The sequence below is a fragment of the Vipera ursinii genome (assembly GCF_947247035.1).
Source record: "Vipera ursinii genome assembly, chromosome: 3".
NCBI classification, from domain to species: domain Eukaryota; kingdom Metazoa; phylum Chordata; class Lepidosauria; order Squamata; family Viperidae; genus Vipera; species Vipera ursinii.
This window is the reverse complement of record NC_139516.1, coordinates 230,082-299,441: the sequence shown is the minus strand read 5'-3', so window position 1 is coordinate 299,441 and position 69,360 is coordinate 230,082. Positions and strand designations below refer to the sequence as shown.

The following is a 69,360-nucleotide window of genomic DNA, read 5'->3' as shown; positions in this document are numbered from 1 at the left end:
CACCACCCCCCACCAGCCCCGTCCTGCCCTGCCCCAGCAGCTCCTTATGGGCTTCTGGGTAGCTAAAAGCAGGCGGTCAGGGAAGGGTCTCCAGGGGGCAACATTTAAGGGAAGGGATGCGGAGCGTGCCTGCTCTGTCCAACTGGCGGAGCTCTCAGAGACTGCACCAAGTTCAGCCCAGGCTGCAGTAAAGGCCAGGAGTGGGAGCGGGAGTGGAGGGCTGCCTGCCCGTCTCTCGGTGTCCGGGCTGCCCCTCTGGTGGTCAGGAAGAGGCTCTGAAGCTGAGGGCACCCTGCCAGTTCCAGCAGGGGGGCGAAACAGCCAGACTGACACCCCAAAAGGGAGGAGGAGGAGGGGAGCGATCCAGCAGGCAGGAGGGAAGGGCCTGGCTCCTTGCTGGAGGGCCATGTTAACATAATCCTCAGAAGGGTTTTCACAAAACTCTTAATTTCCATTCCTTTTTAAAGCTAATTTGTAGAGCCTTTAAATGTCAGGGTCCACAAAGGATGTATTTTAATTGAATCTTGGGTCGTCATCCTGCTGGTGGGGTCCCTGTTGGCCTCTGTGGTTCGCTTCCTCCGCTTAATCTTCTCTCCGGCTGAGAATCTGCTGTGCTGGGTGAGCCTCTTCACCGGACCCAGTCTGGGCCAGCCAGAAGCCCCTTCCTTCCAACCCCCCCCGTCCCTTCCCCCCCCCCCCTGGTCTCTGCAGAGAGGATTCCTAGCCAAACCAACCTCACCACTATAGAAAATAAACAAGTACACTGCCAATAACCTGATTGTAGTGATATAAAAATGAAATAAAGAATAATAAGGCAATGGCTGCCACCATTAGATTTTTTTCCCTCCACCTTGGTGGACCCTTTGGGGCGCCCATCATAAGCAGCCTCTTTGGGCATGGGTAGCAGCCTGCCCTGGTCCAGCATGAGGCGCCTCCGTTTGACCCAGCCTCCCTTCCGCCAGAGGCAGGAACTGACTGCCAATTGGGTGCTGCACCGAATTCCCCAACTTTCCGCTTGGATGTTAGGAAATGCCCACCCAAGAAGGTAGTCAGTACAGGATGCGCCACTCTGTTTCCCCCCCTGGACTGCCAAGGAGACGGCAACAAGAGGTGAGGACATTCCCAGGAAACTTTCTCTGCCAAGGAGATGAGAAGGGAAGATGCCTCCCCCTCCTCCTCCTCCTCCTCCTCTCTTCCCAGGGGGGGAAGCAAAGCCCCCAATAGGGTCTTGCTGGTTGCCGCGGCTGCATGCAAAACTGCCCCCAGGTTGTGCTGCTGGTGCTCTTTCACCACAAGGACTGCAGCCGCCGGCCCAACCGACTCCCCCCGCACTCAGCAGGGTCCCCCCTGCATGCAGCAACAGCCCCCCCTGGATTTGTCCCCTCAGCCCTGCGGCCACGAGTGGCAGTGAGTGTCCGGGGGTCGTGGTTTCGTCTCTCGCTTTCTAGATTTGCAGAGGCCAAACTGGGCAGGGATGAAAGCGGAAGCCTGCCAGACCCACAGAAAGCCATGGGGCAGGCAGAGGCCAAATTCACCTCCTGCGGCAGAAGGAGAGGACCAGAAAGGAGACCTCGGGGCGAAAGGCCCTCCGGGGCTGAACAGGAGGCGGCCACGGCCATCCAGAGGCCGTGGCAGACACGAGGAAAGCAGCCCTTGACAGCCACGACGTGGACAAACTCCCGTTTCTTCACACAAGTGTTCATTTCCATTAATCTGGAGCACAAACCGCCCACATTTTCCAGGTTCTTTTTTCTGGACAAATTTATGGATGTCATAAATGGATGGAAATGAAACAAGACCTCGGCAGCCACGGCCCAGGCAAATGCCAGGATGGGACCTTGCCAAGAAAGCTGTTTGTGCGGATTGGGAGGGCATTGCCGTGGGGGGAGGGGCCAAGGCTTTGGGGGGCGTGGCTGTTCTTGGGGCTCTGGCTGAGTCTCGGGTGCCTTCAGGGCCCTGCACAGCTGGGCAAAACAGCCTCCCGGGGGGGCTCTGCCAGCTGGGTGGGGGTTTGAATCTCCCATAAAGCTGCTCAGCTCCAGCAGGCAGAAAGAGCAGCCACTGGGCTGGCGCTGCTTCTGCTGCGCTGGTGGGCAATGGCGGAGGGGAAGCCTCGTCCTGGGACGCTTCGGCCCAGCTGGGGTCCGTGGAGAACAGATCTGGCTCTGAAGGCCGACACCACATCTTGCCCCCCCAACCCCCCAGCAAGGTCCAGGATTGAGGCTCCTTGGCTGGGCCTTCTGAGCCAATCAGGGCTGGGCGCCTGTCCAAACGCCTTCCCTTCGAGGCGGTCCGAGGGAGCCAGGCCCCAGGTTCCTTGGATGCCACGGTCACAGCCGCTGCGGGTCCTCGGTGTCCGGAAGCTGCAGCCACCCCCCAGCTCGTACCTGACAAGGAGAAACACGGAGACACCTCCGGATCCAACCACCGTCCAGTGCGGAGGAGGCAGCTGGGCTGATGGAGAGAGAGGCAGATGCAGGGACATGCCCTGAGTGCAGGCGGGCCTGGCCTGGTGCCATTGCGGAGCTTCTGCCTCCCACCCACCCAGGGGCTGCAAAATCCCTCTACCTGCTGCCCTTCCAGGCCTGACCGGCCCCTCCCCAGTGCTGGCAGCAGGGACAGAGTCCTTTCGCCCCTTTGCTTGGCAGGCAGCCAAACCCTATTCAGGTCCCTGGAGGCCCACGGGCAGCCCCCCCCTCACTGCTGTTGCTCCGCTGGGAGGGAGTTCTCTGCTTCAGTGTGTGTGTGTGTGTGTGTGTGCGTGTGCTAAGTCAGGGAGGCTTTGCCAGTGGATGTCCAGCATCCTGGCAGTCACTGTCTGGGAAAGGAAAGCTGGAGGTTGACCTGGGTCCCTTTAAGCAGCATTCACACAACATACTAAACCACTGGTTTCCCCCCCCCCCAGCCTCTTCAGCTGCACAGCATACAGGCTTCCAACCCACTTTGAGACCCACAGAAAACCCAGCAACTGTTGCCAGTTGTGGCAAAGCTTCTTTGTAACATACTATGGCTGGTTATAGAGGTCGTGTGAACACAGCCGGTGTGAGCTCGGGAAGTCAAGAGTCCTACATCCGGGAGGGGGGCCGCCTGGCTGACACGTCTGAGCGGTCCTGGCCGGCCAGACCGGGTGCTCCAGCCGGAGCTGTGGAGTCATCTTGGGCCCCCGTCCTTCCAGGGTTGCAGAGGCTCCGGGAGGGGGGGACCTCCGGACATGCTGTCGCCAGCAGCCACCTCGTAGGGGCGCCTCATCCCAGCCCCGCGGGGAGTGAGTGGGGAGCAGAAGGGGCGAGACTGGGTTGGGCGGTGCTGCCGCCAGGCAAGAGACCTCGCCTGAGGGAGGGAAGGGGGACCCGAGGAGGGCTCAAAAGACGGCGGGAGACACACACACACACCCCCGGGCACGACCCTCTCCTCGCACTGCTCGTTCCCCCCCCCCCAATCGGCTAGCCCGGGTGCCTGACTGGCGGGAAAGCGCCCACCCCACCCCACCGGCTTGGCTGTGCCCGCGTTTTCCGAAGCGGCGCTCTGAAGCTCTCGCAGTCCTGCAGGTTCTGTTCACACAACTGGCGCCGAGGCTGGTTTGGTGCCATCGGCTGGCCCTCCCCTCGCCGTGGCTGCCTCCTTTTCGCTGGGCCTGGAGGGGGAGGGCCGCAGGCGCATGGTCTGGAGAGCGAGGAACCGAGCTGCCCCCCCTCCAAAGCACTGGGGGAAAGTGGGTCGTCGGATTCAATCCTGTCCCGACTTGGGGCAACGAATGGAAAAAAGCCCCCTTCGGAGGGGAAAGGGACTTCGGTCTCGTAGCTTTCGACTGCTCTTCCCCCCACCCTCGCGCCTCTTTGGGGAGCCAAGGGGACAGAAGGGGGGGAGCAGCGGAGAAACTGGCAGGTGACTTAACCCTCGCCCAAAATTAGCCCCCCCCCAATCTGTCTGCCCTGTAGGAGCAAGACTGAAGGGCCAGGGGATCAGCCCTTGCACCATCAGCGCTGGCGACCTCTGGATTCCCCCCCCCCCGGATTCCCCAGCCCCAGGCTAGAATCTCACCTGAGCCCAATATTTGGCCCCAGGTGCGGGGGGGGCCGGGAGAAGGACGCCCCCTCCGCAGGGAGTACTCAGCCACGTAATCAGGATGTCGCCCCCCTCCCGAAGAGACGCTTTGCGAGCCCCGCCAACCAGGCACCCATGCTGGGGGGGTGGACTGGGGGATATGCCGGGCCGGTGAGAATAAGCCACCAGCTGGGCCGCCCCCCCCCCCGAGCCGCAGTTTTGCGAGGCTGGGGAGAGCAACAGGTTCTCCGTGCCTTCCCCCACCCCACCCCACTCCCCTCGCTTAACAAAATACACTACCCTTCTTCCCGGGGGGTGTGCTAACTAGCCAATGAGAAGAGGGCTCCGAGCCCCCGCTGCTCCTTATTGGCCGCCAGAGTTCCCTGGCCCCCACCCGCGGCCCTGGAAGGCTTGAATGGACCGAACGCCGTGCGCGGACTGGCAATTCCGCCCGCCCGCCCGGGGGCCTCGTCCGGCTCTGCTCTGGCTTCGCGGCGGAGGCGAGACGGCGACAACTATCCATTTTAATTAAAGGCAGCGCGTGTGGCGAGCAGAGGCCGGCCTGGCTGCCTGACAGCTCGCTGCCACTCCGGGCTGCTGACGCCGCAGAAAGCGCCCCATCCGTCTCCATTAAGGCTGCCTCCCGCCTTCCCCGGGAGAGGAGATGCGGCAGGACCGTGGAGCCCGGGGCGGGGGGGGAGGGGCTCCCGGGCAGCCGGAGAAGGTCAGCCCCCCTCCAGGAGCGAGATTGCAAAGCGCCCGAGCGCGGCGGGCAACGGGCCCCCTCGCCGCGCTCGGAGCTGCGGCTGGAGAGAACTTGGCTTCGCCGGGAGAGCCCTCCGCTGTTTTCTATTTTATATCAACCATTGCTACGCTTTTAATTTTAAAGTGAAATATCCGAAATGACTCACCACGAAAGGCGTCCAATTAAACCAAAGCAGAGCCGCAGCCAAATCGGCTGGGAGGGCCGCTTGGCTGTCCAGCGGGAAGAACCCCCCCTCCCTCTGAGAGCGGAGGGCCAAGGACCGCCCCACCTCTGGGAGGAAGAGATGCCTCCAGGGCAGGCTGTGGGTGCCCCCCCTGCTCCCAGCCCTCCCTTGGGGACTGCACTCCCCATGGGGCGCGGAGGGAAAGCCCGCTGGGGCTGCTCCCCAGAGCCGGCTATGCCTGGGTAAAGTCCAACTGGACGTGCATCTCCGTCTGAAAATGGCGGAAGGAGGGCGTGGGGGGTGGGTCTTCCTCTGGTTACTTGATGGAGAAGCTCTGCATTTGGGAGGGGGCGAGGCAGGCATGCAACCCTTGCTGGGAGGCAGTAGGGATCCCCGATGATGAAGCCATCCCAGGCAAGGGTGGGGGCGGAGCACCCTGGTCCTTCTCCTGAGAGCCCACCCTGAAAAGAGGTGGGGAAGGGGCTCAGCTCAAGACCAGGAGGAATCCCCTTACCCTGGGGAGGAAAGCTCTCTGCTCACTCCCCAGAGGAGCAACAGATCTTGCCCAGGATCGGGCAGCTGGCAGGACTGGGGGGGGGTGCCAGAGTTGGATGCCTCCAGATGCTCTGAACTGGCCACCAAGGTGGCGTCTGCCCCTCCTCACTGGCGCCTTGTTTCCGGCACCTTCCGGCCTCCAGACAGAGGGCCTCACGCAGACCTTCACCTGCTCTGAAAGCGCCACCGGCTTCCATGGCATGGCGGGCCCAGAGGGGGCCTCCGTGGGATGTTCCCTCAGGCCAAGCCTCGTCTCCCGAGCTCTAGGCGTCCCTTTCTCCAATTGCTGACGGGGCTCCTAGCGCCTCTGGCTGCAACAGGCACTTAAGCAGCTGTGTTTGCTGCCCTGCACAGCCCGACTCTGTGTGTGTGTGTGTGTGTGTGTGTGAGAGAGAGAGAGGGGGGGGGGGGTCTTGTCTGCTGATTCAGCAGGAAAAGGGCTGTGGGGAGGAGAGGGACAGAGGTGCAAGGCAATTAATTATCAGCCTTTGAACAGCCATAATTTTTTATTATCCAAATATGCAAATGCGGTATAAGCGGGTTGTGTTAGTGTTTGGGGGGGAGGGTGGGGGGCCTTGCCTTTGCTCGAGCACAGGGACAGACAGGATCCCTCAGGGAGCAGCTGGGTGGGGCAGCCCCCCTCCTTGCGTCCTTCTGCCAAGGTGACCGATGCCCGCCCTTGCCTTGGGAGCCGGAGATGCTGGGTGGGCAGCGCAGGATTTCAACATGGACAGACAGGGAGAGCCGCATGCTGGGCTGCCTGAGCTCCCTGCCCTTAGAAATGGAGCTTCGGGAGGGGTGCTTGAGGCCATACAGTCCACCCCACTCAGCGTGGGAACCCAAACCAAGTATCCTGGACAGGTGCTTGGCCAGCCTCCCCTTGAACTTACCCAGTGAGGAGGCACCCCCCTCCTCTTGGGGGGGTCAAAGTTCTCTTGAGGGAGGGCTTTTTCCTAATAATCTGCTTGGATCCAAATTTACTCCTGCAGCTCCCTCCTCTGGAAGCTAAGGGCCAGCCCGGACCTCAGTCAATTGTGCATCGGCCACTGAGGACCCTCCCCATCTTTGTCCTGCCACAGCCCTTGCTCCAAGCAACAGCAGCGCTTCTCTGCTTCCCACTAGGGGGCGCCATTAGCTGTCCAGGGCCCAAATGGAGTAACGGGCAGTCTCCTCTCTCTCAGGTCACTTGCAGGCCTTGGGGAGAATATAGGACAGCACCAAATGCCAGGACCCCCCCCCCCTTGAAACGTCCCTTGCTGGAGAGCAAGAGCCACTGCCCCTCTCCCCTCCTCTGGGGGGGCACTTGCAAGCACTTCCAGATGGGAAGGCCAGGCAAAGGTCCACTGGGGGGGGGGGGGAACACCAGGAAAGGCACTAAAGCCAGGTCCTTTTATGACTTGTGGACTTCAACTCCCAGAATTCCTCAGCCAGCTTTGCTCAAGGGCTTTGCTGGCTGAGGAATTCTGGGAGTTGAAGTGCACAAGTCATAAAAGGGCCAAGTTTGAAGACCCCTGCACTAAGCCAAGCCCCTCCTCATCCATCCCAACTGCCCCCCCCCCAGCATCCCTCTGATGCTGGCAGCACCCCTGGGCCTCCCTGACTCTGAAGGGGCAGGGTGGGGGGTAGCCGAAAATGAATGCAAATGGGGAATTCATGCTTGGAGTCTTGGGGGTGGCAGAGGTGATTCCCCCTCCCCCACCCATCAGCAGCTGGGCCTCCCCCAGGAGTTCTGCCATCAGGAGCAGCCTGGCCCAAGCCTGCCCCCCCCTGCAAGAGGCAAGTGCATCAGTCTCCCCTCACAGAGGCCTTGAGCTAAAGCGAAGCCAGAAGATTTGAGGAGGAAGCTCCGTGAGTGCCCCCCCCATATGTCCCTCTCCCCCCTCTGGCTGCAGGTGATGGATTGAGAGGTGGCCCCTGTGCCCCTCCCCCCTAGTCCTTGAGAGGGAGAACAGATGGCCTTCGCATCCGCCAGAATCAGAATGACTTCCTGGAAAATCAGAGCCGGCTGAGGGGGGCCGAGGCCTCACAGGGCTGCGCCTTTCTTGGCTGAGGGGCCGAGCCTTCCGGGCTCCCACCTGGCTGATGGGGGGGGCAGGGCCAAAAGGGGGTGCTGGGGGCAGCCATAAGGCAACCCTCCTTCTGCCATGGCAGCAGCCTCCCCCCTCCTCCAACTGCGCTGGGTCCCAGCGTGGCAGCCTGAGCGATGGGTTCCTACTGGCGGAAGCTGCTTGGTGAGGACCTGGTTGGGGTCCCCCTTGGGACAGGGACTGTCCTGGTGCTGCAAGGGGCAGGAGGACTCCTGTGGAGGTGCTCGGCCTATGAAGGCTGGCTGGGGATGATGGGTCTTGCTGATAGACAAGTCCGGAGAGATGTTCCCAGGCTGGAGGCGCCCGTCTTCTGGCTGTCCCGTCGGGGTCCCTCCACACACGACTGGGATGCTGGAACCGGTCCCTGCTCAAGGCGGCCTCTTCAGGAGGGGCAGGTCCTCCACCCCCTTCCCAGGCTGCCTCTTCCTCTTCGAGGGGGCTTCCCGGCCGTTCCCTGCCCCCTGGCCTGGACGGTGCCAGCCTTCAAGAGCCTCCTGAATCTGGATTCCGTCTTCTAGGGATCTGATCTGCGGATCTCATTTGTCCTCGGGCCCAGCCTCGGACTTTTCTCAGGACAGAGGTGGCTTTTCTGCACATGGAGGAGAGGATCCTAGATCACCTTTGTGATCCCTTTAATCTTAGGATTCTATGACTCCATAGATTCCCATTAGGTCTTGACCTCTCCACATGTGGGAGCGCACAGACCAGACAGGAGCCTTTACCCAGCAATGCCAATTTTCTCAAACCCTTTGCCAAAAGCACGCACACACAAACACACACACACACACCCATTAGAGTCCCATCCCTGTTAGAATCAAAGGCCTGGAGCCAGAGAATCGGAAGGGACACTGCAGCGCCACTGGTCCAGCCTTGCTTGGTGCAGAATCTTTCTGATGCTCTCTTTGGAGGAAGGAGAACTGACCACTTCATACAGAAGCCCGTTTCGCTGGGGGGAGGTGGGCACCCCAAATTGTCAGAAAGGGCCTGATGGTGCAGTGGTCAGAACGCAGCACTGCAGGCTAATTCTGCTGACTGCCGGCTGCCAGCAGTTTGGCAATTCGACTCTCACCGGCTCAAGGTCACCTCGGCCTTCCATCCTTCCGAGGACCCAGATTGTTCGGGGCCACATGCTGACTCTGTAAACTGCTCAGAGAGGGTCGCAAAGCACCGTGAAGCGGTAGATAAGTCTAAATGCTAAGTGCTATTGCTAAAGTCCTCCCTAGCCACTCTGCCCTTCCTTGCAGGCTTGACCCCCAGGGCCTGGCCTGCTCTCTGGGGCAATCGCCCACCCTTTCTTCTTTGAATTTACTGACAGGGAGAGCAATCAATCAGCGGAAGGGCTTGCCTCCAGAAGCTGTGAATGCTCCATCACTGGAGACTTTCAAGAAGAGACTGGACAGCCACCTCTGAAATGGTCGAGGGTCTCCTGCCTGAGCAGGGGTTGGACTAGATGACCTCCAAGCTCCCTCTCAACTCTGCGAGTCTGTTCTATTCTGTGAAAGGCTCGGCAAAGTCCAGGGGCCCTACATCTACCCCCACCCCCTGCTCTAAGCTGGAAACAATCCAAGAGGGGAAGAGGCTAGGCTGGCGCAGTATCTTTGGGGTGACCCCTCACTGGCTCCTCTTGATTGCAGCCTGCCTGTCCAGGCACTCATAAACCTGCTCCTTGGAGGCCTTGCCCAGTACTGATGTCGAGCCCTACGGGCTCGACACCACAGAGGGAACCAGGGGAGCACAACCGGCAGCACCTGCTCAGCACTGGAGAAGGCCCAGCCGCGCCCGCACTCACCAGCCGTACGGCGGGCGAACGCCGGACCCGCAGCCGCACCAACAGCTGAGAGGCGGCCAGAGACAGCCACGAGCGGCCACAGAGAACCCGCGCCAGCACGGACAGCTGGGAGGCAGCTGGAAATGGCTACCGGCGGTCGCGCGGCTCGAACAGCTGGGAGGCGTCCAGAAACAGCCGCCGGCGGTTGCATGGCCCGAGCAGCTGAGCAGCGGCCAGAAACAGCCGCCGGCGGTCGCACGGCTCGAGCAGCTGGGAAGCGGCTAGAGACGGCCACCAGCGGTCACGCGGGCCTCACGGGACTTCGCGGGGCTGACGGCGGCATGGCAGCTGTGTTGGAGGTGCATGTGGGCGTGGGCGGTTGCTTCGCGACCCCGGAAGCTGCAGCTGCTTGCAAGCCGGCAGCGACGCGGGGCGCTGTACAGCTGCGCCCGGACTTTGGGGGCTGCCAGGGGGCCATGGTTGTGGCGCAGGGTGTTGCGGTGGTGGTGGGGAGCACGCCCGGGACCTTAGGGTGCGGGGGAGGGGGCTGCTGGGCTTACACCTTTCTGCACGCTGGGGATCTTGGCACCAGTGGGAGGAGCTGGGCGTGGGTCGACGGAGTAGGGGGGTGGGGTATTTACGCAGGCCAGGCGGATGCTGGTCTGCGCGGGGGAGGGGTGGGGCTCATGGGTGGGGCTGCTGCCTAGTTACAGGCACGGGATAAAAGGCGCGTTGGGGGCGAGTAGCTCCCAACGCTGACTTTGTATTTGCATGGATTTCTTCGTAGTAAAGGTTTTCTTGCAGTCAACCGTGCCACGTCGTCGTTCTTCAGGCTTGCGTTCTCCGGCGTGGACGTTAGCTTGACAACTGACATGAAGCTGAGGTGGAGCATCGTGGGGGCACCTTTCCCTTTTTAAAGACGGGGCCAACGGTGGCTGTTTTGATGAAGCTTTCTTGAGACTCACCGGTCCTCCAGAGGTTTTCTCAGAGTGTCCATTGGGGGCCCTGGGACATTGACCCCTCCTGGCCCTCAAAGGTCGGATCTGCTGAGGTCAAGATCTCTCCCCGCCTTGCCTTGCCTCTCTGCCCTGCGTCCCTCCTTCCTCCAGCAGCAGAATCGTGTCTAGCTGGGCCCAAATAGGAACCCACCGATGTTTGCTAAGGGAGGCGGTCAATTAGCAACCCACCTCGGCTCCAAGTAGTCAGTGCATTATTTTCACCATCCCCACAGACCCATAGTCTGCAGTTTTCTACGCTTTCCGCGCTCTTTCTAAAAAGTTGGATATTTTCTTTATTATTGTTTATCATTTTTATATGGCCAAGCGGGCTCTCGGTGGCCCACAACTTATGAAAAACAATAAATAACAGTAAAAATTAAAGATACAGAAACTTAGAATAGAAATGCAGCATCTGCACAAGCCGCAAGCGCCCCCCTTCAAACAGTTCCCTTTGAGGCTTCCAGGCTGCTGATGGGTGGGGGGCAAAGTGACTTGCTGCAAGGGACCACTGAAATAGGAAAACCAGGCATCAGGGCCTCACCCCAAACCTCCCCCAAATGGGTGAGAGCCAGCTGCTTCTCCCAAAGGGATGGCCCACCCCAGTGGTCAGAGATATAGGGCTTCCAGCCTGAGCAGAAGACCTAGAAGACCCCCAAGGTCCCCTCCCATTCTGTTATTCTGAGATGCAGCCTGGCAGGCAAGCCAGGGCTAAGCAACAAAGGACTTTTAAACCAGCACTTCGAATGGCACTTGGAAGAAGCCATCAAAGGGCCTTCAAAACGGGTCTGATGTGCGCCTGTGGGCAAGTAACCGGGAGCAGCCCCACCACTGGATCTGGCACCCTCTGAAGGTTCCTGGCATCTATAACGCCGGCCCCACGTAGGGCGTGTGTCAGGCGCCTGGGTGAGTGGGGAACAAGGGCCCCGGGCATCGGGGTCAGCTCCTCCTGCCCCAAACAATGCGCAGCTGGGCCAAGAGCCCCCCCCGAAGCCCCTTCCCATGGGCTGCTGCAGCTCGTGCTGCTCTCCCTACCTGAGCAGCAGAGATTCCTGAGGTTCCAGAGGCTCAAAGGCTTTGGGGGGTGTTTGTGATCTCCTTTGAGGGCTCCGCGGATGAGAGGCGGCTGGGGCAAAATATGGAGAAGGCAGATCTGTCCCCAGGAGGTGAACTTCCTGTCTTGCTGCTACGCAGCATCGTCGTCTTTTATTGTTTTGAACATCTCCGGCGAGCTTTTGTTCCTTCTCTTCGCCCCCCCCCGTGCCTTCATTCCCTCACTGTGAGCCTCAGACCCTAGACCCCAAAGTGATTTCTTCCCCTTTCTCCCCCCCACCCACCCCCCGACCAGCAGGAGGCGAGAGAAGGTCGGTTGAAAGATTCTGGGGTCCCAGCTGGGCTCCCCGTTCCAGAGCGCAAAACCTCTGGCAATGAGCCCCCGTCTACCATGGGCACCTCTGCTGCTTACGGTTCGCCCTGTGCCTGCCGCCCTCCGAGGACCAGGCGGTCTGGCCACCCTCTGTGGGAAGAGCCGGGCACCCCTCCTGCTGGGGCTCCTTCCGGCATCTGCCGGGCCTTCCTATTCTTCTAACCTTTGTTTTTTGGGGGGAGGGGATTCTGGGGAGGTCTTCTTCCTCAAAACCTGTTCCTTTAATTTTATCTATCTCTCGACTTTGTCGCACAGCCAGATGTTCAGAGTGGATTTGGCATTTTTGTTTGCCTATTATGGAGTCTTTCCTAAGGACCTGGGAGAGGCAGATGTGGATGTTTGATGGCGCTGAAGGCCTCCCCTCCAGAGATCAGCTGTTCCAAGTCAAGCTGCCTTTTGCAACTGACTGATGGGGGGGGGGCTCCTCTCTCTCCTCAGGTGGTAAAGGGTCCATGGGGAGGCTCTGACCACCTCTTGGCCCCTCTTTCTGTAACAGCCCCCCCCAACCCAGCCCTGGGATGGTCTTCATTCCGGTGCCCAGGAGCAGCTTGTCTGGCCCACCTCTGTGTCTGTCTGTGTGTGTGTGTGGGGGCTTCTACGCTTCCTTTGGGTCCAGACTGAGGGACAGGAGTGCTGCACCGCAGGAGCCCCCCGGGTTCCCGGCCCCAGCCGAGGGTGCCAGGGTGGAGGGGAGGGCGGAGAACAGGAGGGAAGCGGGTCCTAAGCCTCAGGAGCAAGGCAGCAAGAGCCCCTTCCCCCGAATCTCTTTTGCAAGACCGCTGGACGCGTGTTTACGCCCCCCTCCCGCCCCCCTCTTTGGGGCAACGGTTCAAGGACAGGTAGATGGCCAGCTGCACGGGGGGGGCTGCTTCTTCCGGTTCCGCTGCCCCCTTACCCACGAGCAGAGACCTGGCCCCAGCCCCCCTGCGGGGTCCGGCCCTCGGCAGAGCCTCCTGCAGCTCCGGAGTAATTTTCCCCAAACTGCCGGTGCAATTACCGTGAATTACACCGGAGCCGCCGCGAGCAGCTGCCTATTGATTGGACCCAGGAACGGCCGTTTAGAGCAGATTAGGTTTGGGGGTGGGGGAAGGACCGGCGTCAGCCACGTCCATCCCTTCCTTTCAGGCAGTCTCCCTCTTGCCTCCGCGCTTCCGTGTCCCGCAGGTGCGGAGCGCCGGAGCGCAGCTGGGCCTGCCCGAGGGGGAAACGGGGGTCAGCAAAGATCCCGGACGGTCAGCCTGAGGTCCGCCCAGAGACCTCTGAGCAATGGGGGGGCGACATGCTGGGCTGGGGGCAGGGAGGGGTGGAGGCAGCCGCGGAGAGCCCAGAATCCCCTCCCTCCAGGCTCCTTCCAAGTGGGCTGGTTGACCCCTCCCCCCACCCCAATGTTGGGGCTACCTCTGATCAGGCCTGGGCAAGGAGGACAGAACGGGGGAGGGGGGCATCTGGGATGAACAAGCGGTAGAATCACAGCATAATTCCCACCCCAAATTCTGTGCACCCCAAGTCTTGCTTAGACACAATGGAGGGGGGGACCCTGATTTTCCATAGCACTTCACCCAACCAACACCAGCATCAAAGCCACAGCAAAAGCTAGTCTGCAGCAGCTGACTAGCTCCCCCCCCCTTCCTTCTATGCCAGGCACCTGCCTAAAACGGAAGGTCCTTCCTGCTTGCTGGAATGCCAGGAGCGCCTCTGCAGCAGCGGGATCGAACTTTGATGGCTGGAGGACCTGCAACCTCCAGACCCCTCCCGCCCCCTGTGGAGAGGGGACTCTCTAGGGCGAGGGTCCTCAACCTTGGCAACTTTAAGACTTGTGGGCTTCAACTTTGCTGGCTGAGGAATTCTGGGAGTTGTAGTCCACAGGTCTTAAAGTTGTCAAGTTTGAGGGAAGACTCCACCTGAATCGGGTGGTTTTGAGTGTAACCAGCTCTGGGATGAAAAACACCTCAAATTGGGCCTGGGATCCTGCTGGCCAGCAGGGCAACAGCTGCCAAGTTGGCACTATGCAGCTACAGGGACTCCCTGCTCCCCCCCCCCGCTCTCTGCCTTCTGCATTCAGTACCCACCGAACATATCCAGGCCATCTTCAAAGGCCGCTGCTCCTCACGGCCTCTTGGACACCAACTCAAGAAGTCCACAGAATCTCTGGCAGGGATCAGCATGAAGTCGCCTCCTTGCATGCGGTCAGAAGAGTCCGGCAGCAGACAGAGCTCCCCCCCCCCCCGCAGGCCCTCCCTGAGGCTCAGCTCACAAAGCTGCCTTTCCCTCCCTCCCTCCCAGAACCTGCACTCGTCCAGGTGCCAACGGGACCCCTGGGCCATTCCCACCCTAATAATGAGAATGGAGGCCCCACAGATGAGAAGGAAATGATTTATTCCACATCCCAGAAGGACCTTGAAGGCTCACAAGGCTTGGGACTTCCAGGGGGGCTGCCAGCTCCTCACCACTTGGAGTGGGGGAAGGGAGGGCTCAGTGCCTGCAGTGTTGGGGGGGTCCGTGTGACCCCCTCCCCTGGCTGTTCTGCGTGCAGCAGTGGTCGAGGGAGGCCGGATGGAAAATGTCAGATACCCTGTTTGGCCTGTCCGAGAGCCCCTCTGCTCCAGCTGCACAGGGGGAGGGGCTGGTTCCCCACCTGGGGCCAGAAAAGAGCCACGGAAGTTCCTGAGCTGAAGGGCCAACAGCCTCCCCTCCGCCCCTGGCAGAAGCGGCCGGAGGGGGGGTCACAGTGGTCAGAGGGGCTGGGGGAGAGGAAGGGATGGGCAGATATCCTGAGACAAGGCCTCTCAGTCAAGGAGGAGTCAGCCAGTCAAGGGGGGGGGGGCAGCAGCCTAGGAAATGCCATGGGCAAAGGGCGTAGGGGGACCATCTGCTACCGGAACCATGGACCAGCTTTGTCCCAGCTCCCCCAGGGCCTCTTCCAAATGGAGTGGGGGGATGAGGGTCCCCCAGGAAGGCTGCAGGCCTAGAAGGGCGCTGGTTGGCTCTGGCTCCCCACCCCCCCAGCCTGCAGAGGAAGGGGGGCAGGGGCAGCAGGGAGGATGGGGGAAGGGCAGCCAGGGGGAGCCTCTGCGCCTGGATCTCAGACTGGCCAGAGCGTTTGGCCAGGAGCCCAGGGCCGGGTGCCTCCCTCCCCACCCCCCCACCCCACAAAAGCCCCCAGCGAGGAGGAGGAGCGCCTGGGCTCTTGGCAGAGACACTGCTTAACAAATCAAAACTTGTCAAAGGCCGACAATCAAGGGACAAAATCAATTTGGCAACAAAAGGCGCCCCCCCCTCTCACCCACCCAGGCAGCTCTCTCCTGACACAGATCTATTTAAATGATAATTTGCCAGAGGAGCTGCCTGGCACTGGTCCTTCCTCCAGAGAGGGGGAGAGCCTTAATGGCTGAGGAGGAGGAGGAGGATGGGGCTCCAAGGGGCTGCGCTGGTGGTCAGGCCAGCCTCCTCCCACCAAGCCCCCAAGGCAGCCCCCTGCAGGAGGGCCAGGGTCCATGGGGGGACTTGCGGGGCCCTGAGGAGCCCTGCTCCGGTGGCATTGCGTCCCCTGGCTGGACCGGGCCTAGGTCTCCCAGCTGTCCCCCTCAGCCCGGGGCCCGGCGTAGAGCGCGGCCAGCTGCCGGAAGTGGGGGCCCCACCCGCCGAGATAGGAGAAGTCCTGCTCGGAGCCGGTCGAGCGGGAGGCGATGGAGCTGAGGGAGGCCAGTGGGGAGTTGGCCCCCTCAAAGGCGTAGGTCTGGAAGGAGTCATAGGGGGGCACAGAGGGGTCGCCGTCCGCCTGCCCCACTTTGCGGCTGATGTAGTCTCTGAAGAGGGAGAAGTCCAGGTCTGGCACCTGGTGCCACTGGGGCAGGGAGTGCAGCTCCGAGGGCGGCGGGGGCGCCCCCTTCTCGTCCCCCCCCTTGGTCTCGGCGAACTCGTAGAGGCTGCGCAGGGCCGACATGTCGTAGGCCTGGGTGTCCTGCTCGCCCCCGCCCTCGTCGTTGTACTTGATGACGTTGTCGCGCATGTCCTCATCCTCCTCGGAGGGCAGGTGCCCCTTCTGGTGCCGCTTCAGGGCCAGGATCAGGAGGACCAGCACTGCAGCCGGGGGGGGAGACATGGTGGGAGAGTGGCAGGCAGTGGAAGAAGCCCCCTGGCAAGGGCCGACCCCACCCCTCCCTGCCAGCCGAGGGGCTTTGGAAGGGCCCAGAGTCATCCTTGTGCCCGGCCGTCTGTGGTGATAGATAAGCTATCACCACAGGTGCAGAGAGAGCAGGGGAAATGTACAGTTAGAAATGAACTTTTCTGACAAACTAAAAAAAAATGTGCAGTGACAGCCCCCGGGCACCTGCCTCCTCCACCAGGACCCAGAGACGCCCCCATCTCCTCTCTGCCCAGGCCCTCCTCCCCGGCTGACCCCTGCAAGCAGGCCCTGAAATCTCCAAGGAAGCCGCTCTGGGGAGGGGCCGCTTGCAGACGGGCCTCGTCCATCTCGTGCCCCCTGAACGGAGGGCAGGAAGCCCACCTGCACCGCGTTGGGGGACTGGCCTGACTGGGGGCCGCCCCGGGTGCAGCAAAAAGGACCTGAGCAGCCCAAGGCAGGCCCACCTGGGCCTTGGGGCTGGACGGCTGCTTCTGGCTCTGATTCCCCCCCCACCCGGACTTCCCACAAGGGCTGCAGGCAAGACGTGGCCGTGCCAGCTGCAGGCCCTCCCGGCAGCGACTCTTCAGCCAGGCGGCCTCCTGGGGCAGTGCAGTGCAAGGGGCAGAGTGTCAGAGAAGCCCAGGGCACCTGGGGGGGGGAAACTCACCCACGAGGATGAGGAGGCAGACCAGCAGGGCGATGAGGGCACCAGGGCTGAGCGAAGGGGACACCACGAAGGCGGTGGTGTTGCACGACTGGATGGTGCCGGTGTCGTCACAGCCGCAAATGCGGACGGTGAGGGTGCCGGTGCTGCTGAGGGTGGGGGGGCCACCGTCCACCACCAGGATGGGCAGCAGAAACAGGTCCTGTTCCTGGCGGTTGAAGCCCAGGTGCTGAGTGTGCAGCCCAGCCGTGTCGTCTGCGGGGAGAGCAAGACCCGTGGGGGAGTGCCAGCGAGGGGCACCACCCCTGCAGCCCCCCCCCAAAAGCAGGTGCCGCCCACTCGGGCCCTGCCACCCAAACGCCTCTTCCTGTCCATCCCTCTGCAGAGGGCCCAGAGCTCGCTAGGTGAGACAACCCATTAGGGAGCCCCCCCCCGAGAATTCCCCACCACCACACATACTCCCCTGCAGGAGGAAGCCGGCTGGTGCTACTGCTGCTCCCCCAGCTGGAGCAGGGGGGGGAAAGGACCCTGCCCATCCTGCAGCAGGCAGTGGGGGGGGGCTGCCCCCTTGGGCTGGGAACCTCAGCCAAGGAGAGCCTCAGGCTGCTGGCCAAAAGAGGGTTTGGCAGTGGGACCAGGAGCCTGAAGAGGTGGGGGAGGGGTCCCTCGGGTGGCAGTGGAGGCTGGGCAGCCATTTGGCATCGGGATGCTTTCATTTGGATTCCTGGTCTGAGAGGGTTGGGCTAGATGGCCTCAGGAGCACCTGAGGGTTTTATGCTGCTTTCATCTTTTTGGAGTTGCCCTTTGTATATTTTCCCTGGGAGGGATGAGCGAAGACTGTTGGGAGAGGAGGCCACCAGTAGATATTCCCTGCAGGGTCAGCCAAGGGATGGTAGTCAGTCCAGCGGCAGCCTAGAGGGGAAGACGCTGGAGGAGACCCTCCCTTTCGTGACAGACCCGACTCCTCCTGCGTGGGGGGGGCGTGACGAAGCCCCCCCTGGACTTCACCAGGAGAAACACGTGGGTGGAAAATGCAACATGGCTGATGACCGGGTCCCACCTGCCCCGAGGAGGAGCCGAGCAGTCCGAATGGCTCCTCTGACTGTCCGAATGAGACGGCTGCATTAAGGCCTTTGGGACCTCTAGTTGCTGATGCTGCTGGATGGGAAAAGCAAATCCGAAGGCAGAAATCTGGGACCCAAGAAGCACCAAGACGGGAAAGCCCCCCCCCCAGAGAGAGATGAAATGAAAGGACTACAAAGTACATCTCAGGCATCAGCAAATTGAGACGGACTCGCACCGGGCACCTTGGGTCAGAGAATGCCGTCCCTTATGACTCCGGACACAAAGAACGAAGCAGACCCAGCACCGCTTTTACCGCCAGGAAGGGCGTAGCGAGAACTGATCTTGGCCACAATGCAATCAAGGACCAAATAATGTTTATTAGACCGTGGACAATCCTTTAATTTGACATCCATTCAAGTTTATGTTCCAACCACCGAGGAGGAAGAGGAGGGAGGAGGGAGGAGAGAGGAGGAAGAAGAAAGAAGGAAGAAGAAGAAGAAGGAGGAGGAGAAGGAGAAGGAGGAGAAAGAAGAAGAAGAAGAAGCAGCTGATGGCTATTATGGTCAAGCTGCATCTGAAGCGGGCAGACCAGGCAAGGGGGGAGGGGCTGCTCCTGGCTGGGAACCGGATGCCCGTGCTGGAAATGCTCGGGAGGAAAACAGATTTGGAAGCCGAAGTGGGAAACTCAAATGAAATGGGAGGATGGGCTCTCGGTTCCTGCCAATCTAATTATTTCTTCACGGCTAATCCAGTCTCCCATCTCTCCGTTCACAGGCACCACCAGACGGAGCAAACAGAAATCAAATCGACTGGATCGCTGTTCCGGGGAGAGGGGGCTCGGCTCCAATGGCAAAGACGTGGTGGGGGGATGGCGCAAGCTGCTCGCCCGCAACTTCCCAAGTCGAGCGAAAGCTGCAGCAGAAGCCTCAGCGACCGGCTCCCACGATCGGATCCTCGGCACGGACCGCCATCCCCAAGGAATTGCTTCGAGGCCCCGAGTCCCACGGCTAGTGGACCAGAGGAGCCGTGGGCGGAAACCAGTGAAGGACGCCTGTGAAAAGCGATGGCCAAAAACGAGCAACGGTCGAAAGAGATGGTGGATGTTGCCGGGAAGAGAAGGCCACACAAAGGTCTCCTCTAGGAGCTTAACGAAGAACTGCAGAGCAAGAGGCCCCACGCAAAGTGGCCGGCCGGCCGGCTGTAGACAACTCCCCCCCACACACACACACGCACTCATTTGCGCTGACGATGTTCCCTGGTTGCGTAATGAAACGCCTGCAAGCAAACAAGTTCAGAGACACCAAGGAGACTTTACAGAGTACACAATATATTCTACTACGTTATCCATAATTTCACATGCTAGTAAAATGATTCTCAGAATCATTCTACACAAATTAGCGCCCTACATGAAACAGGACGTGCCTGGAGTTGAAGCCGGTTTTAGAAAACGCCAAGGAACAAGCGACAGAGCAGCCGAGGTCCGCTGGGTGAGGAAGAGGAAGGAAGACCGGAAAGAGGCCCGCGGCCGCTTCATTGATTAGGGAAAGGCCAGATTGGATTGTGTCAAGCTGTGGAATGCCCTCAGCAAACTTGGGAAACCCCCCCCCACACACACCCCTCCTTGTGTATGCCCAGGACCCCAGCCCAGAGGAAGCATGGCGGAAGAGAGCAGCTCCAGGCTGGCAAAGGGGTGCCACGAGGCTGTTTATCTCCCCACACCTATTTATCCCACCAAGAGACTTCATTCTACACCGAGAGAGGCCAGATTGAAAAAAGATGAGTGGGGCTTTAACGTGGGAGGAAGAAACATCAATATCCCACACCGTGCCGGGGACACCGTCCTGGCAGTCGACAATGCAAACGGGCTGCCGGCTCAGGCAAGAAGAGTCCAGGAGCAGAGTGCAAAAGAGGACCACGGCTGAAGGCGAAGAGGAGCAGGCCCAGGCCCAGGCCGTGGCTCCAGCCCTCGAATCGGGGCTTCTGATTTTCAGAATGGCCTCTTAGCAGCAAAGGGACCAGCACCAAAAGATACGCTGAGACTCCTGCAGGGAAGGGCCTGGATAATTTCCAGGTGCCACCAAACGTTCTACTAAATGTTAAAAACTATGCACGGAAGAGTTTCCCTGCAACGCTCGCTGGAAGCAAATCTTGAAGGCTTAGAAAGAATATCGACGTTTTTGAATGATAGCGTTGGAGAAGATTCGTGAGAACACAATGAAAACATATAAACAGGTGAGGGGACAACACCCCCCACCCCGACAGTGTTTCCACTCATGTCACCGACAACCAGGCTGAAAGGCTCATATTTTGGACCCATCAGGCCCAGAAGGAAAAAGGCAGCATAAGGTGGACGCGGCTGCAGCAGTGAGGGGGGCACCTTGGGAAGACTGGGGGGCTGGGCTGGGGACAGACCCTCCCAGAGAAGATCCACCTATGTGGCTGCTAAATGTCGGCACAAACCAGATGGCACCTCATCAGTCAATTGATTTTGTATATTAGCGGCTCTGATTGATTTCCAGGGCTGGTCCAGAAACCTCCACAGCAGCAAGGGAGCCGGGAGGATGGGGGGCCCCGGAGTTGGCTTCACTCAGGGCAGATCTGGAAGACGGGCTGCTACCTCTTCCTTGTTACTCTTGCAGATTGTGAGATAGAAAACTTTTTGCTTTAACCGCCATTAGACAATTGTTTTCCTCTTTTGTGGGAGCCCAGAAACATAATCCTCACTAACCTTCCTTGCTGAGCAACTCTCGGATGGGAGGGGAAAAGGGGGGTGCAGGGCAGTAAAACTTGCCCATCCCCTTTGGGAGTCAACTTCCGGAGACCCTCCCTGCCCCCTGGGCTCAGGTGGGGAAGGACCCCCGAGAGGTAAAGTGGGGACAATCAGCCGACATCCTCCGGCCACCTGCCGGTCCCAGGCCCCGTAAGGGAAGGGAGCTGGGCAGGGCCACATTTGAGGCATGGCCAGCGGGCCCTCGTGTGCCAGGCCTGCACTGGGCAGGGCAAGTCCAGGTGCCAGGTGGCGTTCCCGTGGCCCCTTTCGGCCACTGTGCAGGGCGAGATTTAAGGAAGAGCCTCCATCTGGGCTGGCATCCATCACTGTCTCATCTTGGCTCCTACAGCAATATTTATAAATCACATCTCAAAACTAGCTACAAATTTGTACAAAGAAACAGATGGGCTGTTGGCGGCAGTTTGTCACCCACAGTATTTTTGCGGTGCCTGCGACAGCGAGGGAGGGAGGGAGGGAGGGGAGCTGGGAGGGCCGAAGGGTCGTGGGGGACGGAGCCCTCTGGGGCAGTGGGAGGGGGGCCAGGGAGGACCAGGCCGTGGGCAAAACCCAGGGAGACATGGCAGATGTGCAGGCAGGCCAGCGGGCGGAGTGGCTCCCTAGGCCTGACACACACACACACCCGGTTCCCCAGGTGAGGCGTACCTGTGATGCCCAGCAAGGAGAAGTGGCGGCTGCCGGGGTCCTCGGGGGCCAGCCTGAAATAGAAGCGATGGCCGCTTGGGGGCTCGTCCCGGTCCACCACACTGATGGTCTGGATCAGCTGCGGGAAGAAGCGTGGAGGGCCGTTGGGGGAGGCAGCAGGAGGCGCTGCACCCCCCCACAAACCTGCACAAAGAGGGCAAGCAGGGCCAGGCCAGCCCCAGGTGCAGCCCCCCAGGAGTGGGCCCTGGGCCGGCTTGGGGAGCTCAGCAGACGGCAAAGCAGAGGCGCCGGGAGGCCCAGGAACGGAAGCCTGCAGCTGAGTGCCAGGAAAGGGCCCGGAGAAAAGGGCTTCCCCCCCACGCCCCTGCCCCAGACCAAACACCCCCCGCTCGATGGGGCTGATCCTCTGCACCTCTCCTGGCTTGGCATCCTCGCAGACGGCGGCTTCGTAGGGCATGGCCAGTTCAGGCGGATTGTCATTGACGTCCAGGATGCGAATTCTGAGCACCGTCCTGGACACTTGAGTAGGATTGTCTGGAACGAATGAACACACACCCACACAGCCACATGCTGAGGCAGTGGACCTCTCAGCAGCAGCAGCCCCCACGCCATCCCAGATGCCAGGCTGGCACCACAACCGCAGGGGGGAGAGAGAGAGAGAGAATATCGTGGGGCTTCTGGCTTGGAGCGAGGCTGCCGGAAGCTCAGCAGGGCCAGGGAGGGCGCTGGCTGCAGGAAAGTCCTGATTAGCATGCAAGCAGCACACAAAAATGCACAAATTCCCCAAGAGGCAGGGAAAGATCGGTCTTTAGCAGGCCACCGAGGCTCGGCCCTTCAATATCAGTATTCTGTAATACGTTGTTTCCAAAATTGTTGAGTTTTACAGCATTGCCAACAAACAGGGAAGATTGTTACATTTCAGCAATGTTCGAAACACAAAGTGCCAATTTTAGCGGTAAATCCTGGATTATTCTTCTTTTTTAACTTATTTAAAGAAGTTCTTATTTAAGTCATCTTAATTTTAACAATTGACATATATATGTATTTTCCTATCTGCAAGCCACCCAGAGTCACCTTACAAGTGGCATACAAATTTAATAAATAGCTGCCACCCACCTCCCTGAGCCCCCTAGCTGAGCGCCACCCCCCACCCCCTCTTGGCCCATCAGCAGCTGCCTCTGAATGATGGCCCCCAGGACTCCATTTGCCCCTCCTCCCACCCACCCCCACCTCCCATGGGTCAGCTACAACAAAGAAGCCTGCAGGAATACCCCCCCCCAAAGCACAGGGGGGAGGGAGGCCCAGGGCCTGCCAGGTGTGCAAGAAGGCCCCCCCCCACATACAGAGGCAACAGAGGCCCTACAGAAAGACAGCTCTGCTCTGGGAGCAGATGTGCCTGTGGCTGTGAGTCGGAGCAGGTGTGCGTGCGTGCTCTGCCCTTCTGGCAGTCCTGCCCCAACAGGGTGAGGCAGCTGAAGAGAGATCTTGGCTGCCCACAGACCCTGGGAGACAGCCACGCATCAACTGGCACCCGGGTTCGAACACTTGGCAGGTTCCCATGTCCCTTGAGGGTGAGGGTAGCTCCCCTTCTTATGGGTTCCCGAGGAAAGCTCCCCCCTCCCCACTTTTGTACGGGGGAGGGAGGAATTCCCCCTGCACCTGGCCTGGCCATGGTTATCCTTGGGTCTGAGCCCTTTGGAGCCCCCTCCTGACAACCTCTGCATTGGGGGGGGCTGCCTGGCCATGTGCACTATGGGCCTGTGGGGGGAGCACCTGTGCTTGCCCCCAGGCTGTGCTTCCCAGGGCTGGTATCTGCAGGCTCCTCCCATTGGTGAACACTCATCTGCTGTCTAGCTGCAGTTATTCACCATTATTCTGATTTCCTGAATTTATTTGCATCCTGTTTTTCAGGTCACAGGACCTCTTACCTGCCCCAGGTGAATCATTAAGAATATTAAAGTCCCATGAAAATAGAAGAGTGAGCAAAAGAAACTCGCTGACAAGGTTGGATTTCTTTTTGTGATTCATAATAGCAATAGCCCTTAGACTTATATACCGCTTCACGGTGCTTTGCAGCTCTCTCTAAGTGGTTTACAGAGTCAGCATTTGCCCCCAACAATCTGGGTCCTCATTTTACCGACCTCGAAAGGATGGAAGGACAAGTCAACCTGGAGCCACTGAGACTCGAACTGCCAAACTGCTGGCAGTCAGCAGAATTAGCCTGCAGTGCTGCATTGTGACCACCAGGGCCCTTAACTGCTTTTAAGGGGTTCAGAATTAAAGGAAACCTGGAAACAGGCTAAGAGAAGGAGCGTTTTCTCCACTTTGTTCCAGAAGGATGAAAGCCTGCTCTGTCAATCAGGCTGTCAGTCAACCATGCTGGCTAGTGAGGTGCACAGAGAGCAGGTTGTGGGCACAAAGGGCGCAAAGACCCTGGTGCCAGAAGGGGGGAGGGTGCTGCCAGATGCACTTGGGAAGGTCTCAACTGCCCCCCCCAAGGAAGCCTCTCAGGGCCACCCAGAAGGTTCTGGGGCCATTAAATCAGGGCTCCCCAACCCAGGGTCCCTGGACTGGCACTGGTCCAGGGCATGCCAGAAACCGGGCAGCGCAAGAAAGACCAACCTCATCTGTGGAATGCGGGCAGCACACAAAACCAGTCCCCCCCCTCGGATCCACCGAAAAACCCTTTCTCCACAGAACGGTCCGTGGTGCCCAAAAGGTTGGGGGCCACTGCTTTAAATCAGTGCCTCTCTTAAGAAAGGAAGAAGCGTGGCTGGGAGAGGAGGGGGGCTGCTTGGAGAAAGTTACTGGAAGCCATAAATCTCCTTGAATGTCAAAGCTGACCATCTTCCCCGGATCGGGGAATGTCTGTGTCTCAAGCGCAGGCTTGGTTTGCAGACAGGCATCAGTTAAGTGGCTGAAAGGGGCCCTCGGGGGCCAGGCGGGGCCCTTCCCTTCTCTCCCCTTGGCCGGCAAGGGGAACGGAGACCCCACCGCCCTTCGGCTGCCTGTCTCCCCTGAAGGAGACTTAGCCCAGCCGGGTGGGGGCCCAGGGGGTCTGAGACAATCTCCCCTCCCCTCCGGAGCCATCCAAGTCTGGGCTAATGAATTCTGCAGATTAACTCCGTGCTGTTCCCGGGTGCCTGCCAAGCGCTCCTTCCTGTTTCAGCTCAAACAGGCTTCGTGGCTTTGGGCCCAGCGAGAGAAGCTAAGCTGGGTCTGGGCGGGTGTGTGGACCCCTCCGTGCAGCCCGGTCTGCACCAGGGCACCTTCAGGAAACCCCAGCTGGGGCATTCTCCGACTGGCTCTTCCTGGCCCCCGCCTGGCCTCCCCAGTTTTACCCCCAGCCCTCCCCAAGGAAAAGCTCTCTGTTGCCTCCAATTACTATGATTTTTTTGCCAATGGCTGAGATTTCACAAACTCCCCAAGCGGGAAAGGGGTTGACTTTCCAGAGGTGCCTTCAGTGTTAACCTCTCCTCCTGTTTTCGGCTGATCTTCACTTAATTGGCTTTATATCTGGGTCATCCAACTTGGGAGCTAATGAGCAAAAGGTGGCTTCTAACTGGACCCCCCCCACCCCTCCTCCAGGCTTGCAGCTGGATCGCAGCTCTGTGTCTCTGCAGCAGCCGGGCCTGCCCAGGTCAGCGAAGGAGGCTCAGGGCCCACACCTTCCCTCTGGCCCCCCAAGAATGCACTGGGAAGGGCCAGCTTTGCAGGCAAAACGCTTAGAATTTTGAGAGGGAGGGAGGGAGGGAGGGAGGGAGGAAGGAAAAGGGAGGGAGGGAGGGAGGGAGGGAGGGAGGGAGGGAGGGAGGAAAAGGGAGGGAGGGAGGGAGGGAGGAAGGAAGGAAGGAAGGAGGAAGGAAGGAAGAAAAAGGGAGGGAGGGAGGGAGGGAGGAAGGAAGGAAGGAAGGAAGGAAGGAAGGAAGGAAGGAAACCTGTGGGAAGCTTCTTCCCCCACCCTAAACATTCTCCCTAAAATAGGCCAAAATGATGGTGCCAAAATCTGACTATTTAGTGCTAAGTTCCTGCATCTGATCTGAAGGCTTTTTAAGGGCAGAAATAATGGGAGCTGGGAGGATCCCCGTCCCCTCCTCCACTCCAAGGGCCCTTTCAAGAGAGACCGAAGCCTCCCCTCTTCCTCCTGATTGCCATGACTGGCTGCAGACCCCCCCCCAGCCCCCCAGAAAACATCCTCCCGTACCATACCTAACATGGAGGGTCTTAGCTAAGCAATCTTGGCTCTCCGAAGGTCAGAACTGGAGAAAACAAACCGCACGGGGGGGGGGCCCTTTGGCGTCCCACCTCCCATTTTATCTCATCTTTTCACAACGGGCAAGGAGAACGGAAGGGGACCAGCGCAGGCCCAGAGCGGATCTCCAGAAGGCAGGGGGTGCTCAGGAGGCCCTGGCGCCCTCTGGAGCGTGGCGGTCCCAGGTGTGGGGGGAGCGTGCTGGGGGGTGCTCGGCTGCAGAGAGGCTCTCGTTTTGAGCCATCTTTGCAACCCTTCTCCAAAGAGGAGTCCCGGCCAGCGCTTACCAGACAGTGGGATTGAGCTGGTCTACTTCTCAGTGTCTACAGAGGAGGCGCTTAGCAAAGAAAGCAACCTTCCCGGTGGGGGGGGGGGGGTTCATAAGTAAAACCACAAGCAAAGCAACTTTAAAGCAAAGTTGAACTCAGAAGAAAAATGCCAAGAACCGAAGCAGCCGGGGAGGGGTCAGCAGTTGTGTGCAGGCTGTGTTGTCGGGTCTTTCGGGAAGACGGGGAGGGGTCCCCGGCCTTGGAAGTGGAGCTGCAGCACACCAACGATTTTCAGTCGGTCAGTCTCTTGCCTCTCTGGAGAAGACTGTGGAGGCGGTGGGTCGGTCTGCCCTGGGGAGACTCCCGGAGGAAACAGAGGAACTGGACCCATTTGAGTCGGCGGCCGGGCCAGGATTTAGCAATTTAGACAGCCTGGGTCACACGTGCAGGTGCCCTGTGGCCAAGCCAGGACAGTGGTAGGGTCTCCACCCAAACCCCTTAGCGGCTTTTGGTACTGGTGAGCCTGGTGGTTTTCTTGCAAATAGGTGGGCGTGGAATGCTGCAAGGACATCAAATGGCTGAAGAAGAAAAAATGGCTTTGGAAGAATATCTGAAGGACAGTGATGAAGATGCACTGAAATTAGTATATCAGGAAGTCTTACTGACTACTGGAGAGACCAAACTGGCCTACGAGAAAGACCAAGCGAAGAACAGAATAGAGGCATGGGAAGGCAACGCACTACACGGCCAGTACATTAAAAAACAGCTGGGAAAGCAGATAATGACAAGAGCTGGCAATGGCTAAGAGCAGGAAAGTTGAAGAAAGAGACCGAGGGACTAATTCTGGCTGCACAAGACCAAGCCTTAAGGACAAATGCATACAAAGTCAAAATTGAGAAGACAGCAACAGACAGTCAGTGCCGCCTATGCAAAGAAGCTGAAGAAACAGTGGACCACCCGGTAAAGCTGCTGCAAGAAGATCGCACAGACTGACTGACTACAAGCAGCGGAACGACAAAGTAGCAACAATGGTGCATTGGAAGATCTGCAAGCAATATCATTTGTCTGCAAGCAAGGACTGGTGGGATCATAAAATAGAGAAAGTCATAGAAAATGATAAAATTAAACTTCAGAATTCAAACAGACAAGCACCTGCAACATAACACCCCGGACTTAACAATTGTCGATAAGGAAGACAAATAAAGTCTGGATAGTGGACGTGGCAGTGCCTGGAGACAGCAGAATAGACGAGAAAGAACTGGAGAAGATCACAAAATACAAAGACCTACAAATAGAAATAGAACGGCTGTGGCAAAGGCAAGCAAGGGTAGTTCCAATAGTAATGGGCGCCTCGGGTGCAATCCCCAAACAACTGGAGCACCACTTGAACACCATCATCGACATTGACAAATTCGCCCTCAGTCAATTGCAAAAGGCAGCCTTACTAGGAACTGCTTCCATCCTGCGACGAGATCTGTAATACCATCAAACATCCACATCTGCCTATCCCAGGTCCTTCGGAAGGACTCGATAGGCAGACAAAGATGCCAAATCCAGTCTGAACATCTGGCTGACTGTGTGAATAATAATAATAATAATAATAATAATAATAATAATAATAATAATAATAATAATAATAACAACAACAACAACAACAACAACAACGATGTTGATGATGATGTCAGAAGGAACCTTAGAGGTCATCTAGTCCAACACCCTGCTCAGGCAGGAAACCCTATACCATTTCAGACAAATGGTTGTCCAGTCTCTTCTTAAAAACTTCCAGTGTTGGAGTACCCACAACTTCTGGAGGCAAGTTGTTCCTGGTTAATTGTTCTAACTGTCAGGAAGTTTCTCCTTAGTTCTAGGTTGCTTCTCACCTTGATTAGTTTCCATCCGTTGCTTCTTGTCCTGCCTTCAGGTGCTTTGGAGAGGAGCGTGACCCCCTCTTCTTTGGGGCAGCCCCTCAAATATTGGAAGACTGCTATCATGTCCCCCCTCGTCCTTCTCTTTGTTAAACTAGAAATACCCAATTCCAACAACCATTCCTTATTTGTTTTAGCCTCCAGTCCTCTGATCATCTTGGTTGCTCTTCTCTGGACTCTTTCTAGAGTCTCAACATCTTTTTTGCATCAAGGTGACCACAACTGGATGCAGCATTCCAAGTGTGGCCTTATTCAAGGCCTTGTAAAGTGGTATCAACACTTCACGTGATCTTGATTCTATCCCTCTGTTGATGCAACTTAGCACTGTGCTGGCTTTTTCGGCAGCTGCAGCACACAGGTGGCTCCCAACTCTCTGGGCGCTGGGGACGGTGGCAAATAGTGTTGTGCAGATTCTTCCCCTCTCTTCTCAGGGGTCAGTTCCAGTGGGTGTTGGGGGGGAGGGGAGGGGTCCACTTTGTGGGGTGCTGCAGGCCTTGGTACTTTCTCCTCTCCTGTTCAGCACCTGCATGAATCTGCTTCTAAGCTCACTGCAATTGCTTCTTTGAACCCTGGGCCAGCCAGGTGAGGCTGTCAAGGTTCAGTCCCAGTGCCTGGAGGTGCTGTGGATTTGGATGGGGAAGATCTGCCTCTGGCCCAGCTCTAGCAAGGCTGACCTGTGTTTGTGTGTGTGTGTGTGTGTGTGTGTGTGTGTGTGTGTGTGTGTGTCTGTGTCTGTGTGTATCTGTGTCTGTGGGTGTTCGGGCTGCCCAGAAGAGGTAGCACCTCCCCCTTCAAGGTTGATGCGCAACCTGAGGGTCTGCTTGTACTCCAGGCCCTTGCAGATGTCAGCTGTGGCCAAGAAGGCTTTGGCACAACTTCATCTGGTGCGCAAGCTGCACCCTTTCCTAGATCGGGGGGGGGGGGCTTGAGACAATGGTGTGAGTTCTAGTCACTCTGCAGCTTGACTGAATGGGGCTGTCCTTGTAGACCAGCTGGAAGCTTCAACTGCTCCAGAAGGCAGAGGTGCGGACAGTAAAGGCGGGCCCACCAAGCAGCTCTGCTGCCTGAGCGGCACCGGCTGATGGTTTCCTTCGTGTGTGTGTGTGTGTGTGTGGTGTGTGTGTGTGTGTGTGTGTGTGTGCAGGTCTCCAGCCATGGAGCGCTGCCTAACGCAGGGCTTGGGTGCCTGAGGGAGAGCCCGTCCCCATAGGATCTGCCCGGCTGACTCAACCTGGCAGGGTTGGGGCCCTCGGGGTTCCTTGGATTAAGCAAGCTCCTGAGACCCCAGAAGTCACCTTCCCTGCAGCCTGGCCGGCTCTCTGGAGGGAGGGTCCCCCAGATCCAGAGCCCCCCCCCAGCTGTGGTTTAGAAGAGCCGCCAAGACCTGGGGCTTGGCCAGGCCTTTGCAAGGCAGTGGGAGACGCCCACCCTGCTTCCTTCAATGAATGGACTTTAAGCACTTTTTATTTTAAAACCGCCTTAGTTGAGGGGGAGGCAGAATTTACCTTGTCACCCAGTCAGCGGTTTTATTGTAAGCCACCCAGAGTCACTTTGTGTGAAGCAGGGCCCCTATGAATTTGATAGATAGATCAATACAGATGATAGAAATAAAACGGTTTTTAAATGCTTGGATTGCTGACTTAAATGCAGTATTGTCTACGGCGTGTGGAGATTTGCACCTCCACTTTCAGCCCCCTCTGCCCCCCTCTAGCCCCTTCCCAGCTTCAGCTTCCCCAGTGGCGCCCACGGTCCCGTGGGGCTCCTGGCCCTGGAAAAGCTGCTGCTGCCCCCGGGTGGAGCCCAGGGGTGTGATGCCATGGGAGGGCTGTGCCCCAGAGTGGCACGGGGGGGGGGAATCCATTGCCTCCGCCAGCAGCTCCCTCCCCAGCGTCCCAGCTTGGCTGACTGACATGCAAATTAGTTTAATTATTTCTTCTTCTAAAATAAATTATATTTTGCAGAGACTGCAATATGTTGTGTCAGGCAAAATTACATTCAATATTTTTAAACTAATTGATGTCAGCCTTGAGAAAACGTGATTGACAGTAGCAAGGAAACAAGGCTGCTACCTAAATAGTTTCCTAAATTAAAATTAAACACGCCGTTTTTCTACATTTCCTCCTGGAGTTGGAATCCATTAATCTGAGGACACCATTGGGGGGGGGGGCTTGGCACCTGCTGATCCCAGCAGAAGCCCCCCCCATAGAGGGAGGCCTGGGCAGGAGACACTTCCAGACCCACAGGTGGAGCCAGGAGCAGTGGGAGGGGTGGGGCCTCTTTTGCAGAGGTCATGGGGGGGAGGGCAGATCCACCTGGGGTGGGGTGGGGCATGAAGGGCCGGGAAAGAGGGGTTCCCAGGGGGACCCTGCCTACGCGCCCCATTTCACTTGGGGGCTGTGCAAAGCAAGGATGCTTGGCAGGGCAGGCACATCCTGGCCCTGATCAGCCACCCCCAGAATTCTGGGGTGTCGCTCCTTAGCAGCTAGTTTGGGGGGTGAATGTGAGATCCGGACTGGTGGTGGGAGACCAGCTGCCTGGGGGAGGGAGGCTGGACTGGTGTGTGTGTGTGTGTGTGTGTGTGAACGAATGGATGGGAATGTGGGGGGAGGAAAGGACGAAGGGCTCTTTGGCTCTTCAGGCTCCCCTCTTTGCTTGGGGCCCAAGGGCCACAGGGGAGAAGGGCTTTGGCCTGGAACCCAGGGGAGCAGAGTCCCCCACAAGCCGAGCTGATCATACAAATTGGGGGGGGAGCAGGAGGAATCTATTTGAAGGTGGGAGATGCATTTGAACTGGGAAGGTCCCACTGAGGGGCAGCCACGGGGGCCCCCACACCCAGCCCAAGCAGGGAGGTGGTGGCTGCAGCAAGCAGGTAAGGCAGAGGGGGGGGGGAGAACGCCCCACCCCAGTGCCAAGCCCCAAGGCAGGAAAGCCTCTGCCCCAGATGGCAGCCAAGTGCCAGGAAAGCAGGGTGAGACCCCCGCCTGCTCCTGGCATGGAGAGAGACCCCGCCCAGATGCCCGGTGGTTTTCCCTGGCACTCCTCTTCTGCGGGGTCCGGGACCACCATGGGCACTTCTGCTCCCCTCTTCCTTCCCGGGGGGGGGGGCAAAGGCAACGAGAGAGCGGCCCAAACTGTGGCTATGGTTAAAGCCGGGCCCTGGCGGGGGATTCGTCCCCTCCGCTCCCACCGGCCGCTGCCAGAGCCAAGGAAGGCAAACGGCTCCCTGGCACAAACCTCAGCCGGGAGCCCAGGTCCACCTGATGAGCCGGCCCCCGTCCTCTCGGCCAGCCACAACCACAGCTCGGTGCCCAGCTGAGAGGGCAGGACCCACGGCAGCCCAGCTGCTGCCCCAAATCCCTGGGCAAGCTCAGCCCTCCTCTCCAAAATCGGGCAGGGGAGAAAGGCCGGACATAGCCGCCACCTCAAAGTTAGGCCACGGCATTTGCGCCATCGAAAATGGAGAAGTTGGGGCTCCCTACAGCCGTCCGTTGCGGGGTTCCTGCTTCCCTCCTACCTGCAGCTGTGCCCCACAAAGGCTGCGCTGGGGGGGGGCCCTCCTGCTCCTGTCCTCAAAGGAGGCATGGCCTGGGTGGGGGATGGGCGCCTCTCTCCCACCCTGCACGCCCCTCTCTGCCTTCCCTGCCGGCTCCGGGGGCCGAATCTCCCCCCCCCCCCGCCTTGCAAGGCACTCTGCAGGCTTACCTTTGCAACTGCCCTTTCCAGCCAGGGATTCAGACATAAATTGCACTTTAAATTCAATATCCGCCATTAATATTTCATGATTACAAAACGTTAAGGATAATGTCAGTAGCAGGAGCGCCTAGACAGCTAAAATGGATGAGTCAGATCTTCCTGACAGGAGAGCCGCCAACCGCCTGCCCAGGCACTAATGCCGCCTGACAGGCCTCCCAGCGGCTGCTCAACCCGTTGGCCCGGCACCTGGCTCGGCTGGGCTGGGAAGCAGAGAGCCTGCCGGCAGCCGAGCCCAGGAATGAGGCCGTCACCCGCCAAACGCACCGTGCCACTCAGTGCCCCCCATGCCTGCCGATGCCTCCCCAACGGCTTTAACCCCCCTTTCTTTTCTGCACAAGCATTGGCCACTGAGAATCCGCCTGCATTTGGTCCTTGGCACCCGGCACCCGACCTGCCGAGCTGCTCCCTCCGAGCAATGCCCGCTTCCACCCTTGACGCCTTCTGAGCTCGGGCAGAGGGGAACATTCTGCCCTTGGACCAGGGCAAGACCCAAAAGGTTTTGGTGTTGGGGGGGCACCTTTTCTGCCTCTGCTAAGCAGACCTGGAGCCTCTCCTCCCCCTTGGATCAAAAGCCCCCCTCCCCCCAATTCCTTTGTCCTCCTTAATGAGCAGCCAGAACAAAAATGCTTCCGGCAGAATTTGAACCCTCTTCGGCTGGCACTTCAGCGGAGCAGCCAGTGTTTGGGCCAACGTCCCCCGAGGTTGCCTCCATCTCTTCCTGCCAGAAACAAGCGGAAATTATTCCTGAGGGTTCTTTGCTTGGGATGGGAACGAAAAGCGACGGAATAAACGGGGGCACGAAATGAAAGGAATCGGGGGCCCTGGCGTGATGCGGCTTCAGGAAAGGCCGACGCAGTTCCAGCTGGCACCCACGGAAGCCTCATGCCAAGCGGCAGGCGTCCGCCTCGCTCCGTTCTGCCCAGTCAGACCAGACTCGACGGAGGAGAAAGTGGGGCCGAGAAAGGCAGAGACAGCACCAGTGGGGCCCTCCCTGGAGGAAGAGGTCTCCCCCCAATACGGAGGGGGGGGGGCAGAGCCCCCCTGGACTGCCGAAAGAGCTTTGCAAGAAGCAGGCCAGGAGTGACTCCCGAGCACAGCTGGATCTCAACGGAAGCGGTTTGAGAACAGAGCTCCCCTCCCTTGGCAGCCGCGGTCGGCCTTTGGGGGCAGGGATGGACTGAATGTCCTCAAGGAGACCCACTAAGGCGAGCATCCTGTATGGTGCCGGCCAGGAGGGATGTGCGGCTGCCCCAGGCGGCCTTTTTCCCTTGTGTGGGCAGCCTCTGGGCACGCCCTTTGGCTGGAGGGCAACGCCGAGGGCGACTGAGGCAACCTGGCCAGGGGAGCCCATGGCAGGCAGGCCGGGGGAGGGTACAAGGTGTGACTCCGCACAGCCTGCAAAGGGTTCACCTCGACGGGCAGGAGCAGCAGCTATGGAGGGGCTCCCAATTCCCCACAACTGCATCTGGAGGGCCCATAGCGTGGGGGGTGGGGGGAGGAGGAGGGCAGCAAGGCTGACTTCAGGCAGAAGCTGTTCCGCAACACAGGACCACCTTCTCCCACCCACCCCCCACCCCCGGAGTTGCCCAGAAGGGGGAGGTTTTGCCTGGGAATCTGGGCATTTCATCCACAGCCCAGACCGGAGGCTGCTGGATCAAGGCGGGGAGGGGGCAGAGTTCCCCTCCCCTCCCGTCAGTGTGGGGCTCCTGCTTCCCTCCCACTTTTCCCACCTCCCATCCAGACAAGCGTCGTCCTCCTTTCGCTGGCTTTGGATGATGCGCTCAGCGAAATCCGGCATCCGCTGCCGCACCGGCCCCTTCCGAAGCGAGGGAGCGCGGCTTCTTCCACCGGCACAGCTGAGCCCCGAAGGAGGGGAAGCGCCGGGCAGCAGCTTCAAAGACAAGGCGGGGGAGCCTCCACCGGTGGCCCTGGCTTCCTCCGCCTTTGTTTGAAGTGGGGAAGAGCAGCTTTCGTGGGGGGGGGGCTTCCTCTTTGGGGAGGCAGCTGGGGAAGGGGGAGGGAGGGGGAGGGACCGGTGATGCAGCTCAGCCTCTGCCGAGGAGGGGAGGGGAAAGAGGCCCCCTCTGCCCCAGAAGCACCCAGGTAGCCTGGCTGGGCCCCTCGCCTGCCTTCACCCGGAGCTCAGAAGCGTGGCATGTGTTGTGTGTGCGTGGCTGCTTGCGAGGTGGGGAGGAGGAGAGGGTTGCTGCTCACACAAACATACCCCTGGCTGCCCTGGTTCCCCTCCCCCCACTCCAAGGCCTGCGAGGAGGTGCTCTGGCTCGGCAGAATAGGGGATCTCTAGTCGGCCATGGGTGGGTCTCCCCCTGCCCCCCCCCCGCAGCCAAAGTGGTCTTGGGACTTCTGCTGCGCGTCCCATCCTGGCGCCAATTCCTCCTGGGCAGCTCTGGATCGGCTATGGGGTGGGGGAGAGGCAGCAGGTTTTCGCTTTCCACGAAAGGAGGCAGGCGTGGAGTCAGAGGGGAGGCCATGGGCCCCGGCTGAAACAGCCCAGGGGTGCCTGTGGGTTGGCAGCAGAAGGACATCAGTGCTGCTGAAGTGCAGCCCGGAGAAGCCTGTTTTCCTGAGCCCTCCGGAGCCTTCCTGGCTAAACCTGGTTTGGCTTGTAAGGTTCAGACCAGGCGCTGCTGAGTCCTGGCTTGCGTCCCCTGGCTAACAGCTCCCTCGGAAACCGTACCCGCAGCTTTGCAGAAAATGTGTTTGCTCTCAACCTTGAACCCAAAGCAGATCAGCCCCTCCCCCCCAGAATTGCAAACTCAGCTGAGGCGGGTGAGAAGGTTGCCTCCTGGGTAATTGCTGACTGGGGGCAGGCGGATTTCCCAAGAGCTGCTCAAGCCCCCCCTAACCCCGCGTGTGCTTCCTGCTGGCAAAGGAGGGATCTGAGGGAGGCTCCGACAGGAGAGGATCTCCACAGCTCAGGGTTCAGAGCGGTGGCGCCCTCGACGCTCCCTGCGCTTGGTGCTTTCCTGGCAGAGGTTTCACCCCCACACGGGGGGCACCCTTGATGGAGGGCAGGGAGACGCCTGCAGAGCAGCTCGGAGAGTCCCAGGCAGGCCTCTCGGTTCCAGGGAGCAGCTTCCCAGAGCCAGGAAACGGGTCTCCCAGCGTCCCTTATCGGTTTCCCCTCCAAATAAGTGGCACACCTGAGAGCTTGAAATGCGAAGAGGCGCATGCCTTCCGTGGCCGACATCTTAAGAAATTAGCCTGAGCATCAGTCCCAGGCATCCACGAGAAGATTACGGAACGATCCTTAGGAGCGCTTGGTGGGAATGGAGCAATTAGCCAGAGTCACCAAGAGTTTCATTTCCTCCCAAACAAATTGTTCTAAATGAACCTTATCTTCTTGTAAGTGTGGCCTTACCAAGGTATTCTTATCTATAAAAGATGTTGAGACTCTAGGAAGAGTGCAGAGAAGAGCAACCAAGATGATTAAGGGGACCGGAGGCTAAAACGTACAAGGGACGGTTGCTGGAATTGGGTATGTGTAGTTTAACGAAGAGAAGGAGCAGGGGTGACATGATAGCAGTCTTCCAGAATTTCAGGGGCTGCCCCAAAGAAGAGGGGGTCAATCTATTCTCCAAAGTACCTCAAGGCAGGACAAGAAGCAACGGATGGAAGTTCATCAAGGAGAGAAGCAAGCTGGAACTAAGGAAAAATTTTCTGACAGTGAGAACAATTAACCAGTGGAACAGCTTGCCACCAGAAGTTGTGCCTGCTCCATTTTTGGAGGTTTTTTAAGAAGAGATTGGACAGCCATTTATCCAAAATGATGTCGGGTTCCCTGCCTGAACAGGGGGTTGGAGTAGAATAGGGGTCGGCCAGTGGCAGAGGGAGGAGCAGGAGCCTTAAGTGCGCACGTGTGCGCACACGTACAAACAGGCTGCGAGCATGTGCACCACACAAATGGAACTGTGAGCATGCGTGTGAGGCTCTCCGACGGCAGCACCTGTGTGATGCTTGAGGCGCTGCCTCCTCCAGGCTTGCAGCAATACCACCACCACCCCGAGAGGCTCACACCGTGGCCTGCAGCAGTGCCGCTCCTGGTGCAAGGATCCCCCTGCTCCCTGCAGGTGACGGACGGAGGCCCTGCGGCTGGCCCTCGGACCCATCGGCGTGTGGAGAGGGCTGGTGGCCAGAAGCAAGGATGGGGGACGTCGACCAGGCCTGACCAGGATACCTCCTCTCTGATGACAGTCTTCCAATATCTCAGGGGCTGCCCCAAAAAAGAGGAGGGGGTCAACTTATTCTCCAAAGCACCGGAGGGCAGGACAAGGAGCAATGGATGGAAACTCACCAAGGAGAGAAGCAGCCTGGAACTAAGGAGGAATTTCCTGACAGGGAGAACAAATAACCAGTGGAACGGAAGTTGCCTACAGAAGTTGTGGGTGCTTCAACACTGGAGGTTTTTAAGAAGAGACTGGACATCCATTTGTGTGAAATGGCATAGGATCTCCTGCCTGAGCAGGGGTTGGACTAGAAGACCTCCAAGCTCCCTTCCAACTCTGTTATTCTATTCTGTTCTCCAAAGCCCCTGAAGGCAGGAGAAGAAGCAACAGATGGAAACTAATCAAGGAGAGAAGCAACCTGGAACTAAGGAGAAACTTCCTGACAGTGGGAACAGTTAACTAGTGGAACAACTTTGCTCCAGAGGTTGTGGGTGCTCCAACACTGGAAGTTTTTAAGAAGAGATTGGATAGCTATTTGTCTGAAATGGTATAGGGTTCCCTGCCTGAGCAGGGGGTTGGACTACATGACCTCTAAGGTCCCTTCCAACTCCGTTATTGTATTCTATTCCACTCATTTAACAAAAGACTCAGAGGGTTCATAGCCTTGTTATCTAGTAAATGAGGAACAACAAACGATATTATCGTTAGTATCTACTGTGCTATGGATCATCTTGCCAAAGAGAAGACGTGGAGGATGCTTTCAAGGAAACATGATTTGATTTTAATTAGTTAATTTTCTTGACATCTGTTGGGAGACTCAATCTTCCAAACAGCCCTTTCAGGGAATGCCTGAGGACTGGCCGACCCCATTCTCTCTAGGAAGGTGGGAGAAAGGGCGGCCCCCATAAGGCCAGCAGCCCACAGGAAGACTTAATTAAGGAAGGGGAAGGAGCTGGGGGGGGAACTGATGACGTAATACCAGAGTCCTTAATTTTAAGGGAATTTTAATGTGTGTCTCAGATTTCAGAAGACCATTTTTAAATAAACGGACCTCTATGGCAGGAGAACTAAAGAGAAAAGAGCTCACAAGATTGCTGGTGGTGGGAGATACTAAAAGGAGAATAGCAAATAATTGCAATGAGAAATTAAAGAACGGAGTAGAAAAAGGCATTGTGTCTGCTCAGAGGATCTGCAGACTGAAGAGGCGGGGGGGGGGAGCGGTGGGGGGGGGAGCCGGAACTGCAGAGGCAAGGAAGGTTCCTAATGAGCGGAGGACTTTTCAAAATACAAGCAAAAAGAAAGGAAGTCAGTGCCTCGCCGGCTGCTTTGCAAAGGTGGCAACATGCTAACAGGTAATAAAGGAAGCGCTGAGCTGCCTGAGTCTCCCGGCACCAGGCTGAGCTTTTCAGGAAGAAATTGCAAAGAGCAAAGGGGACTGGGAAATCACCATTTACTACAAGTCAGTTTAAACCTCCTGGCCCAGATAAGCAGCATCCAATGAGAGTGAAGATTTGGCTTCGGGGAGCGGGGGTGGGAGGGGGGTGCGAAGCGGTAGAAAAGTGGAAGAGAGCTTTGAAAGAAGACCAAGGAGGTCCAAGGGAGCTTCAGACCCCCATAAAAAGTTTTAAAACCACAAATAAGTGTAAGTACCCCGAGAACAATGTGATAATTCACGAAGTCAGAAACAACCTTTACCAAAAGAGCCGTGCCTAATTTCTCTAACGGGTAACTGAGATTGCTGGAAGGCCACAGGCGTTTGTTGTTGTTCAGTTGCTAAGCTGTGTCTGACTCTTTCAAATCCCACTGACCCAAATACGCCAGCCTGCCCCCCCCCCTGGCCCTCCACTGTCCCCCTGAGTCTGCCCAAAGTCAGGCCCTCTCTGTCGACGTTACACCGTGCGACAGGCCTAATATACCTTTACTTCAACAGCAACCCTTTGACAGAGTCTCCCGTGATGACACGGCCAGTTGAGGGAAGGCTAGATGGCACAGCAGCTGAGTGGATGCACATCTGGCTCAAAAATCCTAGCCAGGAGCCACTCCTCAACCTTTCCTTGCTGATGTCTATGGAGGTTCCCCGTCATCCTGGTCCAGGTTGTCCCAAAGGTGCTTTTTCAAGAGGCCACTGGACTTTCCTGTTTTCCTTTGAAGACGTTTCACTTCTCATCCCAGAAGCTTCTTCTGCTCTGACTGGACGGTGGGGAATGGGAGGATTTATACTCCTTGCAGACCGCTGGTGTTTGCTCCACACCCATTTGCACCACTCAGGTGACCTTGAGGACACAAATAAATCTCCAAGTGGTCTCAGCAACTCTCTAAAAGAATGCAAATGACCAGATGTCTGCAAGGAATATAAATCCTTCCAAATCCTCAGACAAAAACCAGAAAGTCTACTTTAAGATAAGAGAATCTTTATTGTCATTTTACTGTGGGCACAACGGCATACATCAAAAATGAAATTTAGTTAGTTGCCTCGTGAAAAAGCACCGTTGGGTTTCCTTATCAATGAAAACAAGACGAAAAACTCTTGAGAATGACAGCCGTCCATTCCAACTTATCAAACACAACAAGGGTGGTTGAACTAGGATGGTCTTCACGCAATGACCAAAGACTGACCAGAGAGTGAGGAGAGGATCTTGGGGTCTCTGCAGTCCAGGTTTAGCTGTGCGGATCCACAGGACTTCGAGTGGACCACGATAACGGCACTTACACAACAGGCTTTCTCGGTTAATACGGAGAACCATCGTGGCCTTGCACAGCAGACTACCTAAGACCACACTAAGCCGGCTGCAAAGGCACCTTTAGCCGACCTGCTGCGTGAACTGAGCCCTCACCGAAGCCCCCGAAACGGGCGACCAGGAGGACCGGTTGGCGTCAGGCGCAGCCTTGCCCCCCCCCAGACCCCCCTGGGCCTCCGCAAGGCCACTCCGACCCACCCTGGAAACACAAAGAGCCCCTTGGGACGGGTGGCACGGCCAAGGGCTCGGCCCTCCTCCGGCCCTTTCTCTGCTCCCCCCCCCCGCAGCCCCTTTTCCCCACAGAGGCCTCTTTCAAAAAAGCAGAAGGGAAACAAAGCAGGAACGGGGAGGGGGAGAATCGGAGGGGCAGGGGCAAAGCAGACACATTGCGTACAGAGCTGTGGGCAAGCTGGAGGCCATTGGCACACCCAGGACCAGCCCTTCAAAGGTAGCCCCTTCTTGCCCCCTCCCCCAAATCAAGATGGTGCCGCTCGTCCCGAGGACCCCCTTTTTGCTCCAGGGTTCATACAACCACTCTGGGGCGCTTCTGCCAGGCCAGGCTCCCCTCTGGGGGTGGGGGCAATGCCAGGCAGCGGGTGAGGCTCCAGCAGACCTCCACTCGCAGAGGCCTTCCATGCAACCCCCCCCACCCCCCCAGCCCTCTCACCAGCCTCCATGGCCAAGACGGTGATGTTGTGCCAGCCAGCCGTCTCTCGGTCCAAGGCCTGCCTGGTCAGGATGGCTCCAGTCTGGGCGTCGATATCAAAAATCTGCTCTGTGTCCTCGGGGCGCTCAAGGGCGTACCTGGGGGCCCCAGAAGACGGAGTAGCCATGAGCAGCTGGCCAGACTAGGCAGGACTAGACGGGGGGGAGGTTGGGCAGCGCAAGGTGGGCAGCCTGGCTGCATGGGAGACCCGGCACTGGCACAGACCCAGCAGCAGTCTGGCACCGGGCGTGCCTGGGTCCTTCCACGAGCCCCGCCTGTCAGCCCAGCCCCTGCCGTGCCCTGCTTGTGTGCAGGAGGTACCCGTGCCTCTTCCTCCCCTCGGGAAGGCCCAAGAAGGGCTGCCAGGGCCGGGCCCGGCAAGCTCTCCCTTCCGGCAGTGCCCTTGTGCAGCCCAGCCACCCGAAGCCAGGGAAGAGGCAGAGGCCGTTTCGTTTTGGTCTCCCCTCTCCGTCCCAGCCACAGGTCTCCCCCCCTGCCCCCCCCACGCATGTGCACAGAAGGGTTCATCACCAAAGAGCAGCAGCTGCTGCCAGGGACAGGTGGGGGAGGGTCTGCCCAGGCGGGAGCAGGGCAGGCATGATAGGCAGGCAGCCTGCAAATTGGGGCTGGGGTCTCTTCTTGGCTTCCCTGCTTCGCGAGCCAAGGGTTGGGCTGCGAAGACTTCATCAGATGAAGGTCAGCATTGGGGGAATAGCTGTGTGTCCCCCACCATGGAGCTCCAGCTGGCACTGCCGGTTCTTTGGATGCCCACCCCAGCCTGGTGGTACCCAGAGGGCAGAGAGGCCGCATTTGTCTAGCTCTTTGCCAAAGTGCCTGTGCAATAAAGTTAATGGCCGAGAGGAAGGAGCGGCCAGGCGCTCATCAGATCTGCAGACGTGACAAACGGGAGGAGGCCCCAGAGAGGGGGCAGGAGGAAAGGAGGCCGGAGGGAGGCTCCCTCTGCCCCATAGCCCCAGGCCCTGGCAAGCGGGCACCCTGCCAGCCCGGGTCCCGCAGAGAGCAGCCACCACAGGCCAGCTAGGAACTCCAGCCCCTCCGTGTTCGCAGCACCAGAGCTCCTGCGACCGGCAGAAGCCATGAATCCCTGGGGCAGAAATCCACTCGCCCAGACCCCTCTGGCCTTTCCAAGCCCCCCACCCACCCACCCACCCCGAGCCTAAGTTCCAGCCTCCTGGGGCAGCAGATGGAGATGCTGCAGGGCAGGTGGGCAAGGGGGCTGCCGCAGAGCTCCTGACGGCCGTGGGCCGGAGCTTCTGGGGTGGGGAAATCTGGTCACACAGCCACCATCTGACACCTGCCTGTCGCCGTAGTTACGAAAAGCAAGACTCCCCTCTCTGCAGAAGCCCCACCAGCTCTTCTCCACCTAGTTAGTACTTCCTGCCACCCTCTCTCTGTCCCATCAGGTCCGACAGGAGAGGGGGGTGACGGGCCCTGCCTATCACGGAGCTTCCTCTGCCAGCTGGGGGGGGGAGAGCCTTTCCTGCCCGCCCTTGGAGCATCATCGCCCCGGAGGTTGGGTTGGCCTGGACCGGTTTGCCTCTGAAAGGCTCCCACGCCACGGCTCTGCCCACCTGCCCGGGGGTCCGGTCGGGGTTCGGAACACGCTAGAGAAGGCTGGGACGATCGATGCAAGGCTGGCCTGCTTATAATGATGCGTTATGCTTTTAATCTGGTTTTAAAGGTGGTGTTGTTGGTTTTTTTCCTATATATTTGTGCAGGTTTATTAGCTTTGTCATTTGCTTGGTCACCTAATTACGTGAGCTGCCCAGAGCCACAGCTGGGAGATGGGTGGATGTGCCCATCGCACAAACAGAGGAAGGAGTAAATAAATACAAAATGTCACCACTCTGGCTAATTCCAACCGTGCTTTCCAGAAGCAAATGCTAAACTCATTTCAGCCCTGCCCCCTTGACTGACGTTAAGCCCGCCTGCGCCCCCCAGCTCAGATAGTGCAGGCTGGCCTTCCTTTCCTGGACAGGCTGTTTTATTCTCCCAAGCGAAGGCGGTCTCGGTAATCGCTTCCTGGAATGGCTTTTTAACCAGCCTGCTGACTTTCCACTCCGCGAGGCCCCGCCTGACCTGCCGTAAATATTTCAGCCGCCCTTTTGTCATTCGGAGCCTGAAAAAGCGCCAAGAGCTGCGCCCCCCTCGCCCTTTGAGACCCTTCCCCACCCATTTCCAGACAAGAAAGGAAGTGTTTGTAAGCCAGGCTGAGCTGGCAAATAAATCTAATGAACGAACGGAACAAACAATCAAAATGTGACACTCCTTGACCATCTTTCCAGGTGTGTGTGTGGGGGGGGGCAGTGTTCCTTGATTTTAATCAGCTCAGAACCCCCCACCCCTGCTCCTGGGCTAAGCCCTGCGGAGACAGGGGGATGCCGGCCGGCCTCTTTTTGTGGCCAGGTGTGGCTGTCAGTAGCCCTGACCGTGGCAGGCGGGCAGAGTCAGATAAGAGGCCGCCCAGCTGTGAGGGGGGGCAGAAGAGACCCTCCTACCGTATAGATTCTGTTTATGGAAGCTTACACTAAAGTAGACGCGGGTCCTCTGGCAGGGTCCCCGTCTGGTCTGCCTCGCAAGGCTGATGCCAGGAGACGCCTCTTTTCACTCCTCGGGATCTGGATGGCCACGGGTGCCACACCACACCGGTCGTGGTCTCTTGCGGCCGCTGCACAACCGTGGAGAGTTTCCTCCCTCCCTTCTACGCTTCCTGCCTTTTCAAAAGGGGAGGGGGCTTCCTGGTTCTGATCTCCCCCCTCAAGACCACCCTCCGGGAGGCCTCTCTGGCGTGGGGCTTCCTGGGGTTTGGGGCCAAGTGTCCGAGGGGGGGCTGTGGGCTGAGCCCATCGGAAGGCTCCAGGCAGCTTCCCCTGTTGTCCGGCCTCACATCCTCCTTGACACACAGGGTCACACCCACAAGGTCACACCCTTCGCAAGGAGCCTGAATCCCACCCCCGGCGTCCATCATGGACTGTGGCCAGCTACCCCACTCCCCTCTTTGGCCCTTGGAGGCCTGGTGACTGGATTGGTGCGTCCAGTCCCCAAACCACGCAAAAGAGCCAGGTCAGCCCAGGAACCACAGACCACCGAGTTCTCTGGAGTGGGCAAGGTCCAGCCATTTGGCCAGCGTTGCTCGGGCTGTCCAAGCCAGCTGGCCACTCTCCCTTCACCAAATCCACATCCCCCTCCCTCCTCGCGCCACCAGCCCTTCTCCCAGAGGGAGGAAATGACCTCACTGACCGAATGGGCCTGCTGGCCGCATCAGGGTCCACTGCAGTGACCACCCCGACCAGGGAGCCCACCAGCGCATCTTCCTGCACCTCCAACAGGCCGCTGGGAGGCCGGAACTCAGGGGGCTCGTCCGCATCCAGCACAGAGACCAGCACGATGGTCTGGTCCCGGAAGGTGTCCAGGTCCATAAAGCGGGGGTCCGCAAACTTATTCAGCGCCTCCAGGACCACGGTGTGCACGGCCTGGGCCTCGAAGTTCAGCGGCTGAAAGAAGGAGGCGGGGGGGTCACTGTCTTCTTATCCCCCCAGCCCCCCTCCCGTGACCGACCCCTTACATTGGGGCCCATGCAGGGCAGGGGCTCTTTCTCGTAGACCCCTCCCCAGAGGATGCATCCACCACGGCTGTGGGTCGGGCACAAGCTTCTGCCTCCTGGGCAGGGAAGACCTCCGGTCCTGGGCTCGGGGCTCACCTGCTGCAAGGAGACCAGGGCTTCCTGCGTGCTGCTGTCTGTGGCCACCCGGAAGGGTCCCGGGGCCCCCTCCTCCTCCTCCTTGATCTGGTAGGCCATGTCTGTGTTCTCCCCAACGTCGGCGTCCTCTGCCCTCACTCGCCCGACCAGGGTGCCCACCGGGGCCGTTTCCACCATGCTGAACTGGTACATCTCTGGGGGGGAGGCAAGAGGACAGAAGAGTTGAATTCTGATGGAGTGGGGGGGGGCTGCCAGGAGGAGAACAGGGCATGAGACGCCAGGCGTGCCCCCCCACCACCATTCAAGGCTCTGCACCCCCTCCCTCGAGCTGCACATGGGTGAGAGCAGCCAGGCGCTGTGGCAGTGGGGGTCCTAGTCAGCAGCAGCAGCCCACGCCCCTACACCTGGAGCCCATCCTCCCTCCATGGCAGCTCCCCCGCCCCCCAAAGCCCCAGGCGGAAGCCTTACTCTGGGGGAAGCGAGGAGGGTTGTCATTGACGTCAGTGATGACGATGGTGACGGTCGTGGAGCCCGAGAGGCCCCCCAGCTGCCCCGCCATATCCGTGGCACGGACCACCACCTCATAGTGGTCCTGGGTCTCCCGGTCCAGGTTGGCCACGGCCGTCCGAACCACACCTGCAAGAGGCCCAGGGGTCTGTGAGGTGAGGGAGTCCCCCAACTGCTACACCCTCCGTTCCAAGCAATCCCATCCTGTCCACAGAGCTCCATAGAGCCGCGGGGGGGGGGTGTCCCTTAGAAGGAAGATGGGGAGGGGGAGGGCAGGGCATGTGGCCGAGGGGGCAGGCTTGCTAGAGGCCACTTTCCTGGACATCTTCTGCTCGAGGTCCCAGCGGGGGCTCCTCAGCTGCCCAGCGCTCTGCCCCTGGGGAGTGCCCAGCTTGGGAGCAAAGAATCTTTCTGGATCCTTTGGATGAAGCCCAGAGCAAGATGGGGGGGGCAAGGGGAGCCCCACCCCCACCCCTCTCTTCTGAATGCCCACAGCCGGAATTAGGAAAGAAAAAGCAGGAAAAGGGGGGGTGGGGTGGAGGCAACTGGGAGTCCTGCTGGGGCTTCACCAGCGGCAGCCCCTGCCCCCCCACCTGGGCTGAGCCACGGAAGGCGTGGCAGCTGCGGATCCCTGTGAATCCTTGCGTGGCCTGTGGGGGCCAGCCCTGGGCTGCTGCCCTGCGCAAACTGGATGAGAAAAAGGGGAGGGGCTGTTGAGTGTGGGGTCTCGAAGAGGCAAGCCCGCCCACCTGTGGGACCCCTTTAACGGAGCCCAGAGGGGGACATTGCCACGTCTGTCTGTCCACGAGGAAGGCTCTCACCGGCTGCAGCAAAACGTTTGCCTTAATCTTGGCAACAGCAACCAAATCAAGGCGTGAAAATGCTGCCCTCGTAGGCAACTCCCACGCAGACCAGAGAAATAGGATTGCTGGTCACAACAAACAGGGAACATTTTCCAGATCCTCCACATTACTGTGCTTAAGAACGGTGGGCCACGGCGCTGGCAGGAAGGCATCACGCAGAAGGCAAAAGGAGGCTGTCCGGTGAAGATCAGACAGGGAGAACTGGGGGGTCCCCAGACCACCCTCCTCCCTCTGCAGCCCTTCGGTTGGGCCGGGGGCTGAAGCGCGCCTGTCGCGGTTCTCCAAGCTCCCGGCACCCTCTGACGTGTCCCCTGGAGGTCTCCCGACTTTTGTGGTTTGGTACTTTACGTTTTGCAAAGACTTTGCGATTTGTTAAGAATAATCTCAGACTTTCTCGTAGATACCGGGCAGGAGTTTCCCTGAGCCGCCGCCCTGAAGTCGAGACAGAATCACGATGTTCCTGCGACATGCGCGGCCCAAAAGACCCCGGTGGGGTCTAATTGGGGGGAGCCGGCTCCTCCAGATACTCTGAGCCCCTCTGAAAGGGGAGCGCTTTGGGGTCACTTTGCTAAGTGGAGGAAGACGGTCACAACTGGCCAGCCAGCCAGGCCACCTAGCCACCGGGGGTCCACAGGCCCCGAGGGGCAGAGCACCTCCCTTGCTGCAGCCCCTCCCTCCCAAAGACGGGGGACGGGGGGCGGCTGGCCAGAGGAAAGGGTATCAGCAGGGATGCCATGGGCAGAGGGGCCCAGCGGGGCTTACAGGCTCTGCCCAAGAGGGCCGAAGGGCCCCCTTACCTCCCCTGTCTGAGCCTGGCCAGGAGACCACGGAGCCCAGACCCAGGAGAGGGAGAGGCTGGGCGGGTGGGGTGGCCTCCAGGGTGCAGGAAGCCCCCCAGCGCGGAGCCCAGCAGGGCCTGCAGCTGAGGACGCTCCGCTGCCTCCCGTTCCCAGCTGGCATTTCCTCCTGGTCCTGGGCACGGAGCACCGACGGACGGGCAGGCCTGCACCCCGGGCTGCCTTCCTTCATGAAACCTATTTCCACCTCACTGCAATCCAAGAGTACTCCTGGCAGCTTGCAGAGAACGGATATGGGCTAAATCACCCATACAATAAAAGTAAAAAAATGTACAATACACAACATAAGGCACAAATAAAATACACAGAAGCGAAGATGGCCACATTTGACACTCCCCCGATCTTCTGCAGCCGCTCAGCCAGGCAGTCCTAGCTGCTCCCTCGAAAGAAGGTCTGGAGTCCTGAAGGGGGGGAGGAAACGCAAGAGGGGACCCCCAGCCATCGGAAGGGGGGCAGGAGGCACTTCCTGCAAGGCCCTGGCCTGGCCAGATCGCCCTCCCAGCAGCCACCGCCAACCAGAATCTCAACCAGCTGAAAGCTTTCTGGGTGGGCAGTGGGTGGAAGAGTTTAAATTAAGCAAGATGTGGAGGAGGAAAAGGGGGGGCAGCCTCTGGTAGAACTGGTGCTCTTTGAAGTCTTGCAAGAGGGAGGGAGGGAGGGAGGGAGGCCCCAAGCGGAGACCACTACCGCTTCCCAGCAGCGTCCCTGGGCTGAGGAAGGCCCAGGGGCAGCTGTGGGGCCTCCTTCACCTGCAGCCAGAGCTTTGCCTGGGCTGTGTGAGCCAGGGACCGATGGGGCGGAGGCAGCCGCTTCCCCACCGCCACGTCCGGGTAGCTGGCCACGTGACCCACGCAGAGACTGCCTGAGCCGAGCGGCCTGGAGCGGCCGGTGTGTCCCCTCCTCCAGAGACGCCTCTAGCAGAGGCAACCTGCTCCGTGGGGGTTCCAGGGCCAGGCAGGTGTGGGGGCAACCCCCCCTTGCATCGGGCCTGGTACTGAAGCCAAAGTGGTCTCATCGTTAGATAGTTGCCTCCAATTTAGGTTGGTGAATTGGGAACTCGCAGGGGGGGGGGGGCTGGGAGGCTGTGCAGGCGGCCTCTTCCCTCCCTCCCCCCCCCCCCGTTCAAGACAAGACTAGCCCCTAATGCCTCCCACCGCCCGGGGCCTTCCTGGCTCCCCTCCAGGGACCCTTCAGAAAGTGCCTAGGACAATTGGCCGTGGCTGCCTGGCCACGGCCGCTTCACCCAGGCCCCCCAGCCGCAGCCGACCCACCCTGGGTGTTCATGCTTGGCTGGCCCTCCTCCCCTGCCCTGGTGGGTGCGGTGTGGAGCTTCCCACCACGTCACCCCACTCAGCCTGGTCAGGAGGGATTTGGTGATGTGGGGAGAACGGGGAGCCTGGGCCAAGAAAGGCAGCTGAGGGGACGGCCAAGGCAGAGACGGCATGGCCTGCAGCTGGATGGGGGGGGGGGGTGTCGGAGGCTCCGGAAGGACCCCTCCCTGAGTTCTTGAGTGGTGAATAAGGCTGGGAGGGGGCTTTCAGACTTGCAAGACTGCTGTCAGACGTGGGAATTCTACCTTATTTTACGTTAACGGAATAATTATCCTCCTATCTCCTTTACAGCCCAAGAATCCAGGGAGGGTCTTGTCTGAGCCGGTGCCCCCACCCACTATGCAGCCGGGGGCAGCTACACCTCTTCTCTGACCGACCCTCGACCCTTGGCCAATTCCCTTTTCCCAGTTTCCCAGATGGCTCCCGCAGGCCGTCACGGGGAGCTCTCTGGAAGCAGGGCGGGCGATGGAGGCGCACTGCCCAGACTATCGCCTCCGCGCACGGGCACCTCCCAAGCGCATTTGTGTGAGGGTGTCGCTGCCCCTGTGTTGGCCCTGGGCGCCCCGTGCAGCCAAGGTGGCAGCTGAGGTGCTCCTCCTGGGCCCCCCTGGATGTACAGGAGAAATCAGGTCAAAGTCAAAAAGGAAACGCAAACAGCTCTCATTATCATACATTACAAAAAATGAATGTGCCAGGTTTTATGGCTCCTTTTACAGCATTAATGATCACGATGGCTCTGCCAGTTAAGCTGCCGATCCGGGCAATTAAACCGTGAGCTCCAGGCCCAGGAAGGCTCTGCCCGGTGCATGGCGGGAGATGCTCTCAGCCCCTGAACGGCAGGGGGGCCCCAGGGCACGGCTTGGCTGCTGGGCCAGGAAAGGAGGGGCTCTCCCCCCCCAAACACAGAGGGGGAGCCTGCAGGTAGGGGGACCCAGCCAGGAGAAGCAGCCCTCCCTCCTCGCCTTGAGGGGGGGAAGAGAGGGGTCTCCAACCCCCCCCCCCGTGGCCCCTGCACCCTCCCCTTGGCCTCCCATCAGTGGAGCAGTCAGCAGGAAGTCCCAGCCTGGCATTGCCTGGTGCCCGGGCACCTTTCCCAGTATCTGCTGCTCTCCAGCTGCACCCAGAGGCCTCCTGCTGCCCAGGCGTGAAGGTCTGGGAGGGCCTCGGGAGGGGAAGGACCAGTGCCTGCCCAGAGCCTCGGCCCGTCCGGGGGGTGGCTGACGGCATCCTGTTTCTCAGGACTGGCTTGGACAGGTCGGGAGGAAGCTGGGCGAGCTTCCACATTCACCTGCCTACTGACCTCTGGCCTTTCCTGTTGGAGAAGAACCCCCACCCCCTCTCCCAGCTGCCCCTGCCCCACTGGGAAGGCAGCCCCCCCTCCTTTCTGGCTCTGCGTCCAAAGCAGCGTTTCCCACCTGAGCCTGGCTGGAGGGGGCTGCCTGGTGGGCCTGCTGGTTGGGGTCCCCCTAGGGCCGCTCCCGACAAATGTTTCCCAAAGGAAAGCAAAGACCCTCCCCCAAAAGAGACCCACGGGCTGTTAAGGCAGAACCTTTGGCCTGCCGAAGACCGGCGGAAACCCAGTGGGTCCCTCCTAAGAGCACCTTCACCTCCAGCCACTTCAGTGGGGCAGTGGCAGCTGAGAGCCCCCAGGCTGCACGCGGTCTTTGCCTCCGATGGAAAGCCCTGAGCCCAGGACGGGTGCATTGGGGGCAGTGGGTGGCAGATGTGCTTCTCCCGCAGCCCCACCGCCTCCTTCGCAGCCCTTTGGGGCAGGGCAAAGGCCACAGCCCCACCGCCTGCCCCACTGCCCCTCACAGAGGCCTGCTGGTCACGGCTGCACCGCGGGACCCGAAGGAGGACTGTGGTCCTTCTGGGTCTCCATCTGGAGAAAGAGAAACCCCCCCCAGTTCCCCCACTGCCCCACCCCACGCCTCACCTGACCCGTGTTGCTGTCCCCTGCTTGGCAGGTGGCCCCTCCCTCTGTTGGACCCTCTCTGGCCTGGGGCACCTCCCCCAACCTTCACAACTGGGGGGGGCGTCGTGGTGGTGGGGTCTGTTTGAGGTGGGGCCTGCTGCTCTCCCGAGGTCTGGGGGAGCTGGGACCGAGGGAGGAAACTGCCCCCTCACCTTCCCCCCTCCCCTCTGCCTGGGAAGCCCTCTCGCCTCGGCTCCCGGCCCCTCGCGGTGACATCATCTGCTTGGATTCATCACGGACAGATTTTTACAGCAGCTTTATTAGGAGTTATTAAAGGATGGAGCGGCTTCCACTGTTCATTCATTAAATATTAATAGAGCATTTATAAAGCAATCCTTAATTTAAAGTGTTACCTTTAATCAAAGGCCTGATGCTAACCAGCCAACTCTGGAAAACTGAGGAGGGGGGCTGCCCTGCTTCCTCCCACATGTAGCACCCCCCCAAAGAGTCCGGGGGGGGCAGGGAGCTGCTCTGGAGGATTCTGAGAACCGGAAGTGGCCTGTCTGCTACTAAGGGGTGGGGGGGGGGACAGGCCAGGGATCTGAACCACGCACACACGCACAAGCAGACCCCCGAGGCCAGCCTGGATCCTGACCGCTCCGGCCAGGGCACCCGAAGCCCTTCCTGCCGCCTGCCTTTCCTCTTGGGGGCCCAGGGGACCCACTGGCCCTTACCGGTCCTGCTGTCCACGGTGAAGTGGCGCTCCCCCTCCAGGACGCTGTAGACCACCCGGGCGCTGCTCCCGTAGCTGGGGTCGTCCGCATCGGAGGCCAGGAGCTGCATCACCGAGGTCCCTGCGGGAAGGGAGGGGCGGCAGGTGAGCAGCAGGAAGGGCCTGGCTGCAGCCCCCACCCCATCTGCCAGCCCACTGCCTCCTCCGGTGGAGGCTCCCCTTGAGAGGGGACCAAGGCCGGTCAGACGGCCCTGTTAAACCATGGGTCAAGCCCCGGCTCCTTAAGGCAGCTCTCGGGCCTGGCTGCCCCTGAGATCTGACCCCCTTCCCCTTCTGACAAACAGGCAGCACGGATGTGGGGGAGTGGGGAGGGGTCTGAACAAGAGGAGGGGCCGCAGAGGAGGCTGACTGGCCCCCAGCAAAGCATTTGCCCAGGAAGAAAAGAAAGTAGGAAAGCAGGCCAGGATAAAAACAACACGACAAACTGCCCACGAAGAGCAGAAACTTCAGACACTCTTAAATGTGGCCAGGATCCCCTTGGAAGGTCTGGCCTCTGGATACGAGGAACCAGCGGGTCTGTCCAGTATTGGGCCCACTCCTCCTGGCAGTCCATGTGAGACGGATCCAGGTGCCAATCCAGGGGTGCGAAAGGACCACCAGCCAAGCCCGAGCCAACCAGGAGGTGCTGCAGCTCAAAAGGCCAATGCAATCTCGGGCCGCACAGGAGATCGTGCGTCTATTGTGCCGGTGGGGCTGGAGGTGAGCCCCGAGTCCAGTTCTGGGCACCCCGCTTTCAGAGGGACACGGAGAAGCTGGAGCGGGTTCCCAGAAGAGTTGCCAGCAGGGGGAGGGAAAGCCGGACCTGGGGAAGGGCTGAAGGAGCCGGGCAGGGTCAGCTTGCAAAGAGGAAGAGTCCGGAGAGAGACAACTCTTGCACCTGTCAAACCTGTGTGCAACATGAGGCACACCTGCAACAGGGCTCAAATGTGTGTCCCATCCTCGTCAGACTGCTCTGTTAGTCGCCCCCTTGCACACACCCCCACCCCCACCCGAGAAGCTGCTGGCAAGAACTGTTATTCAAAATGTGGTGGGCCAGTGCAGTGAATTCCTGTCCGGGGAGGTGGGGGTTCAATTGCATGAGGCATAATGGCCCCCCTCCGCCTGCCCCATTCGGGGCTTCTTCTGTGCACCACGGATTCTGCTCCTGGCAAACCCGGGCGATGCTTTGCCAAGGGCAGCGGCAGCCCCCTCCCCACCCTGATGCCCCCCTGGGAAGCCCAGGAAGAGGCTCCTGGTGGGTGCAGTGCCCAGTGGGTGGGGGGGCGCTGCTGCTAACCCCCCTCGCCCACAAGCGTGGCTGCATCTTGCTTAAGACAGGTTGCCAGTGCCTCCGCAAGGACAGGAGGCCGGACTCATGTTTGCTGCTGCAGTCAGCGAGACAAAGGAAGGCAAGGAACCGGCAGGCAGATCAGAGCTGCCCACCCACGCACTCCAGTCCTGCCAGCTCAGCTTGACGCTTCCCGAGTCCCTCGGAGGCCGCAGGGCACAACAGCCCCTCCCTTGGCAGGAGCCCCTTTGTTTCGCCTTGGCAAAGCACGTTCGCTCTGCCCTGCCCGCCCTCCCCCGTCTGGCACAGCCGCTGCTTCCTGGAACGCCTGAAGACCCCGGGCCGTTTTCAAAGTCTCCCGAGACCACCTGAAGCCCCCACCCCTCAGAGCCCCAGAGGGGCCCACGGCTGCCTTTCGCTGCCTGCGTGCCCCCCCAGAAGGGGGCAGGGAAGGTCTGGGGCTCAGGACCTGTGCTGAAAGAATTCGCACCTGGGGCAGGAGCTCCAGCCCCAATGATGCCCAGCGGCTCCTTCTCAAGGGGGAAGCAGAACAACAACAGCAGCAGCACAACAGAGTGTTTCCTTATAGTCAAAACCATACCAGCCCATTGATAAATAGTCCTAGAAAGACACCCAGCAGATCAAAACCGTCAACCCAGTGCGGTCCAGGCGTGTAAGGTGGATCGACGGACTGTCAGCACTTACGGACTCTCAGACTTGGGGCCCGCCTGAAAAACGCCTCGGCTGCTTCTCCACCGCTGCCCTTCCTGGCGCCTGGCGTCTTCAGGGTCGGGCTAGGGCTTAGCCGGGCTCCCTGTGCGGGTTCTGGCTGTAGCTTCACTGCTGTGCAAGAGAAGCCCTGAAACCGGCTCGCCCCGGTCCTGGCAGAGCATGGGGCTCATTTTCCAGGGCTGCACAATAAATATATCCACCCCTAACTTGCAAGTAAGGGGGCACTGGGTGGGTGCTTTTGAAGAGACCCAGAGGGATTATTTGGGGGGAGAGGGAGCAGGACCAGGGCCCCCTCCTTTGCACCCAGATGCTGCTCCTGGCAAAGGACTGACACCCCCCCCAAGACAGACACAACTCTAGGTGGGGGCTGTGGGGCTGGAGAAAAGACTAAAACTGCCCCATTGTGCCATTTCCTGGAACACCGCCTCATTCATTTGGGCGTTCAGGCTTAAACCCTCATTTGCGCTTCTGGCTGTAAAGAAACGCATCCTCCTCAAGCTGCAGCCACCTGGGCCAGGCACGAGGCCTGCGGAACCTTTGCCAGCTGTGCTGGGGGCAAAGGGGCCGGAGAGAGCCCGGTGCCCACTGGACATTCCAGAGCTGGGCAGGCGCTACCCCTCCCTGGTGGCCCTGGCTGCTCGGGTGGAGGGTGCAGAGCTGACCAGGCACCGCCGGGACTCACCAATGGGGGAGAGCTCGGCCACACTCCCGATGTAGGGCCCCCCCAGGAACCGGGGTTCGCTGTCATTGATGTCCTGCACCTTGATGACAAATTCTGACTCGGGCTCCAGCAGCCGGTTGGTCTGGCGGTCCCGCGCCTGAGCCCGCAGCGTGTAGAAGGTTTTCCGCTCACGGTCGAGGCGCTCCGTGGCGTGAATGTCCCCCGTCAGCTCATCGATCAGGAAGATGGTGCCGGCCCCCTCCCCGGAGATGGTGTACTTGATGGAGCCGTCCCCCTCGTCGGAGTCCGAGTGAATCTAGGGGAGACAGGCGCAGGTCAGGCGCAGGGCGGGCATCTAGGATTGGGGCCCGGCCGGAGGGGGCTACTGACCACAACGCCTGCCCCCTTCACAGCAGGGAGGCCTCAGAGAAGATGGGGCGCACATCCGCATCTCAGCCCTCATCCTTGACCTTGGCCTGGCCATCAGGGCTTCGCCTAGTGCTTAAAAGAGGAGCCGGGTGGGCGGGCAGGGGGCTGCGTCCCAGGAAGCAGAAACCTTGAGGACCCTGCAGACCCTCCTCTTCCGGTCTCCTTGGTCAGGCAGGACTGGCCTCCCTCTCGGGGCCTCCCTTCCCTTGAAGGCAGGGGTCTCGCCCCTCGCCCTGCCGGGCACCCGAGAGGCCTCCTCCTTCACTGGCCTCCAGAGGCAAGTCTACGCTTCCCAGGGCCTGCATCGATGCTGCAGAAACAAGCCACTCGGGAGGCTTCACACTGGCCCCTCCAGCCCTCTCTTGCTGGGGGCTGCTGTTCATTAATTCAGTGGGGGGAGGGCCTGCCTGGGGGTCCCCTCTGAGGGGAAACCCGCCTCTCCTGAGAAACTTCGGGGGTCACCACCCGGCCTCCTGCCCAAGGTCCCCGAGTGGCCACGTGGAGGCCTCTGCAAGAGACACTCTGGACGAAGGGCCGAAGGCTGCTATCCCTCTTCATCAAAAAGGGGGGGCTGAGGCCAGAGGCTCCTGGGCAACATCTAAGCCAGACATGTCAAACACAAGGCCCGGGGGCCGGATCTGGCCCGCGAAGTGGTTTCATGCGGCCCGCGAAGCCATCCTGGAAACAGTGAGGGAACGGCCCCCACTGTCTTGGCCCTGGCCGAGACCCTCCTTCTGCCAGAGACCCCCAGATCTGTCCCACTCCTGCCCAGGCCCCCAGAGGCACCCTTGATGCGAACGATGTAGAGCTGGCCACGCCCACCCAGTAGGCCATATGCACTCTAGCCACGCCCACCCAGTAGGCCACGCCCACCCAGGCCATACCCACCCGGCCCCTTGAGGGCAACCGCAATGCTGGTGCGGCCCTCAATTAAATTGAGTTTGACACCCCTGATCTAAGCAGTCTCAGAAGTGTGCAGCAGGTGGCCGTCCCCGTGGCCCAGAGGCAAAGCCACCCAGATGGCTCCCTCTGGGGAGTCACTCCAGGTCACCCCTTTGCAGAAACGGGATTTTTTTCCCTTCAGACAAGGGGGACCCTCAGCTCCCCTTAACCCTCAGAGCAATCTCCAGGCACCAGACGCTGGTCCCAGGCCCCTGGGCGTCCTCTGAGGAAGCCCTAACCAGGTCATGGGTCAGCCAGGTGGCCAAACTGGCAAGAACGTTATGAGACAACCCAAGAGTGGTGGGAAGTTCCTAAGGCCCCAGAGCTGGAAGGGGTCCTAGAGGCCAGAGGGCTGCCCAGCCTCCCCTCCAGCCTTTGCAGCTGAGCCCCATGATTGGGGTTTTGCACTCTGGAGCTTGTTAAGATGCAGTTTCTGCTCCCTGATCACCCCGCCTGCCCGTCTCTGATCCGGCTCCAATTTCATGGCATCCAGAAGAGGACCCGGCACTTGAGGCATGTTCCAGCCAGCACAGAGCAGATCATGTCCTGGGCCACTCAACTTCAGCCTGAAATGGCACTGATCTTTTTGCCCCACACGGCACTTCTCCCTCACATTCAGTAGAGCAGAGGTCTCCAAACTTGGCCGCTTTAAGACTTGTGGACTTCAACATGGCTGGCTGTGGAATTCTGGGAATTGAAGTCCACAAGTCTTAAAGCGGCCACGTTTGGAGACCCCTACAGTAGAGGATCAATGACTGTTTCAGCCTTCAGCTACACCTACATTTGATTCCTGAAGGAGGAAGAACATTGCCCTTGTCTCTGCTAAATTTCCTCTTCTGATGTTCAGTCCATTTCTCTATTCAAGAGCTACATCTGCATCTAATCTATACCTATTTCTTTACCTAAACCAAAACCTCACTTTACGGGGGGGAAACCCTGGAAAGGCTTGAATCTTACTGCTGTTCTCTCTCCCAAAGGTCCATGGATTCGGTACGTGGGCTGGCTTCATTTCACCCAAGTCCTTAATGAGATGCTGAAGAACAGGGGACCAGGAGCCCCCCTTGCGTTCCCCACTCAAAATCACACAGTTGGTTTCTGAGCCAACTGCCGGGTTTCTACTTCCTAAGCCCTCCAGCCCACCCTGTTAGCTTGCTAATCCAAATGCCAAGAAATAGTTTGGCTACGAATGTTAATGGACCTCCATCCACATGGAGAGAAGCAAGCAGTGGGGAACCCCAAGGCTCCGTCTTCGGCCCAGGACTCTTCAAGGTCTTCATCAATGACTTAGATGAGGGAAATGAAGGGGAACTCATCAAATTTGCAGACGACACTAAGCTGGCAGGGGTAGCCAACACCCCAGAAGACAAACTCAAGATCCAAAAGGATCTTGACAGACTTGAACAATGGGCCCTATCTAACAAAATGAAATTCAGTGGTGAAAAAAGTAAAGTTCTTTTACTTTTAGGCAGGAAAAACCAAAGGTACAAGTACAGATTAGGCAAGACCTGGCTCAAACACAGCCACTGTGGGAGGGACCTCGGAGTCCTAGTGGACGATGGCCTGACCGTGAGCCAGCCGTGTGCAGCAGCAGCCAAAAAAGCCAATACAATCCTTGGTTGTATAAACAGAGGCGTAGAATCAAGATCATGCAAAGTCTTAGTACCGCTTTATAAAGATTTACTAAGACCACACCAGCAATATTGCACCCAGTTCTGGTCACTACATTACAAAAAAGATGTTGAGACTTTGGAAAAAGTACAAAGAAGAGCAAAGGCCTGGAGACTAAAACATATAAAGAACGGTTGCAGGATTTGGGAATGGCCAGTCTAGAGAAAAGAAGAAACAGGGGTGACACGATAGCAGTATTCCAGTATTTGAGAGGCTGCCACAAAGAAGAGGAGGGGATCAGATGATTTTCCGAAGCGCCAGAGGGCAGGACAAGAAGCAACAAGCAACCTGGAGTTAAGGAGAAACTTCCTAACAGTGAGGACAACTAACCAGTGGAACAGCTTGCCACCAGAAGTTGGGGGTGCTCCATCACTGGAGGTTTTTAAGAAGAGAGTGGACAGCCATTTCTCTGAAATGGTCTAGGGTCTCCTGCCTGAGCAGGGGGTTGGGCTAGAAGACCTCCAAGGTCCCTTCTGGCTCTTTTCTGATTGAAGCTGCAGGAATCAAGACATTCTGCATTCGCATCTCCTAAGGAGGATGTTTGCCTAAAAGAACAATGAAAGCTTAACCTGCCAAGAGTTATCCTGCTGCTGCCTTCAGATGCTGGTGATGACCTCGTGGCTTTCAAGGCACTGACTGGCCTCTCCCTCTCCTTCCCCTACCTCCATTCCAGACCGGAGCATCCTGGATTGATCCCCCCCCCGGCAGTCCTGCCATTTTATCACTTCAGGGGCCTCCGATGGCCCTGAAGCTGATGTCCTGCTGGTCAGCGATCACAGTGAAGAACGGCCAGCAAAAGAACAGCAGCTTGTTCCTTCGGGGCCACAGGAGGCCTCCCCTCTGGCCCTGGACACGTAGGCCGGAGTAAAGCAGATTCCCTGATCCTGTTTCCGTCGATCTGGGGCTCGGCTCCTGCCCTTCACCGGCCCCGATGCAACAGCCTCTCCTCTGGTTCTCTCTGCCCGGCTGCTCCCCCCCCCTGGTTTCTTTTCTCCTCTGACCGTCTCTCGGCTGGCTTTGGGCTGCTGTGGCCACCTTCCCTCCCGCGTTCCAGGCGGCTGCCCACCCACCCACCCCCGTCCTTCTGCCCGCAGAGCCTCCCCCAGCTTCTCCTCCAGCCAGACGAGCGTTTCGGCTGTCCTCTTTCTTATTCCCGGGGGAGCCTGGCAGAACCCAAGGCCCACCCCAGGGGGCTGCAGCTGCTGCTCACGTTTATTCACTGCCGGCTCAGTGCTGCCCCCTCCTTGGAAGGGACATGTGAGGAGGGGGAACATCCTGCTTGGTAGCATTCTGTCTCTGCCCAGGGCCCACTAGTACAGGCATCAGCTCCCGAAAAGCTCTCCCCACCCCCACCCCCGTTCCTCCCAGGGCAGCCAAGAAATTGAGAAGGGGAAAACCTGTCCAAGGGGGGGGGTCCCTCCTCAAGCCTTCTTCACCGGGAATCATGGAAGGCGGAGCTGGAGAAGACCGCAAGCATCGCCAAATAACCGCTTAGAGAGGGCCCTCTGCAGCGGTATGCAGCGTAAGTCTAAGGGTCAGATGCAACTCAGCCACGCCCGTGCAGGATGGGTGGCTGCCAGCCTCGTCTTTCAAGGCTGCAGAGCCCACAGCCTCCCAGGGGGACTCTTTTGCACCTCACCATCAGGACAGTTAGGCTGACTCCAAGCGGCCTCTGCAACTTGTCTCCATGATTCCCTGGCCACATTCCCTTTGTGGACCTGAACACGGCTACTGGCCATGTCCTCAAGACCCTGGTTGCTCTGTTATCCTCTTCCAAATGGTGTCTAACCCACCACGATCCTTCGGGAGGTGGGATCCTCTCCTAACCCTAATCCAGGCCCATCCTTGGGGTGTGTGGGGTCCCAAGCTTCCCAGACTCTCCTTCCCAGTGCAACCCAGTCAGGGTTGGCTGGGTGCTTCTCCTTCCTCGGGGCCAGATAACTTCCCCCAGGCTGTGCCCCTCAGGCCGGGCAGAGGGCCCAGGAGCCAGACCCTGAACACTGGACTTTCTCCAGGCCTGGGGGGCAAGGAGGGGAGGGCCGGAGGGCAGCTGCAGTTGGCACCCAGCACCAGGGACATTTGCCCAAGGGCTGCCTGCCCCAACCCTCCTCCTGGCCCAGACTGCAGCTCCTCTGGTCTCTCTCTCTCTCTGTCTCACAAACACACACACACACTGCGCGTGTATGTGTGCCAGAAAGAAAGGAAAGGCAGAGGTTAACTCCCTTTGACCTCCTGAGTGCCCAGACGTGGGGCCAAATTTCCTGATAAAGTCTTACAGGCGGCATTAAACTGAGTTACGAGGTTTTTAGAATCCAGCCACTTGCCAGAAATCAATTGGGAGGGGAGCGATACCTTGCGCCAGGCCTTAATGGGAGGGTGCCTAAGGGGACCCGCTTCTGTAGAAGCCTCACCCTCATTTCCTGCCCACCATTTTTGCTGAGAATCAGCAAAGTTGCCAAAACTGCGAGTCTCCCATTAATTGGCTAATGAAATATGAGGATGTTTATGGGCCGCTCTGTCTTCTTCCAGAGTCTGAAGCGGCTGCAGCAGCCAGAATTTATGCCCAGTGGCCACTTTCACCAGCCCCCCACTCTATCTGTCTTGTTAGGGACCATTGATGCCTCTATCTACCCTGGTGTGGGGGGGATGAAGACCCCGAAGCAGGGTGAGGGCTGCCTTAGCCCAAATGCCCACCCACCAGTCGCCCAAAAAGCCAAACTTCAAGGCAGCTGCTGCCCAGCCAGTCAAAAAGGGACTCACGCTGCTAGGATCTAAAGAGGAAGCTCAGCCCAACACACATACACACACACCCAGCACCCTCAGAAGGCATACAATGCCCATTGTATGGTTGACTTTCAACCAGGGACCCACTTTGAACAGCCGTTCCCCTGTTCCCATTCAACCCACTGCAGGGATTTTTTGGCCACTGCCTTGTCCCCAAGGTGGGATTCCCTGGGGACCCCCGCACCAAGCAGGCCCCCCCGGCCTCCCAGCGACACGTGCGGCAGCTTCTTGCTGCAGAACAATGAGGAATGAAGGCCATCCAGGCTCTGAATGGATTCCCTTCTCCTGGCCCAGACGGACGGCCCGTCCCAGAGTGTCGCCTGGGAACCGGTGGGCATCGTCTCAGAGCACCTGGCTGGACTCTGCCTAGAGAAGCGCAGAAGACGGGAGAGGAGGAGCCACCAGTCTCGTTGCAATATGTCAGAAAAGGGGGAAGCAGACTCGGGAAAGGAAGACCAATCACCCTGACATCAGTACCTAGGAAAACGAAGCCGTGGGTTGGTAGGCCTTTGGAAAGGGGCAAACTGGTTGCCCAGATCCTTCAGCATGGGTCATGCCGACAAAGTATACTGCTTTCTTTGAATTAATTTAAATAAAATTAAATTAATTTAAAATAAAATAAAATTTTAAATTAATTTGATATTGATCGGTGGACCAAGGGAACGAAGGAGCCCCGTGCTTAGACTTCAGTAAGACATCTGATAGACAACAGTCTCGTTGATAAACCGGAACAGCGAGAGATGGGATAGCCTCATTCCCAGACGGATTTGCAGTTGACTGAATGACTGTGGACAGCATGTGGCCCTGAAGGGTCCACGTGGAAGGAGGGATGTGCAGCAGGGCACCCCAGGGTTCTGTCTTGGACCTTCACGAAAGACTTAGATGAGGGAACTGAAGAGACGTTCATGGGGGGGAGGGGTTGCTAACTCCAGAAGACATGCTCGAGGCTCAAAAAGATCCCGACAGACTTTTAACTCTGGCCCTGAGGCAGCTCCATGTTCATCGGTGAGAAATATACATAGATTCTGCACTTAGACAGGAAAAAAAATGGGTGCAAGAGACAGAGGACAGGGGACTCGGCCCAGCGACGGTCCTCGTGAGAAGAATCTGGGCGATGCAGATTAAATGTGAGCCAGAGAGCCAAGGCACTCCTGGGCTGGGCCAACAGCAGCACGCAATACCCAAAGTGACAGCACTGACGGGCCCACGTGTGGAATATCGTGGCCAGTTACCTTCACCGCAATACCAGAAAGGATGCTGAGGTCCCGGCAAGAGTGCAGGATGGTGAGGGGCTTGGGGTTTAAGTCCCAGGAAGACAATTTGGGGCTTCGTCTAAAGAAGAGGAAGTTGAGGGAAGATACGGCAGCCTTCCAACAGGTGAAGAGGGGGTGGATTTATTCTCCGTGATGTCCAAAGGCAGGAGAAGCAAGGGCGGATGCTGACAAGAGGGAGAGCCAAACTCCAAATCCGGACAAGTGTCCACTGAAGGCCTTCCACCCTGGAGGCTCTCAAGAACAGTTTGTCCAGAACACCAGGTGGATTTCTGTCCCTATTCAGGGGACGATGGACACAGGAGCGAGGACAGCCCTCTCGGCAATGGCCTGTTCAGTCCTAATAAGGCCTGATGCAGGGCCCCGTGGCAAGTGCCTTCCCGTCACAGTGGCCCTCTGGGAGCCAGATGTTCGGGCACAGCTGCAGGAGTCTTTGGAGGAACTGATTTTCATCAAAGCTGAGAGCCAGTTTACGGAGCTGATCCTCCCTGGGGATGCGGATGGACACCCCCCCCCCGCAGAGAAGAGGCGGTGGAGCAGAGCCCCGGGGCCTCCGAGGCCCCTCCCGGCCTCCTTAGGGCTACTGGAGGAGGTGCCTTCGGAGATGCCTTGGGGGAGGGGCGTTCGGCACCTGCCACTCTCAGGTCAAGGTCAGAGAGAAGCAGGGGACAGCTGAACCTCTACACCCTGTAGGTGCTATTATGGGATGCAATAAGGAATGACTGTAGCCGTCTGCAAAGAAATGTAGAGCTGCCCTAATGGAAAGACTTTGCACGGCAGACACGGCAGGAATCTCTTCATGGAAGGAAAGGGGAAGGCCAGTCGCCATTCCCTCCCCTCCCTCTCAGCTGCTTCCACACGCAGAAGCTGGAGGAGACCTCGGTGCGACTGCTGGGCAGCACAGACCACCTCACCCCCCCCCCCCAGGCCTGCTGGTGCAAGAGACCCCTGGCAGCCCTGCAGAGCAGGCCAAGGCAAGCATTTGACCTCGCAGGAGACGGGGCTGGGCTGCTTGGCAAAACCGTTTCAGGAAGCACAAAACGCCTCCCTGAAGACCTGCACGCTTCCTTCCCTCCCCCCCCCATACGCTGCACGAATCCACTGGAAATTTTGCCTCAGGAGAAGGGCAGCAAAGCCCCGTCAATACGCAGAGGAGCCACAGCTTCTCCAGAGGGTCTCAGCCAGGAAAGGGCCAGGCATGTCCTACGCCGGAGCCCCAAGGCAGCGATGGGTTGGAAAAGGGCCAAGACAAGGGGAGGAAGACCTGGCGGGTGTTCCTCAGAGCCCTGACGTGCCCCCTCCTCTCTGGGCCCTGTCCCCACCTGGCACGTGCTCTTCACGGCACACAAAGCCCTGGAGAACCAAACCAAGGTCCTGCCCCCCCCCCCGCCTTCCCCACTACAGGGGCTCCCTGACTTATGACCGCTTTTGCAACGACAGCTTGAAGTTTTATTTTTTTTATTTTATTTTAATTCCATTTATATCCCGCCCTTCTCCGAAGACTCAGGGCGGCTTACAAGCTTAGCAGTAGCCTTCATTCTATGTATATGCCTGCTTATTAGGGCTTTCACACACACACACCAAGCGGCATTATTACAAAGTCAGCTTATTGCCCCCAACAATCTGGGTCCTCATTTGACCTACCTGGGAAGGATGGAAGGCTGAGTCAACCTTGAGCCTGGTGGGATGCGAACCTGCACTAATTGCAGGCAGCTGGTGTTACTTAAGGAGGCATTAGCCCACTGCTCCACCAAGGCTCTTACTTAACGGTGCTTTAAAAAATGGACATAATGGGTGCCCAAAGTTATGGCTGCTACAGCACCACCACCACCATGTTCAAGGGATTAAAATTTGGGTTCTTGGCAACCCACCCGTGGTTTTCGATTCCCCACCTGCCCATCCCCCCCATCCCCATATGTGCCCTTCTGGCCGCCCTTTACAGTTCCGGGGCTGCTGGCTGTCCTGCAAGGGCAGAAGTGGGGGGAGGCAGCCCCCTACCTCCCCGAGGCCCTGGGTTCAGGGTGACCAAGCCCGGAATGACTTGGGGTTTTGGGGCGGGGTATCCGCACTTAGCCTGCAAGTTTCTGTGAATGACCTCGATGGGAAGTGCTGGGATGGCAACCGCCAAGCGAGGCATTTAGGTGAAGTCTTGCTTAACAACCACGTAGCTTAGCGACCAAAATGCCGGCCTGTGTTCATGAGGACTGCTCAACTTCACCCCTTCACCCACCCAGCCTTCCTTCCCCGTGCAAATGGGGGAGGGCATCCTCCCCCTCCTCATTCTGGCCTCACTGGACAGCGAGTTTGGCATTGCAACCAGCTCCCCCCCCCCAAGGAGGGCCCTGCTCACCCACCCTTGGCCAACTGGTCTGGCCCTCTTCGTGCCAGCTCTGACGGGCCAGCAACCCCCCTGGCCCCCTCCCCAATTTGGAAAGCCTAGCGCAGCGGCTGCTGGAAAAGAGAGCCCGCCTCTGCCCTGGGCTGCCCTCCGGGCCCCAATCCCTCCGGCCAAGCCAAAGTGCGGCTCCCCTGAAGGGCAGCTGCCTGGGATTCTGCGAGGCCATCCATTACCTCTTGCTAATTAAATCAAAATTAAATTTGAGCAGAGCAGCGCTTTCAGAGAGATGATTAAAGAGATTCCCAAACACAGGACGGCCCGGGGATGGAGAGAGAACAGACAGGGCATAAAAGCTGCCCTTAATGAAAGGCTCTTCGGTGTTTGCTCCAACTCATAAAGCCGGAGTTCATCAATTCCTTTTAAATGGTAGCAACTTAATTAAATCTGTTTTTTCCCCTTTAATCCCCTCCTCTATCTAAAATAGATCTGTCCAACCAGCACAACTTTGTAACTCATGCTGACCCCATAATTCTATTTTAAAAACACAAAAATCCACATCCACCCGACAGGGCCCTCCAGGGAAATTCCGTCTCAGAAAAAGGATTAGAGCGAATATCCAGATTTTATGAAAATGTTATTGGGCGTCTTTGGTGAGCCCGCTTTGTGGGAGGGGGCGGAGGAGACCCGCTCCAGCAGGGGCATGCTCATCGGGGGGGGGGGGAAGGCTACTCCTGTCCAGCTGGCAGAAGTGGCGTGGGGGGGACCTTCCTGTGCTCTGCTGCCTGCACCCCCATCTTCTGCAGGGCTGGGTGGTTTCCGGGGGCTGCAGCTGCCATGGCGGGAAGGGCTGCCGACAAGGGGGGGGACTTTGGAGGTGGTTACTGAGCTACCTCTGGAAGCTGCCAAGGCCAGGTCCTCCCCCAGGGGAGCTCGCCCTGAGCAGAACTGCCTTGCCCGGCTGCCAGGCCCTCTTCCCCCCACCCACCCCCACTCCCACCCCCTGCAGAAGTTCCGAGTCTCCCTCTCCCCCACGGCCTTTACCTTCCCCACGTACAGTGGTTCTGTGCCCGTGTACTCCTCCACCACGAAGAACTGGTTCCAGACCCAGCCACGCTTCACCCGCCCAGCGCCGGGCAGACCGCCATCCCCGGGTGCCCCCGGCAAAGACTGGGCTGTTGGCAGACGGTCCGGGCCCCCCAGAAGGCACAGCAGCAGCAGCAGCAGCAGGGGCCCACTTCCAGGGGGGCGATGGGCCACCATCACTGCAGAGTCCCAGGAGCAGGGAGGGGGCCCACAGGCATCCTTGGGGGGGAAAGGGCAGCAACCGGCCAGGGCTGTGGGTCAGTCATCCATGGGAAGCAGGGCTGGTGACTATCCGGAGCAACTCCACTTCCCAGGCCGATGAGCTTGAGGGTCACACTGATGCCCACCGCCCAGCAGTCCACGTCCTTCTGCGCAGGTGGGTGGGCATCGACTGGGTCAGACCGATGCAGAGTAGACCCCCTTCTTTCTCTGGGTCAGGAGATCCCTGGAACTGACCCCCAGGCAGCTACTCCCAAACCAGCCCAGCGTGGCCTCGGAGGGGGTGTGGAGGTGCACACCGGTCTCTTGGTTCCGGCCACGGCTGGCTCCTTGCGGGCAGCTGGTGGGCACAAAGCCCCATCAGAGCAACGGCCTGGCACACCCAGTAGACTTTGCCCAGCTACAGCTGCTCCTGGCTGGGGTGGCACTGAGGCTCCATGACGTCCACTGGCCAGGCGGCTCCTACGCAGCCAGCAGCGGCGGCCACCATCCTCCTCGGGTCAAGGGGGCAGCGGGCAAAGGCATCCTCCTGGCACCTGGAAGAGATACAGCACCTTCGCTGGGGGCAAGGCAAGCCGAGAGCCCGAGAGAGATGCCCTGTTTCCCTGCCATTTCCTCAGCTGGGAGCTGCTCTGGCTGGCTGCCCACCAAACGCCCAGCCAGAGCCCCCTTGCCCAGGCCGGGGGGGGGGGTCTGCGGAGATGCTGCTGATTTCTAACATAGGCAGAAAGTTGGAATAATCCTCCCCAGGACCATCCCGGACTCACTCCCTCCCTCCCTCCCTCCCTCCTCCTCCTCCACCCATAGGATAAAGTGTTCAGCCCATAAACTTTTGTCACTGGTCAGGGCTGGGCGAGACTGGTGGAGAGGGAGGTGGCACTTTTATGGGCCAGCAATTACATGAGTTCTCCTAAAGATGGAGGGTGTGGGGGGGGGAAGGAAGGCAGAAGCTGACCAGCTCGGCTTCTGTGCCCAGCAAAGTGGTCAGGCTGTGAAAGTGGCCAGAGTTCCTCAGCAGCAGCAGCAGCAGCAGCCTGCCCTGTTCCTGACCAGGGGAGGGCTGGGAGACACACACACACACACACACACACACACACCCGCCCCCAGAAGGGAGGGGCCTGCCCTGCCCTTGCCCAGGAGAAATGCTTCCTCTCCACATGTGCCAGAGAGAGCGAAGCCCCCTCCCTCCTCTGTTGCCCAGGGATGCAAGGGGAGGTTTCTGTGCAGTTTAAAATAATCCCTCTTAAAACAAAAACACAATAAAACAAATTTCTTTCATTTCCTGGTATACACTTAAAGATAATTTCTTAGCTTTGTGAGAACTGTGGAAGATTTACAAATGCAACCCAAGGAAGAAAAAAAAGTTCCCCCGCCCCTGGAAAGCCAGCCTGGGAATTTCAGCCCCCTGGGAACCACCGACATACCCAGAAGAGGGCAGCGCCCACGAGGCTGCCCTTGCCCCCCCCCCTTTTGTCTGGGGAGGATAGCCGGGGCTCACTTCCCCCACCTCCCACCCCGCTCTCCTGCAACCTGTGCACTTGCGTTCCTCCGCCCCAGAGTCCTTCTCTGGGCCCCGCCTCTCCGCCCCTTTTCTGGGGAAGGAGGGCAGGTTGGGGGCCTCTCCCGGCTGCGGCTTCCCACTCACGGTCCAGGCACAACCGGGGCAGCCGCCTGGGACCCTCCGCTGTCTTCAGCCTTCTCTCCCGCGAGCCCACCCGGCAAACGGAACCACCAGCCCGCCGTTCCTCCGCGGAGCCGCCGGGACCCCCGGGCCTCTCGCGCCTCGGGCGTCGCCTCGCAAGGCCGGGAGTTACGGATCGCTTCCTCTCGGTTCCAGCCGATTTTGGCCCACTTTTCCAGGGAATTCGTGGCCGGCTAACGGCAGCCCAGACTCAGCCCCGGCTGAAGCGCAGCCCAGAGGCCGCGGGCGGGGCGGGAGCGCCGGAGAGGGCCGGTCCGTCGGGCGAGCCTTGCTACGGAGGACCAGGGCGGGCAAGGAAAGGGGAGCCGAGCGGCTCGGAGCAGGAGGAGCCATCGGCGCTTCCCCGCATGGGAGGCCGTGCTGGGCGCCGCTGCTCCTTCAAGGCGGCAAGACGGCCGATCCCAGCCCGGGCTGGAAGGCTTCTTCCCTCGCCGACCCGGCAGCGCCAGCAGCTTCCGAGAGCCGGTTCGCTCTTTGGGAGGGAGGTTAAAACTCTCCCTCCCTCTACGCCGCTGAGCCCAAGGTCCGCGCTGATTTCGCACCCCGAGCCCCGCACCACCGGGCTGCTTCCCCCGCCCACCCTCTCCGTCGAGACCCCGCAGAAGAGACCTCCCTCTCGAGGAGCACGGAAAGAAGACGCGTAGCAGGGACCCCCAGGTTCAGACACGCGGTGGTCGGTCTGAGCCGGTCAGTTGATGGTCCAGAACCAACCAGCAGCGACCCCCGCCCTGCGCTCCGCTCTCCGCCTGCGGGAAAGAGGCTCGCTCAGACGACGTGCCAAACCCTCCACCGGGGCTCGGAGAACAAGAGCGCTGCGCCGGCAGCCTGACCCCTGCTTAGCAAAGGCCACACTCGAAGATGATGGCAATGTTGAATTTATCGGCAAAGGATTAAAGAGAGAATTGGGGCTGAAAGGCGAAAGTGGGAGCAGTATAAGCTCCGTCCCCTATTTGGGGTAGACCAGGACGCCCTGATAGGCCGGTCTCGCTGGGAAACATAATGGCAATGCCCCCCCCCCGTCCCGTTTTAGGCCAGTCACGTGGAACCAAATGTGAACTCAGCAGCAGGATGGAAGTCCGGACGGTGCCCCCCCCTCCAGAGGCAACCTGGAGGGCCACTGCCCCCTGCTTCAAGAGTGGTCCTGGTGCCATCTTCCAAGACAGAAACCGCCCAGAAAGCGGCATCTGTAAGCCTCCAGGTGGGGTCTCAGTTATGGGGCGGGGGGGGTCCACTTGAGGCTGCGGAAGTGGCACCCCATCAGGCGGGAGAAGGAGGGCGAGTGCCTGGCCAGCTCTCCAGCTGCCCAGACTGCTACCTGGCAGTGGAGGGAGCACACCCTGCGCCACCAGGGCGAGGGGAGGCGGCTTTTCTAGCAGGTAGAATCTCTGGGGGGGGGCAGAAGGTGCCCGCCTGCCCTTCTGTCTCTTTGGGGCCAGAGCTTGCAGAGGGGGGGTTGCTGGGTTGGGGGGCAGCTCAAGTGGACAGCAGTGGCATTTCACCCTAATTCAGCTGAGGGGGCAGAAAGGAGGGAGCCGGGGGCTAAGGCTTGCAGGCGGCTCCTTAGGGACAAAGCCACAGCCAGGGCCCTGCCTGAAGGTTGGGGGGGGGGTCTCTGAGAAGTCGTCAGGCCAGTGGTTTCTCGGGAGGGGGGTCTAGGCAAACCCATCTGGATACAACCAATGCACTCGTGCCACACATCCACAGACCGCACCAGCAAACGTGTCCCACCTACACGTGCCAGGCCTGGGCAACGGTTGCTGTGGGAACCAGAACTTGCCTGGAGAATCTCTCCCCCCCCCCCCACCGTGGCCTTTTGCTTGCGCTGCTGCTGCATCCCTCCCTCAAGAAGGCCCCCACCCTCACACACCTCCTTTGGTCTCTGGGAGGGCTGGACCCAACGCCCACCCGCTCCCGCCCCCACTTTTTTCCCCCGGGCTTGGTGGCAACCGCACGTGCCTGCCTCCCTCCCTCCCCGCCCGCCCACCCTCCCCGCTTCCTCGGTGTGTGTTTGGCAGAACTGTACTGTACATCATGTTGACAGTAGAAATTACATCCTGAGCTTATGTTTTACATTCTGCCCTGTCAGAACTCACCGCAGCCCAGTGATCAGGACAAATTGAATGGCACCCCGTCCGTGTCGATATTTATTTCATTTTACTGATGCAGCGGTGGGGGGGGACTACCGGCAGCCCTCACAGCACAGCACATGCCTGCCCAGCCATGTGGGGGCTCTTTCTGGGGGAGGCCGTGGAGGAGGGGGGAGGGAGGCCAGAAACGAAAGCAGACTCCCCCTCCCACAGGAGCCACAACTAGCAGGGCACAGCCCCCCCCCCCCGGAGCAGCACAGGGGCCATCCCTGCCTGAGAAAGACAAGATTCCCCAACAAACTGCTTTTCCGGGTTCTGCCAGTGCAGAAAAATAGCCCAGGAATGGCTCTTTTCTACTTTTAAATCAGATCCAATTCCACTTAACTCTCCTTTCCGGGGGGGGGGCAGAGAGAGAGTCTGTACAGCTTCCATTTGCGAGCAGAGCAGACCCTGGAGGAATGGGGGACCCATTGGCCCTCCCAGCCCCTGGCCAGCTGGGCGTCATCTGACCACTCAGTTCCCCTCCTCCCTCCCTCTCTCTCTCAGGAAGAAGGGCAGACCCCCCCCGCGCCTAAGAGTTGCCCCTCCATCCCAACCGGTTCCTCGTGGGCCGGGGGGGGGGCTCCTGCTGCCACAAGAGGCTTCAGCCGTCTGATCATTGCCAGCTCCTTGCTAAAGCGGCTGTCGCCCACCTACTCCCTCCAGATGACTCACCAGGAGAAGATGGGTGCAGCCCCCCCCCCGAAGGTAAACCCAGCCCACTCCTCTCCAGGGTGGCCATCCACACCCCTTCAGGATGCACCCCTCCCCGGCCAGGCCGCCCCCTTCCGCCTGTGGCCCAGAAGGGCAGGAGGCAAAGGGAGGGTCAGCCCTGTCCAGGGCTCAGCTCTGCCCTCCTGCCCTGCCAAACCCCCCCCCCCAGCCCAGATTCACAGGCAACACCAGAAGCAAAAGAGCCCTGGCATAATCCCAGCCACACTCCAGCTTTAATAAGAAAGGGACCAGAAAGCCATTATACTTATTAAAAGTGTAATCTTTTCTGCCCTTGAAGTAAATCGGCAGCTTCCTTTTCCTGGCTCCCCAGAATTACTTTCCCGGTGGGGGGGCTTCTTCATAGCTTTTCTTCTCATTGGGCTGGAAGACACCCAAATGGAGGGGGGGGATGCACACCTCCTACCCCCCACCCCGTACTCGCTGCCACAGCCTGCAAGGGGCGGGGCTTCCCTCACCCCCACCCCAAAATTTTAATGCCCAGCCGGTGGATGTTTTCCACCAAACTTTGGCCGATTCTTTGGAGCCAGGAAAGGTGTTCGTTAAAACTCTCACACCATCCCTGTTTGGGAAAGGTCTTTGCAACTGAAAATATTTCTTTTTCCAATCTTCTTTGGTCCGAGTTTGAAAGAAATTTTAATTGCAAAGAACATCTCAGCGTCTCCCTCGGGGAAGAGGGCTTTTACAGCCAGAACCGTCTCGCTCCGCAATAATTCTTCGCCAAACAGGGAAGTTTCATGCTTCAGCTCCACGGATGCAGTGCATTAATTGGCCTTTCAAGATGGACAGGAGCAGAGATGGCCGCAACCCAGAGCCTCCAAGGGAGGGGTGAGGACCCCACGTTCCTGGGGGAGGGGTGGGAGCCAGCCCTTGGGCTGGGAAGCCCCAAGACCGCCAAGTCTGGGTGGAGGAAAGTTCATCTCCAGGGCAGGCAGTTCAGCCCAGGGGCACACACACACACACACAGACAGCCATCCGCACGCACACATTGACCCCCCCTACCCCCAAATGTGGGGAGAGTCAGCTGGGAGAAGCTGGTGGGCCCTGCTCAAACAGCCTGATCTTCCCAGTCCTCCTGGTCCCAAAGCTGAAGGGGGGGGCTGCCCGCCCACCCGTTGTAGCCTGCCCCAGGCAGAGGCCAGACTCCCTTCAGAAAAGGGTTGTCACTGCCCACATGCCCCCCCCCGCCACACACACACACCCCAGGGCAAGGGCAAGGTTGTGGCCCTCAGTCCCAGGCTCCGCTCCATCCCCTTCTGAAAAGGCCAGGCCGGCCTCTGCAGCCCAGCGCAGCTCTGGAGGGAGCGGCCGCTGGAGCACCTGCTGCAGGGGGGCCGGGAGAGCGCGCTGACCATGCGGATGCTAAGCATTCAGAGGGGAAAGTACCGATTAAAATGAAAACATTAAATGGATTTTCTGCCCCCTGACAAACATAGAAGGAATTGGCTTCTTTTAATCAAATGTTTGGCAGAAATATGAATTATTTATCACTCAATATGGCTGGTTAAATGGAAGATGGACTGCAAGCACAGTTCCCTCCCCCCACCTGCACACTCCCTTTCCCACAGCCCCCTCCAGATTGCAACCAGGAGCAAGCAAGGCCCAGAAGCCAGAGGAACCACAGCTCCGGGCCACGCCTGGCCACGGGGGAAGAAGCCACCATAATCTCCCAGCCTTGCTCCGACACAAGCAGCCCCCAAGGCCAAACAATCCACAGTCCACTGCACCACAAGAAAAGCCACCATGGCAAGAAGGGCCAGCCTCCGAGCCCGGCTTTGATCTGACCCCTGGGCCAAGGAAGAAGGGAGACCCCGAGCCTCTCGGCACAAAGGGCATTTTCAGTATTGATTTTGGAAAACGTGAATCATAAAATTAAGGGAGGCAAAGTTCTTCATGTAGGAAAACAAATCAAACACAGCAATCCAGGATGAGCGCCCCAAAACAGGAGCTGGAGTCCCAACTGAGCCGGCAGCCGGGTGTGGGTGCCAAAGGGGCCGGGGTCATTTAGGCCGCCCCAGGACAGTGCCCATCACAGGGAGGCCCAGAAAGACGGTTCTGCATTGGGCCCTTTCGATCCACGTCCTGCCGTTGTGAGCGGTGGGCTGGGTGCAGCTGTGGTCGGGGTCTCCGCTCCCGTCAGGACAGGAGAGGCAGGCCGGTTCTCCCCAGCGTGAGGAAACGATATTAGCTGTTTGGGGCAAAAGCAACCCAGGTGCATCCAGACCTTTTGACAAAAAGGAGGAAGAGCGGACAGTGCTGTGGAGGGGTGCCTCGGGACACCTGTCTCCATCCAGATGACCGGCAGCCTCATTCATCGGCTGAGGGTTCAAGCGTGCAGGAAGGTCCTCCTGGCCTCTGCCTGAGCCTCCTTCCTGGCTCTGGTCCCAGGCCTCTGGGGCCAGGGAGAACGGGCCCACTCCTCTTCTGCAGAGCTCTTTGAAGTCGGCCCTCGCCACCTGGCAGGACAAAAGCGCCCAGGTCCTCCCAGGGTCTGGTT

At 59.1% G+C, this 69,360-nt stretch overlaps 1 protein-coding gene across 1 annotated transcript; it reads right to left on the bottom strand.

Annotated features, from left to right (window-relative positions):
* Positions 1-14,974: 14,974 nt before the first annotated feature.
* On the bottom strand, positions 14,975-62,261 carry CDH22 (cadherin 22; the record flags this gene model as incomplete). Its single annotated transcript, XM_083357403.1, has 11 exons — positions 14,975-15,884; positions 16,598-16,849; positions 21,093-21,210; positions 21,505-21,626; positions 38,884-39,020; positions 42,184-42,437; positions 42,644-42,837; positions 43,112-43,279; positions 48,851-48,970; positions 51,591-51,885; positions 62,043-62,261. The coding sequence occupies 11 exons, from the start codon at positions 62,259-62,261 to the stop codon at positions 15,367-15,369; spliced, it is 2,397 nt and encodes a 798-aa protein (XP_083213529.1). The 3' UTR covers positions 14,975-15,366.
* Between the last annotated feature and the right edge of the window lie 7,099 nt (positions 62,262-69,360).